The following is a 56,968-nucleotide window of genomic DNA, read 5'->3' as shown; positions in this document are numbered from 1 at the left end:
TTTTTCTTTACATAGTTGAATGTGCTGACAACAAAATCACACAAATTATCAATGGAAATCAAATGTATCAACCCATGGAGGTCTGGATTTGGAGTCACCCTCAAAAGTAAAGTGGAAAACCACACTACAGGCTGATCCAACTTTGATGTAATGTCCTTAAAACAAGTCAAAATGAGGCTCAGTAGTGTGTGTGGCCTCCACGTGACTGTATGACCTCCCTACAACGCCTGGGCATGCTCCTGATGAGGTGGCGGATGGTCTCCTGAGGGATCTCCTCCCAGACCTGGACTAAAGCATCCGCCAACTCCTGGACAGTCTGTGGTGCAACGTGGCGTTGGTGGATGGAGCGAGACATGATGTCCCAGATGTGCTCAATTGGATTCAGGTCTGGGGAACGGGCGGGCCAGTCCATAGCATCAATGCCTTCCTCTTGCAGGAACTGTTGACACACTCCAGCCACATGAGGTCTACCATTGTCTTGCATTAGGAGGAACCCAGGGCCAACCGCACCAGCATATGGTCTCACAAGGGGTCTGAGGATCTCATCTCGGTACCTAATGGCAGTCAGGCTACCTCTGGCGAGCACATGGAGGGCTGTGCGGCCCCCCAAAGAAATTCCACCCCACACCATGACTGACCCACCGCCAAACCGGTCATGCTGGAGGATGTTGCAGGCAGCAGAACGTTCTCCACAGCGTCTCCAGACTCTGTCACGTCTGTCACATGTGATCAGTGTGAACCTGCTTTCATCTGTGAAGAGCACAGGGCGCCAGTGGCGAATTTGCCAATCTTGGTGTTCTCTGGCAAATGCCAAATGTCCTGCACGGTGTTGGGCTGTAAGCACAACCCCCACCTGTGGACGTCGGGCCCTCATACCACCCTCATGAAGTCTGTTTCTGACCGTTTGAGCAGACACATGCACATTTGTGGCCTGCTGGAGGTTATTTTGCAGGGCTCTGGCAGTGCTCCTCCTGCTCCTCATTGCACAAAGGCGGAGGTAGCAGTCCTGCTGCTGGGTTGTTGCCCTCCTACGGCCTCCTCCACGTCTCCTGATGTACTGGCCTGTCTCCTGGTAGCGCCTCCATGCTCTGGACACTACGCTGACAGACACAGCAAACCTTCTTGCCACAGCTCGCATTGATGTGCTATCCTGGATGAGCTGCACTACCTGAGCCACTTGTGTGGGTTGTAGACTCTGTCTCATGCTACCACTAGAGTGAAAGCTCCGCCATCATTCAAAAGTGACCAAAACATCAGCCAGGAAGCATAGGAACTGAGAAGTGGTCTGTGGTCACCACCTGCAAAACCAGTCCTTTATTGGGGGTGTCTTGCTAATTGCCTATAACTTCCACCTGTTGTCTATTCCATTTCCACAACAGCATGTGAAATGTATTGTCAATCAGTGTTGCTTCCTAAGCAGACAGTTTGATTTCACAGAAGTGTGATTGACTTGGAGTTACATTGTGTTGTTTAAGTGTTCCCTTTATTTTTTTGAGCAGTGTATGTAGGGTAAAGGGAACTTTCATTCTATTTTCTCTCACTTGGTCTCCTGCTTGGTAACGGAAACAACATCCTGGGCAGGGAGAAGTCTGCCACCAAGGAGAAAGCCCCATATTTTAGGAGAATTAGTCATGGCAGGTATGCTTTCAGAAAATATTCACACCCCTGGACTTTTTCCACATTTTGTGTTACAGCCTGAATTTAAAATTGATTAAATTGAAATAAGTGTTTCACATGACTTTTGAATGACTACCTCATCTCTGTACCCCACTCATACAATTATCTGTAAGGTCCCTCAGTCAAGCAGTGAATTTCAAACAGATTCAACCACAAAGACCAGGGTGGTTTTCCAATGCCTCGCAAAGAGTACATATTGGTAGATGGGTAAAAAAAAAAAGTCAACATTGATTATCCCTTTGAGCATGGTGAAGTTATTAATTACACTTTGGATGGTGTATTAATACACCCAGTCACTACAAATATACAGGTGTCCTTCCAAACTCAGTTGCCAGAGAGGAAGGAAATGGCTCAGGGATTTCAGCATGAGGCCAATGGTGACTTTAAAACAGTTACAGAGTTCAATGGCTATGATAGGCGAAAACTGATGGATCAACATTGTAGTTACTCCACAATACTAACCTAATTAACAGAGTGAAAAGGAGGAAGCCTGTACAGCAGGGTTCTTCAATTCCGGTCCTGGAGGGCCGAAACACTTCTGTTTTTTATTTCTACCTGGTAGTTAATTGCACTCACCTGGTGTCCCAGGTCTGAATTAGCCCCTGATTAGAAGGAGAGGATGAAAAACAGAGGTGTTTCGGCCCTCCAGGACCGGAATTGAAGAACCCTGCTGTACAGAATACAAATATTCCAAAACATGCATCCTATTTGCAACAAGGCACTAAAGTAATACTGCAAAAAAATGTGATAAAGCAATTAACTTTTTGTCCTGAATACAAAGTGTTATGTTTGGGGCAAATTCAATACATTACTGAGTACCATTCTCCATACTTTAATGCATAGTGGTGGCTGCATCATGTTATGGGTATGCTTGTAATCATTAAGGACTGGGGAGTTTTTCAAGCAAAAAAACTAAACAGAATGGAGCTAATCACAGGCAAAATCCTAGAGGAAAACCTGGTTCAGTCTGCTTTCCACCAGACGCTGGGAGAAAAATTCACCCGTCAGCAGGACAAGAACCTAAAACAACTCCAAATCTACACTGGATATGCTTACCAAGAAGACAGTGAATGTCCCAGAGTGGCAGACTTACAGTTTTGACTTAAATCTATGGCAAGACTTAAAAATGGTTGTTTAGCAATGATCAACCAATTTCACAGAGCTTTAAGAATTTTGAAAATAATAAATGGGAAAATATTGTACAATCCAGGTGTGCAAAGCGCTTAGAGACTTACCCAGAAAGACTCACAGCTGTAGTCGCTGCCAAAGGTGATTCTAACATGTATTGACTCAGGGGTGTGAATACTTATGTAAATTAGATATATTTCATTTTCAATAAATGTACAAAAATATGGGGTATTGTGTGTAGATGGGTGAGAGAAAAAAAAGTCAATTTAATCAATTTTGAATTCTGTCTGTAACACAATGTGGAATAAGTCAAGGGGTATGAATACTTTCTGAAGGCCCTGTACGTGTAGCTAGGGTGTGGTTTGTGATGTCAGGACAGTACCCCACTACAGGTCAAATGGAAAATTGTGTCACCCCCTATGGCTGCGTTTCAACAGGTAGCCAAATGCTGATATTTTTCCACTAATTGGTCTTTTGACCGATCACATCAGAGCTTTTTCAGAGCTGATCTCATTGGTCAAAATACTATTTGGTGAAAAGTTCCAAATTGGGATGCCTGTGCTTCGAGGGGCTAGTCAAAGACCACATCACCTCCTCCCTGACACACTAGACCTTCTCCAATTCGCCTACTGCACCGGCCGATCACGGTCAACGCAGTCGCCATTGCACTGCACGCTACCCTCACCCACCTGGAAAAAAATAAATGCATATGTGAGGATGCTGTTCAACTACAGCTTGGCCTTCAATACCATAGTGCCCTCTAAGCTCAAGGGACTGAACTCCTCCCTATGGAACTGGGTCCTGGACTTCATGACGGGCCGCCCCCAGGTGGTGAAGGTAGGCAACATTACCTCACTGATCCTCAACACGGGGGCCCCACAAGGGTGCGTCCTCAGTCCCCTCCTGTATATCCATGACTGCGTGGCCTCACACAGTTCCAACATCAAGTTCGCTGACGACGACTATAGTAGTAGGCCTGATTACCAACGAGACTGCCAACAGAGAGGTAGGCACTTATGGCATGGTGCCAGGTAAACAACCTTTCCTTCAACATCAGCAAAACAAAGGAGCTGATTGTGGACTTGAGGAACAAGGTTGGGCACGCCCCATCCTCATCAGTGGGGCCACCGTGGAGATTGTCAAAAACGTCAAGTTTCTCGGCATACACATCTCCGGGGAGCTGAAATGGTCAAACCACACGGACACTGTGGTGAAGGCACGACAGAGACTCTTCAACCTAAGGAATTGAAGAAATTCAGCCTACCTCTAAGGGCCACAGTGTTCTATAGGAGCTCCATCGAGAGCATGCTGTTGGGCTGCATGGAAGCGGCCTATTCTACCCGCTTCCATCACTCAGACATGGGCAGTATAGGAGCATCATGGCATAAACGGTCAGACAGACTTCTACCCCCAGATCAGGCTGCTGAACAGCCACCACTAGTCAGCTACCTGCTCCCCCGTCCCCATTTACCAGATGACGCACGATTGGAGATGGAGTAATTTAATACAAGCGCATTTTCATCCACTTTCTCTATCCTCAATTACTGGAAAAAAGCTCAAAGAGAAGAGTGGGAGGCAACAATGGGCATGTCTGCAAGAACACAAGGAGAGGGTAGCCTTTTGACTTTATTGAAAAACAGGTTTGTTTGTCTTTTGTAGGCTTCAAATGGTGAGAATGTCACAGCTGACAGATGAAAGATGTCAAAGAGGATGGTGAGAAATGGTGATGTCTAGGTACAGACAGAAACATGTTAATGAAAAAACAGAGGCATATGATAAATAAAGCGCAAACCTACCCAAAATAAATACTCTGAACACTACAGTGTTACACAACTGGCAAATAAGGGAATTGCACTTAGATGCGCAACAGTCAAACAATATAAATCTACATAACAACAATACGAATGAAATACCTTGGCCCCCACCACACCACATTCATGCAATACTCACAGTCAATAACGCCTCTCTAGAGGTCAAAGCTGTTTGGTTGAAAGAGGACTAATGACTGCAGGTGGGGCATTTAAAGGGGTAGCCCTGCCTCTTTCAGGTGGACCGGATTGTTCTTAACGAGCTTTGATGGAGGTGTGTGGCGAATAATGAGGGGAGGGCTCCCCTCCAGGTAGGAGGGGAATGGGAGGGGTTTTGAACAATTACCTTTTACCTTTTTTTTTTTAAAAGGACGGAGGAGAGAGGACGCAGGAGGTGAGCAAATCAAATCCTTTCCACGTGTACTATCTGACTGAGAGACATGACCATGGCATGCAGCACCACATGCAATGAGAATGGAGGGCTCTAGTGGCTTGATAAGGAATGTGAAGCAGAAGACACCACACTGATTTATGTCTCTTTATGTTCAGTTCCTTAGATTTTAGATTTTAGTCATTTAGCAGACGCTCTTATCTAGAGCGACTTACAGTTAGTGAGTGCATACATTTTCATACATTCCTTCCCCTGCTCCAGAATTACAATTTGATTTTGTTTGGAGAAACAAATAATAACTCATTGATGTTGAAGCAGGCCTACATTCTGAATTTGGCAATTCAGCACTGGGAGCTGTCCATGTGCAACAGTGTCCACAGTGTTCATAGGCTGTTCAGTTGAAGAACGTGAAAGCTGGCTACTAATAGGACACTGTGCAACTACATTGAGGGCAACCGGCTCCAATCAACAACAAATACCAAACGTTTTCTAATGTAGCAGTAGCATGACAAACAAAGTTATTCCAGAAAGGACCATGTGCAATATTTAGGCCTACTGCAAATCTCAACACCCATACTGTTAATAATTGGACATACTGATAATAATGTGTATTGGAATAATTGGTAAAGGAACCAAAATTAGCTTTTTTAAATGCCTTTATTGCCAACTAATAAATCAAAGTTAGAAATTATTCCCCTGTCAAACAGTTTTTCTTCCTTTTTGCTAGAACTGAAATACAGTATGCTCATGTTTTGTTCTTGTCAGAGGCTGACACTTGCAGATGTCCAGTCCAGTGGATGGTGTTCGGCAGATTGCCATGCCTACCAAGATCAGCAATCGACTGTAGAACTGTTTGGATCACTAAACCTGTGATCTCTTTCTGTCCCTGCTGCAGTGTGGGGCGTCTCTGTGTGCTACTGGCTACCTGACATTTGTTCTTGGCGACTAAGGGCCCCGAGGATTCTGATCCAGAGTTGGCTGTTCTGTTGACTCCTGCTCTCTCCTCTAAACCCGTCTTTGTGGATGTGAGAGCACTCTCGGGCGACGGCGTTGCTCGACAATGGCGCCTTGGCCAACAGGCGGGCATGGGCAGTGGTCCCGGAGTGCGACTAATCTCCTGTCCGTTTACTACGGTCATGCTGACTGTGAAATCCGCTCATCCACGAAGAAAATTGCAGATGTCCATGTTGAAACCCAGCTCTGTCAGACACTCGTGCTTACTGATGTCCCCTCTGCACTCCTTCATGAAATTATCCATGAGGTTATTGAGGACAAGCCCAGTCAGACGGCCAACAATCAAGGTAAACTCATCCGTTGTGTAGTCCTCCCACTGCCTAAAGACTCTCTGATCTCCAGCATCTTGAATTGAAGCGAAATCAGAGAGATCTACAGGAATCCTTTTAGACTTGTAATCCTGCAGAACTTGAAGGACATTATCAAACACATCGTTGATGAATCTGTCTGCCACATTGAGCCAGAAGGATGTTATGCCGGTTACTTGTTCTAATTTGTCCACGTTGTAGCCATGTCGCCTAGCAGCTTCAAGTGGGTTGGCAACGGCTTGCTGCAAGTAAATGAAATAACTGACAGGGATTTTGAAAGTACATGGTTGTTGTCAATTGCTATACAAATGAATATCACATGTCACTAAGTTAACATATTTGATTCTTATGTAACACATTAGACTCTTAAATGACCTAATATGATTTTGTACATACTTTTTGCAATAGGGTCACCACAGCGTTCACCACAGGGTTCACCACAAGCTTCACCACAGGTTTCACCAATGGCCTCACGTGGACTTGCTGATCAGAAACCTGGGTTGGTACAGGAACCTCCACCTGGGCTGTTACAGCATCCCTGTGAAGATTTGACCATATAACCAGGTAAAATGGACTCTGTCTGTGTCTGTGTCTGTCTGTCTGTGTGTCTGTGTGTGTGTGTGTGTGTGTGTTAGGTAGAAAGAGAGGTCGTTACCTGGGAGCCTCAGTAGATTTAGCCATAATTCTTGTTCTCTTCTGTGTATTGTGAGAAATATGTACACATTGTTAAAACCAGCTCATCCTATTTACATTAGCAGTACATAAATAAACCATAATGGTTTAATAATAATCTGTAATATCAATGTTTTCTACACATTTGTCTTTTTAATTCTAAAATCATACCTTTCTCCCTCTCTTCGGCATGGTGGATCTGAAGGAAATGTGTACCTGTTTGAGGAAATGTGTGTGCTTGGAACATTGCATGTAGTGATGCATGCAGTGAACAATGTCATAACGGTTGATGTAATGAACATTCCGTGCAGAGGTATCAATCCCATTGAATGAAATATTAAAACTCCATCCACAGAATTAAATGGAACACAGTCCATACATATACACTGAGTGGACAAAACATTAAGAACACCTTCCTAATATTGAGTTGCACATACACAATCCATGTCTCAATTGTCTCAAGTCTTATAAATCCTTCTTTAACCTGTCTCCTCCCCTTCATCTACACTGATTGAAGTGGATTTAACAAGTGACATCAATAAGGGATCAAAGCTTTCACCTGGATTCACCTGCTAAGTCTATGTCATGGAAAGAGAAAAAGTGCAGTAGGTGTAATCTTTGTCAGTGAGTAATGGCCAGTGGGACCACATTGGGACTAATTGGGGAGTTTGGTAGAGTGAGGAGTGTTGGGTATTCAACATAAAAAATAACTCTGTATTGTCACGCCTTGTGACTGCACAGTTTATCTTCAAGGTCTCCAAATCTATCACCTAGCTTATATCAGTGAGAACCTCACTTACGTACAGTACTTGCTCATACAATGGTACACCCAGTGCATTTTGTGTCAGCAACATAAATAAAGACTGATGTTGAGCTATTAGCCCATTTACAATACTGGAAGCAGACAGAATATACGAAAACAGAAAGCAAAAAATCAATAAAGTCATTTTAGTGAGCGGCTTCTGCTGCCCATGTTCCACCATTATTTTATTATTGTAGCAATTACCATTTGAGAATTGGGGCAACAGAAAATACAGGACAAACAGCCACAAATAAGACAAACAAAGGACAAACACCAAAACTCGATAATTACCAGTCAAGTACAAACAGAAATCTCCATTATTCACGCGCTCATTTCCACGGTTGTACCATCATAGCCAGGAGACAGTGCATACATTTTTACAGCTGACGCAAGGGGTGCCACAACACTTAGAGTTTAAAAATAATAAGGGAAATCGCAAAGATAATCTAGAAACTGTACAATATAACATACAGATAACTGTCCTCTATACATTTGAAAAAATCTAATTGCTTTAGTCTGGAGAGCAAGGCATTGGGAGATTTTCAAACTGTAGCTAATAGGTGCATGTACTGTCTATGCATGCGTGATTGAGTGTGTGTTTGTTTGCGTGTGTGCTTATGTACAGGTAACTGCCAAAATAAAGGGAACACGAGTAAATGAGGGATACAAAGAAAGTATGTTGAAAGCAAGTGCTTCCACACAGGTATGGTTCCTGAGTTAATTAAGCAATTAACATCATGCTTAGGGCCATGTATAAAAATAGCCAGTTGCCCATTCATTTGGCTACCATTGCTAGAAGAAGAGATCTCAGTGACTTTATAAGAGGGGTCTCAAAAGAGCACCGGGGGTTTAAAGGGTGTGTGTGTATGTCTCAGTCACCAGATCTCAACCCAATTGAACACTTCTGGGAGATTCTGAAGCGGTGCCTGAGATAGCGTTTTCCACTACCATCAACAAAACACCAAATGATGGAATTTCTCGTGGAAGAATGGTGTCGCATCCCTCCAATAGAGTTTCAGACACTTGCAGAATCTCTGCCAAGGTGCATTGAAGCTATTCTGGCTCGTGGTGACCCAACACCCTATGAAGACACTTTATGTTGATGTTTCCTGTATTTGGGCAGTTACCTGGATGTGTGTCTGTGTTCATAAATTGTGCCTCTCTCCCCTTCTCATTTTCTGTCCACCACTTTGTCATTATCCCTGAGTTGGAGGGGTGAAAGATGTTGGTCGGAGCTTCATCTCAGTGAAAGGGATGGAAAAGTCCTTTCCTTTCCAGGCAGTCCAGATCACACCCTGAGACACAGAGACAATTCAGTTAACAAACAACCCCAAAATCTAATTGATTGTTCTCGAATAGTTGCCTTGGATTACTTTGGTGACATAGACTCTGAAATAGTGAAATGAGGTATGAAGTCAGCTGGCATTACCTGGTGATTCACACTGGTGTCGTAGAGGCCATTAAGGTTGGCCTCGTGGCAGTTCTTGTACCACCAACCCCCTCTATAGGACATGGCGCAGCGGGTGATGAAAGGCATGGGGTCTCTGTCTCTGGTAGAGAACAGGCGTGCGTTGTGGTAACTCATAGAGTCGCCTACAAAGACGAAAAAGTAGAGAGGGAATGGGAAAAGGGAGGTAGAGTGGAAAGACAGATGGCAGGTGTGAGGAGGGAAACAGGAGGTGTGGAATAGAGGGATAATGAGAAAAGAAGAAGGGATGGGTTTAATGATTATGTGGAAATATGCACAATAAGAAGTCAATCCTTTTTAGTGAACACATTCTGTTCTCACCTGCTGTACCGCTGTACCCAGACACTTTGAGAGCATAGTTCCTCCTAACAGTGTCCACTGTGAATACAGAGTACTTGGCAAACACTGATTCGTCCCCTGCACGGAGGTCCACACGTAGTGTCATTGGTGCCATGCTGGTTAGATTGTGTAGGTTGTCATTACCTATAGATGGATAGAGATGAGTGGGAAACAAGGTGTTATAGCAGACAAAAAACTGTTTACTGCCGAGCTCCTGACGTAAACTATATGTGTTGCCTCTAGGGGGTGCTGAAGACTTATTTTCATCAGATCTACACAGTAGAAATGAGCATGATGCCCCTCAATGATAGAATACTGGATAGTGCGCTACCAGCGCTAATGCTCAGCCAATCGCTCCAATAAAGTTAAAGGGCTTTGATGAATGATAGGCCCTCTGCTACTGCTCTTGGTTGTCCTTCTGTTTGTGCACCAATAGTGCCAGTAGTCGCTTTTTTTCTACCCTCTTGCCATACATTTCCACATTAAATTGATCCTTCTCATCTGGCGTTATACTGTTTAATTTATCTGCCTACCAATGGGTCTATTTACAGAGTTGATCTGTCATGCACTGTGTACATAAGAGTGACATAGTTTAGCTTTTGAGACGTCAATATAACAGTTCTGTTTGATGTTATGCTGGTGCACTGCTGCTGAAGTGGGTGAAAACAAACTTAGTGTGATGAATGACTCTCACCCAGCCAAAATTCCCCACTCAGTTCTCCAAACCCTTTGCTGTAGTTCTTCCAGCCTCTGAAGAAGTCCGTTTTCCCATCCATCCTTCTCTGGAAAACCTGTAAAGCACACACGCTCATACAGCAGACATATACCATCCTTAACCAACCGTTAACTCCCTCTCATGTCAGTTAAAGGAAAATACCACTCCAAAACTATTTTGGTATTTGGTATTTCATTAGTCCACTTTTGATCCAGTCCCAATTTTTTTTTGCATGTCAGCAATCAAGTCTTCAAGATAAACTTATTTTGAAAGTTCTATATCTTGAAAACTTGATTGCAGACATGCAAAACATTTTGGGACTGTATCAACAGTGGACTAATGAAATACAAAATAGCAAAATATAGTTTTTGAGTGGTATTTTCCTTTAAGGGATATTGCCATTATGCAGTCAAATGTATTTCATTTGCCACAAATAATGCTAAATCTATTGTCTACATCTGAATATATTTTAAATAGCAATCTCTCTATTCACCAACAGTATAGACACATGGTCCCTCTCACAATCATCTTCTCTTACCGTCCAGCCGCCTCCATCAGTCACCTGGTCGCAGTAGACCAACACTGGTTTTCCCTGCTTTCCCTTGGGGAAGATCTCCACCTCTCCAGACTCATGTATCCCGTTTAGCAGCTCCTGGGAACAGTCACTTGGGAAGGGGTATCGGAGATTCCCTGACAGACAAAATCAAAAAGAGAGCCCAACTTTATGAAGCTGTGCTTTCGATGTATTTATTTCGTTTTTATTTCGTTTTTTTTAATAAAGTCAAATACCACTTACCTGTGGTGAACTCAGTGGAAATTGTAGCAGTGTAGCTCCCCCCCCTCTCTCCCTGTAGCTGCACCGTGTACTTGGACATGGGATGCAGCCTGGTTAACTTGAACTCTGTTACTGTGGAGTCAATGGTAACCTCCTGTTGAGAAGAAATAGGTAATCTGTCTAGACCAGAGTTTGTTGCATTTTGTCCTAATTTACTATACTGAATAAAATAGAATGTGTGTCTGTCTCCACCTTTTAATCAGTGTTCCTCACCTGCATCTCCTGTCCCTCCGTTTGATAGGTCAGCTTGTAGCTTCCCACGGCGGCAGAGGGTGCTTTCCATGTCAACAACGCTGAGCGAGGAGTCACCTGACTGGCCTTCAGGTCACGCGGGACTTCCCCGACTTTCGCGGATCCTGCCAGATGGACATGGACACAATCACAAGAAGCTCAGTTGTGGGATTCAATGAAAAGATCAGCCTTCCTTTTCTTCTCGGTCTTAGGTGAGTTGATTGGTTTAAGCATTAAGGTAGTTTGAGAGGGTGTGTGTGCGGACTGACCACCGGTAGTGGTGAAGACGGTGATGGCGGCAGAGCTGTCCAGGTTGCCCAGCTGACTGGTGACTGTGACCGTGTACATAGTGGAGCCCTGCAGGCCTTTCAGCTGTTGCTCCGCCGCGTTGCCCGATACAGTGATCTTCGCATCATCTGACCCTTGGTTGACATAGAAACAAGTAAGCGGCGGAGAGAGAGCAGGTGAGAGGCAGGGGAGAGAGGTAGGCAGCAGGATTTAATTTATTTCTCAGTGTTTATATTGTAATGCTGTTGGGGTGGTCATAAACGGACTGTCCAATACAAATACTATGATCTCATCTTGCCTGTGGAAAGCTCCAACTGGAAAGGAAATGCTCTAAAAGCCCCACAGGGTATTGTTGTAATGGATATCCAACTTATGATACCCCTTACCTTTTTCAGAGCCATAAACTATGACGTAACGGTCGACCGTTGCCAGTGCTGGTCGCCATAGCAGCAAGGCCTTGGTGTCTGTGACATTAATGGCCCTGAGATCCGTTGGAGGGTCAGGGACTAAGATCGGTTTGGGTTTGAAAAAATGAAGCCAAGAGAAAGGGAGCGTTAGTTATCACAATGTGAAATCAAACCCCTTCGATATATCATTAGATTTAGCAACATACATAGGAATCTCATTCTTGCTAATAAAGTATTTTGAAATTGAAGTTGAAACAGCTCCAGAATAGACCATTTAAGAAAATATGAAAATGCACAGATCTTTCTCAGATCCTGCACCTGCTAGAACAATTATGAGAACACAGAACCCATATAAAATGCAGAGAAAAACACCATACACACGAAAGTAAGAAACAAAACAAAAAATACATCTCTAATGTGGTTTTTAATGCTTAACTTAAATTTGTTGACCAAGACACCACCAAGGACCAAAAAAAGTGGCTGTTGATAGTCTAACTTCCTATAATTTACAATCTGACAACTTCCTGTAAATTAGCATTAATCCTAAAACTGAAAGTCAACAGTATGACTGAAGTAAACTTACGTGTCATAACCAGGTCTTTGATTGCATCGCTCTCGTCCAGTCCAAGGACGGATATCACGCTGACCTCATAGGAGGACCCTGGAGAGAGCTTTGTCAGTGGCAGAGTGGAATCCACAGAGTCCACTGTTACGGAGAGAGGCTCCCCTGGAATAGAACGGGCAAATTGCGATGTGAATACACAATGAACTGATGTGACTCAACAGCCAGGATTTTGACCAACAGAACATTAGTGTAAGCACCTACCTTCCTGTGTGTGAGTGTAGGTGACCTTGAAGCCACTCACTGGACCTTTTGGCTTGGTCCAGGACACAGAGAGAGACGTCTCAGTCACTTCACTGAAGAGAAGACCTGAGGGAGGCTCTGGACCTGGGCATGGCAGGGGAATATTATGTGTGATTGAGAGTGAAAAAGAGAAACAAAAAATAGAAAGACAAACACAGACAGAAAGATACATAAAAACAAATAAAGACAAATAAAAAGTGTAAGAAAGACAAATATAGAATATATAGAATATAGAAAAATATTGAAAAATATAGAATATATTTGAGAAAGTGAAAATGGAGACTTGAGGTAAGTCATACTACATATACGGAGAAGAAAGATCAATATACCCTAAAATGTAGGTGCACCCATACTTTTATATTGTACTTCTTGTTTACTCACGCTGTTATTATTAGTGCTCCATTGAGTTTGGGTATATATGTACAGTGCAAACATATATACAGTATACACAGTATAGCATATACTAACACAGACAAAGGTTTCACTGTTAAATGCAGATGTTGGACCCTGGAAAGCAGCAAGGGAAAAGGATGAAATATTAATGTTGAGCTGGTCTTTTGATCCTGAAAAAAAAAAGAAGTTGGCAGGAAAGAGAAAAAGTTAAAATTGTTATAACAGAAGACAGGAAAAATTGAAGTGATGTTGATAACAAATACATACCCCAAATTATTTTAATACAAGAATAGGAGAGATAAAGCAAGAGAAAGATAATTTCTAAGGAATAAGAAATGTGTTGACCAACAGATTTTCAACCTTGAGTGAGAAGAATCCTGCCATAATGATTCCAAATACCATTTGAAACCTCACCCTCTGAAAAAACAAAAAAACGAGGTAATCGTTAAAAGCTTTTTTTTTTTTTTTTTACAAATACATTTAAAAAAGACTCATAGGATTAAAATCTGTACATTTCACGCTTAAGATCAGGAAAAACCATAGGGACCAACCATGGTCTTACCCTGGGTTTTGTGAGTGATGAAGGGAGCCAATGAAGGTTGCTGACTTAAAGCTTACCCTAAGTGAGAGAAGATCAGACCAGCAGTGAATGGCGGTTGTGGCTGAATGGTTGAAGTCTTTTAGACTGTCTCATGAATAGAGTAATTTTCATTAGTACAGTGCCTTTAGAAAGTATTCACACCTCTTTTAACTTTTTCCACATTTTGTTGTGTTACAGCCTGGATTTGTATTGATTAAATTGAGATTTTGTGTCACTGATCTACACACAATACCCCATAATGTCAAAGTGGAATTTCGTTTGTAGAAAATCTTTGAAATTAATAAAAAATTAAAAGCTGAAATCTCTTGAGTCAATAAATATTCAACCCCTTTGTTATGGCAAGCTTAAATAAGTTCAGGGGTAAAAATGTGCTTAACAAATCGCATAATAAGTTGCATGGATTCATATAGTGTTAAATAACAGTGGTTAACATGATTTTTGTATAACTACCCCAGCTCTGTACCCCACACATACAATTATCTATAGGGTCCCTCAATCAAGTAGTGAATTTTAAGCACAGATTCAACCACAAAGACAAGGGAGGTTTTTTAATGCCTCGCAAAGAAGGGCACCGATTGGTATATGTGTAAAAATTAAAAGCAGATGCTGAATATCCCCTTGAGCATGGTGACATTATTAATTAGGCTTTGGGTGGAGTATCAATACATCCAGTCACTACAAAGATACAGGCATCCTTCCTAACTCAGTTGCCGGAGAGGAAGGAAACTGCTCAGGGATTTCACCATGAGGCCAATGGTGATTTTAAAACAGTTACAGAGTTTAATGGTTGTGATATGAGAAAACTGAGGGTGAGGGTGGATCAACAACATTGCAGTTACTCCACAATACTAACCTAAATGACAGAGTGAAAAGAAGGAAGCCTGTACAAATTCCAAAACATGCATCCTGTTTGCAACAAGACACTTAAATAATACAGCAAAAAATGTGGCAAAGAAAATAACTTTTTGTCCTGAATACAAGTGTTATGTTTGGGGCAAATCCAACACATCATTGAGTACAACTCTTCATATTTTCAAGCATGGTGGTGGCTGCATCATGTTATGGGTTTGCTTGTCAACGGCAAGGATTAGGGAGTTTTTTTAGGATAAAAAGAAATGGAATACAGCTATAAGGACAGGCAAAATCCTAGAGGAAAACCTGGTTGTCTGCTTTCCAACAGACACAGGGAGACAAATTCACCTTTCAGCAGGACAATAACCTAAAACACAAGGCCAAATCTACACTGGAGTTTCTTACCAAGACGACATTGAATGTTGAGTGGCCTAGTTACAGTTCTGACTTAAATCGGCTTCAAAATCTATGGCAAGATTTTAAAATGGCTGTCTAGCAATGATCAACAATCAACTTGACAGAGCTTGAAGAATTTAAAAAAGAATAATGCGCAAATATTGTACAGGCTATTGTATTCAGGCTGTAACACAACAAAATGTGGAATAAGTCAAGGGGTGTGAATACTTTCTGAAGGCACTGTATGTGCTTAACACATGGATGTGTTTGGGTTGACATACTGTCCATGTACAAAATGGAAAACACAGGCTGTATGTGATATGTCGTATATGGACTAGGGAGGCTATGTAATCGTGTTGATTGTGTAAGATTTATCACTGATCAAAAACCTGCATCTGCAACTGTTACAAAAGTAATTATTATATATTATATAGCGGAAATTACCTTAATGAAAGAGTATCCCTCAACATAACCTACATTTTGGAGATTATGAACTCATGTTCACATTTTCTGATGGGATGTGCTTCAAATAGTTTCCCAGTTAGGAACAGCCCATGTTTTGGCAATCATACCTGTTTTTCCACAATGCACCCAGTATGAACACCACACATCACAATTGCACTAATCACTGCACAACATGGTATAAACAATGATTAGCACAGATGCATGATTGTTTGGTCATTGCATATAAGCAATAATGCCAGAGGAGGTGTGGTATATGGCCAATATACCACGGCTAAGGGCTGTTCTTTTCGCACGACACAACGCAGAGTGCCTGGATACAGCCATTAGCCATGGTATATTGGCCATATACCACAAACCCCAGAGGTGCCTTATTGCTAATATAAACTGGTTACCAACATAATTACAACAGTAAAATGTAAATTTTTGTCATACACATGGTATACGGTCTGATATACCACGGCTTTCAGCCAATCAGCATTCAGGGCTCAAACCACCCAGTTTATAATTTGTAATTAAAGCTATGGATTGATTTACCATTGCTTTAATTAAAAGCTCTTGGTTGTCAAGGACAAACCAAAAGAAACACAGCTCACGGTATCAATAAGCAGATGATGCAAATTAACAACAAACATGATGAAGTACTGTAATTCAGGAAGTTACAGTATCAAGAGTGTGACAGCTCTTGAAATGGATATGGATCAAGCAGCTGTGTAAGTATACCTCACCTAAAATGGTGTGAGGATGTATCGGCATCTAACTTGGGTGTCTTGAATAACTTGCATAGTTCAAGAAAAGAGAAGTCCTGTGCTTGAACAATGAGCTAATGAACCCTTGTAGTAGTTGGTAGAGATTTAACTATGGCAAGTACCTGTGCTGACGATGATTCTGTGAATTTTGGAGCGTAGTCCGGGACCCTTCCCAAACACGGACAGGGAATAGCGTGTCTGTGGATGGAGATTCTGGAATGGGAATAAGCGAGCCGACCCTGGAAGGACTTTGGAGAACTTGATTGTACCCCCGTCACCAACTTTAGCCAAAGTATTACTGTTGCTGTTCTGTCTATGGTTATCACTTTTGCTATTGGTAACAGTGTTCTCCTCCACTCCCCCCTTACCTTGACTCACCCCCATTTCACTTTCCTCCTCATTCCCGTTGTTCTCCTTCTCAGTTTTTGCCTCCCCCTCCCCTTCCTCCTCACTATCCTCCTCTGACTCACTCTCCCTCTCCTCCACTTCCTCTTCCTCCTCTTTCTCTGCCTCATTCTTACTTCCATGCTCTTCCCGGGTTACTATGAAATTTCTGTACATCCCCTCTGGTGCTCCCCAAACAAGTACGAAACCTCCTGAGGTTATGCTTTGAACCCCCACTGAGTTTAGAGGCTGGCCTGTTTTTCCAGAAGTAGTGGCATCTGATCCATTTATCTGGTTTGGGCTGTCTTTTGAATCAGCAGTCTTACTCACTTGGCTACCTTTGTCATGATGACCTGTTTTTGAATCTTGGCCCCTTTGGCTCAAACTACCGTTATTTCTCATATATGTTTGACTTCGTGCTATTTTACTAGCTGTGGCATTTGTTCTCTTGAGGAGAGTTTTGGGCTTACGGTCTGTGTTTGTGTCATTCTGGCTGTTGCTGTAGGAGCCCTGCTCCACCGGTTGAGTGGTTTGAACGATGATGCCGTTGTCCCTGTTTGTCAGTTTAGGTGGGAAAGGTCTGCGTATGGGGCCTCTTGATGGATGCTGTGGGGGTCTCAGGTTTGTTCGTGTCCTGTTTTGGAATGGTCCCATATTTGGGTGTGGGCGGCGTTGCTGAGTCCACTTAGGAGGTAGACGGCGTAAGGGTGGTGTGCCGCCCACTGTCAGAGTCTTTGACTTGTTTTGTTCAGTTCCAGACGACACCACGTAAGTTGCCCTGTCTCCGTCTGTGCTCATACCATCCTCTGCCACTGCAACATTTTCTTTAGTAGAGTCTGATTCCTCTGAAGTGGAGGAAGATGATGAATAGTCTTCTTTGCCACTCTGTTCTGATTCACTGGATGATGTTGGTGCCCTCTCTGGCTGAGCATCTGGATGGAGGGTTGAGGATTGGGCTGGGGAAATAAGCAATGTCTTTGCAAACACCACTTGTCTGTCAGTCATGGGTTGACCCATACCGGTCTTTGATTCATTTTGTTTTGTGGGAGCTGAAGAAGGTGAACGTGTCCTGTTTTGGAATGGTCTCATATTTAGGTTTGGGCGGCGTTGGTAGGGCCCCTTTGGAGGTAGGCGTCGAAAAGGTGGTGTGCCACCCACTCTCAAAGTCTTTGTCTTGTTTTGTTTGGTTCCAAACAATCCCACGTCAGTTGTTTTCTCTCCATCTCTGCTGATACCCACATCTGCTACAGCAACATTCACTTTATCTGAGTATGAGTCCTCAGAGTTGGAAGGAGATGGTCTATTGCCATTTTGTTCTGATTCGCTGGAGGATGTTGGTTCCCCTTCTGGAGGTAGGTTAGAGGATTGGGATTGGGGAACAGGCAAAGTCTTTGTATTCACCACATCTCTGTCAGCCATGGGTTGACCGATACCGGTCATTGATTCATCAAGTTTTGCAGGAGCTGAAATAAGTGACATGTAGGAAGTAGGTGATACTGGTGAAGGTGAAGAGAAAGTTGAATATGTAGGACTTTGTGTGGTGTGTGGAGCAATGTCATCTGCTTTTCTCTGTGTGTGAATTAACAGGTTGCGCTCAGGAAATGTAGTCTTGGAATGTCTTGTTTCAGACACTTTTAGGGCACTGTCCTCTTTTTCAGCAAACCCCTGCTCTGTTGTGGGTTTACTTTTAACTATTGTGCCATTGACCCTCCCCCCAATGACTCTCTCTCTACGGGTCACATTGACTTTCCTGTGTGTCAATTTAATCTTGTTGACACATTTCTTCCCGTTCAGGTGAACAGTAGTATTCTTTTCTAATGTGGTTGTAGGCTCCAGACCATCTGTCCCTTGTCCTGGCTCATTTGTTTCAGTCTCTGTACCCTTTTTTCTATCAGGTAGGTCCTTTAAGCCGGGAATCACTGTTGGTTGTTCAGAACCAGAGCTCGGAGTGGCATTTTCAGGAAGGCTTCCAACAGGATATGTCTTTGTCGAAGTTCCATCTTTTTCTCCAAGAGGACTTGTCTTCAGCTTAGTGTCTTTCACAGTTATAGCTATAGTCCTGTCCCCAACAATGGGATTTTCTGGTTTAGTGTCAGTATTTAAGGTCTTCTTGACCTTTGGCCCCTCCAATGGATTTCTGCTTGAAGGCTTTTTCAGAAGACTGTGACCCACTCTCCTCCCACCCTGGCCTACTCTTGTACCATTGAAACGGATAGAGCCTCCAATGTATGGCTTCCTGGGCAAGGTTATTCTATCACCTGGTTTATGTACAACCCTGTATTTTGTGTTGACAAGTGGTCTTGTGCTGGTTGTAACAGATGGGACCTCTTTGGTTCCATTGGTGCCTTTGACTGTTACAGAGCCTGGTCCACTGCTATTCTTTCCACGCTCTGGTTCTTCACCATTGGCCTTTGAGTAGAAGATGGCCTTCACAGGCTTTGTATTCCCTGCTGGGTCTTCATCATGGCTTTCTACTCCTGGTGCTACCTGTATGGTCACAGTGTCCATGGTCACCCTGGATATTGTCTTTGTGGATCTTCCTAAAGGCATGAAGCGATCATTTGTAATCAAAGATAACAAAATGTTTTTTGATCCAACTACAAGAGGGAAGCACTGTTAGATCCAAATGGGAAAATCAAAAATATTACATTTTAACTGAACACTTTTAATTATCCTGTTTTCCAACAACACCTGCATTGACAATAGTTGGCCTATACAGTGGGGAAAAAAAGTATTTAGTCAGCCACCAATTGTGCAAGTTCTCCCACTTAAAAAGATGAGAGAGGCCTGTAATTTTCATCATAGGTACACGTCAACTATGACAGACAAATTGAGATTATTTTTCTCCAGAAAATCACATTGTAGGATTTTTAATGAATTTATTTGCAAATTATGGTGGAAAATAAGTATTTCGTCACCTACAAACAAGCAAGATTTCTGGCTCTCACAGACCTGTAACTTCTTCTTTAAGAGGCTCCTCTGTCCTCCACTCGTTACCTGTATTAATGGCACCTGTTTGAACTTGTTATCAGTATAAAAGACACCTGTCCACAACCTCAAACAGTCACACTCCAAACTCCACTATGGCCAAGACCAAAGAGCTGTCAAAGGACACCAGAAACAAAATTGTAGACCTGCACCAGGCTGGGAAGACTCAATCTGCAATAGGTAAGCAGCTTGGTTTGAAGAAATCAACTGTGGGAGCAATTATTAGGAAATGGAAGACATACAAGACCACTGATAATCTCCCTCGATCTGGGGCTCCACGCAAGATCTCACCCCGTGGGGTCAAAATGATCACAAGAACGGTGAGCAAAAATCCCAGAACCACACGGGGGGACCTAGTGAATGACCTGCAGAGAGCTGGGACCAAAGTAACAAAGCCTACCATCAGTAACACACTACGCCGCCAGGGACTCAAATCCTGCAGTGCCAGACGTGTCCCCCTGCTTAAGCCAGTACATGTCCAGGTCCGTCTGAAGTTTGCTAGAGTGCATTTGGATGATCCAGAAGAGGATTGGGAGAATGTCATATGGTCAGATGAAACCAAAATATAACTTTTTGGTAAAAACTCAACTCGTCGTGTTTGGAGGACAAAGAATGCTGAGTTGCATCCAAAGAACACCATACCTACTGTGAAGCATGGGGGTGGAAACATCATGCTTTGGGGCTGTTTTTCTGCAAAGGGACCAGGACGACTGATCCGTGTAAAGGAAAGAATGAATGGGGCCATGTATCGTGAGATTTTGAGTGAAAACCTCCTTCCATCAGCAAGGGCATTGAAGATGAAACGTGGCTGGGTCTTTCAGCATGACAATGATCCCAAACACACCGCCCGGGCAACGAAGGAGTGGCTTCGTAAGAAGCATTTCAAGGTCCTGGAGTGGCCTAGCCAGTCTCCAGATCTTTGGAGGGAGTTGAAAGTCCGTGTTGCCCAGCGACAGCCCCAAAACATCACTGCTCTAGAGGAGATCTGCATGGAGGAATGGGCCAAAATACCAGCAACAGTGTGTGAAAACCTTGTGAAGACTTACAGAAAACGTTTGACCTGTGTCATTGCCAACAAAGGGTATATAACAAAGTATTGAGCAAATACTTATTTTCCACCATAATTTGCAAATAAATTCATAAAAAATCCTACAATGTGATTTTCTGGATTTTTTTTCTCATTTTGTCTGTCATAGTTGACGTGTACCTATGATGAAAATTACAGGCCTCTCTCATCTTTTTAAGTGGGAGAACTTGCACAATTGTTGGCTGACTAAATACTTTTTTCCCCCACTGTATGCTGTTAAACCTGCAGGGAAAAGTGGAAAGATTATTATATTTGGACATCAAAACAACCTTGCCATTCATTGTTCGGGTGCTGAAATATTCAATGTGGTGAGTTAAGTGTGTGCTGCAACTGTCGAGAAAGAGAGAACCATAAATCATCAAACATAAAGAATGAAAATGAAAATATATTTTACAAAGAGAGATCAGCTTAGCTCCAGGAGGAGTTTTTATATTGTACCTAAATTCATTTCAAGCTATTTTCATTTCACTTCCAGTGACCTGCTCTATTGAATAATGACTTGCCTAGACATGTTAACTTTAGTGGGATAACACTTCACAGGAGCAGGACTGGCCTCCCTTGCATATTAATTCACATTGCCAGGGAATCCAATTTGTTTCATAGATTTCTCTCTCTTTTTAAACATAATGATGACTTTCTCTTTCTCTCCTGCTTCTTCTGCTTAGTTCACAATTTATTTGTTGTTTCATGACTGTATAACTCTTATCTTAAAATATATTATACTTTTTATGGTCATTATTTCCAAATAAACTAATAAAGAATATGATACACTAAATAAAGATTGCTTCTTATACAATCTATTTTCTGGATATTTTCATATGCAATGTAGTAACTAAAGTAAGCAACCCCCTCATCCAATAAAACTCACCAGGTGTGACTTGGACTGTTGCTGGCTTGCTCTTGATCCTGCCTTTTTCAGCCACTAGTGTAATGTCATACAAATGCCCCGGGTCCAAACCGTCAATCTGGGCAGAGTCCCTCTCAGGGGGCAGGGTCAGGTCTTGTCTTCCCTTGGCTGTTCCGTCTGTCTGATTGGGTGCAACAGTTAAGCGATACCTGTCGATGTCTCCTTGCGATTGTTCCCATTGGACAACTGCAGATGTTGTGGTTGTCTTCACAACTTGAAGGTTTGTGGGTCCAGAGATAACTGGGTGGTGGGTCGGGGAAAAGCATTGGGAAAAAACGACTTAGCATTTATATTTATTGATAACCGAAGTAACAGATGATAATAAGGGGATACAAAATGTGGTTTCCTGACTCACGGGTTGTGAATTCTGCTGTGCTCTCAGTGCCCATTCTCCCATTTATTTCTCCCTTGATTGTCACTGTGTACTCTTGCCCGGCCGCCAGCCCTGTTTGGGTGTAGGTCACGAGCTTCCCTCCAACTTGAGATGTTATCTGTTGATCGCCCTCTTTCTGTGTGGCACAGAAAATGATAAAGTCAATGTTAGAACAGATATCAGGAGGATTAATAATAATAATGATTAAATGGCCTACTGGTATTTCAATTAATTTGCTAAAGTAATGGTAATCAGAATCTGTGTTAAAGATTATATAGAATGGGTGCATGTACTGTATGCTTACCAGCAGGGAGAGTAGGCTAATTTACTAATTCTGTCAAGCCGAAGCCTATATTGAGATATTTTGGCAACGTCAATCGAGCCAACTCTAAATTAGCAACTGGACTCAAATGTATTGTCCACAATGGGCCTCACAATCACGTTACTACACAAGTCAACAGCTATGCAGTACAACATCATCAGACAAAATAGAAACATTATGTCTCTGTTGGGAATTATAACTTGGGTGGGCAGCTTTTTTTAATATTATTATTTTCTTGGCAATGAGATAAACAGTCTCATTTACATTTTACATTTACGTCATTTAGCAGACGCTCTTATCCAGAGCGACTTACAAATTGGTGCATTCACCTTATAGCCAGTGGGACAACCACTTTACAATGTTTTTTTATATTTAGAGTATATTTTTAATTTTCATTTGTTATATATATATTGTTTTTATTTATTTATTTTGTTTCTTTTTATTTATTTATTTTATTTATTTATTTTTGTGGGGGAGGGGGGGGGTAGAAGGATTACTTTATCCTATCCCAGGTATTCCTTAAAAGAGGTGGGGTTTCAAGTGTCTCCGGAAGGTGGTCAGTGACTCCGCTGTCCTGGCGTCGTGAGGGAGCTTGTTCCACATATTCCAATGATGTAATAGTACTATTGTGAAAGTATTTCATTATTAACATATAGGGGAAACCCAGTAGATCACAAAGCTTTGACAAATGGTGTCACACAAAAAAACATTACAGTATACACAGCATCTGGCAACACCACTCAACTATGGTCAGCCATTCACGTTCCAACTTTCGCAATTTCCTTTTTTGGTATGTGATCATTTGAGAAACCAACTTATAAAAGAAGTGATGCAGACAATTACATTGATGGAAGTTACAATCTATCTGCAATATTAAGCTGATCTACCCTCTACAGTATATAAAAAAAAATATATATATATATATAAAAAACATATAAAAGATGCTATTAAAACAAAAACAGTATCAGCTTGTTATTCTTCAATCTATGTATTGGAAAACGCCAGTATTTCCATTAATTTAAAAGCAGTAGTTTCAGGGTTTACTCAATTACTCCAATATGGGGCTGTTCTCCGAGTTTTTCTCCATTGTATAATATATTTTCTCATAGGGGAAATGGGACCCAGCTGGATTGCCGTGTTGCCCATCATTGATCTGTGTGTCATATGCCTCAACATTTTCAGCAGTAATTTCAAGAGATGAGTGTGTTGTTGTGCTTTATCTTGCACAATGTGGGGTTTGCCCCCTGTTTACTCTACGTGTGTTGTTTATCTGTAAACATGAGAGATGACTGTATATCTCCCTCATTCATTCTCTTCTGCTATGTGTCACAGCTGCCGACCAGTGAAGTCATTTCTCTGGTCAGGGCCATGTTTTTGACAGTGTTTATGGCTGCCCTAGCAACAAGCATCCCACATATTTTCTTCTCCCTTGCTGCCCACTCTCTCTTTCTCCCATTATCCTTCCCTCTCCCTAACTGTTGTTGCTATGACTTTCTCCTTTGCTCATTGTCCTCATCCCTAATTTTCTCTCCTCTCTTCAGTTGTATTTATTCCCTTTACAAGGATGTTCTCACTTCCGCCATATTTCTTCTCACACCTACCCCTGTCACGTATGGAAAAATAGGCTGTTTCCCCTGTTGTTGTTTTTTATGAAGAACAATAATCTCATTCACACATTGAAAGAATTACATTAAGTAGGAAAAAGAGGGGAGTGGGATTTGTGCTAGGTTGTTTCATCTTTGTACCATTTCCCTACCTTTTCCTCTGGTCCTTTTGGTTGTCATTAAGGTGTTTCTCTTTGTTACTGTGTTGTAGATTAGTATTTTAATGACATAGATACTGCTTCTCTAGAGTGCTTGTGTCTGCTGTAATAGCAAGGTCCAATAACATGTGCATGATGAGTACCAATCGAGTTTGTCATTGTTAAGTCTGACATCACCCCTCTGTGCAGATTGGGAGCATATGTTTTATTAAAGCTCCAATGCAGCTGTTTTTTAAATCTCAATATCAAATCATTTCTGGGTAACAATTAAGTACCTTACAGTGATTATTTTCAATTAAAATGGTTAAAAATAAACAAAATTAGCTTAGCAAAGAGCAATTTCTCAAGCAAGAATTTTGCTAGGACTGTCTGGGAGTGGTCTGAGTGGGGAGGGGAGAATTGAAAAATAGCTGCTATTGGCAGAGAGGTTTGGAACTCTTTCTTATTGGTCTATTAACTAATTTACCGCCTGGTGATGCCTCCGAAACTCCATCCCACATTTGAGTAATTTAGCAGACGCTCGAGTGATTTACAGTAAGTAGTGAGCGCATAAATATTTTTTCTTTTTCGAACTGGTCCCCGTGGGAATCAAACCCACAACCCCACAACCCTGGCGTAGCAAGCACCATGCTCTACCAACTGAGCCACACAGGAGGCCCCAAAACAGGTGGACATTTCAGACAGGCTTTTCAAACAGCTCTTACGCTAAAAGGGCATTATCATCATTTTCACAATTTCACAGTATTAGTCCAACCTCATAGTGTGGAAATATACACTGCTCAAAAAAATTAAGGGAACACTTAAACAACACAACCTAGATCTGAATGAATGAAATAATCTTATTAAATACTTTTTTCTTTACATAGTTGAATGTGCTGACAACAAAATCACACAAAAATTATCAATGGAAATCAAATTTATCAACCCATGGAGGTCTGGATTTGGAGTCACCCTCAAAATTAAAGTGGAAACCACACTACAGGCTGATCCAACTTTGATGTAATGTCCTTAAAACAAGTCTAAATGAGGCTCAGTAGTGTGTGTGGCCTCCATGTGCCTGTATGACCTCCCTACAACGGCTGGGCATGCTCCTGATGAGGTGGCGGATGGTCTCCTGAGGGATCTCCTCCCAGACCTGGACTAAAGCATCCGCCAACTCCTGGACAGTCTGTGGTGCAACGTGGCGTTGGTGGATGGAGCGAGACATGATGTCCCAGATGTGCTCAATTGGATTCAGGTCTGGGGAACGGGCGGGCCAGTCCATAGCATCAATGCCTTCCTCTTGCAGGAACTGCTGACACACTCCAGCCACATGAGGTCTAGCATTGTCTTGCATTAGGAGGAACCCAGGGCCAACCGCACCAGCATATGGTCTCACAAGGGGTCTGAGGATCTCATCTCGGTACCTAATGGCAGCCAGGCTACCTCTGGCGAGCACATGGAGGGCTGTGCGGCCCCCCAAAGAAATGCCACCCCACACCATGACTGACCCACCGCCAAACCGGTCATGCTGGAGGATGTTGCAGGCAGCAGAACGTTCTCCACGGCGTCTCCAGACTCTGTCACGTCTGTCACGTGCTCAGTGTGAACCTGCTTTCATCTGTGAAGAGCACAGGGCGCCAGTGGCGAATTTGCCAATCTTGGTGTTCTCTGGCAAATGCCAAACGTCCTGCACGGTGTTGGGCTGTAAGCACAACCCCCATCTGTGGACGTCAGGCCCTTATACCACCCTCATGGAGTCTGTTTCTGACCATTTGAGCAGACACATGCACATTTGTGGCCTGCTGGAGGTCATTTTGCAGGGCTCTGGCAGTGCTCCTCCTGCTCCTCCTTGCACAAAGGCGGAGGTAGCGGTCCTGCTGCTGGGTTGTTGCCCTCCTACGGCCTCCTCCACGTCTCCTGATGTACTGGCCTGTCTCCTGGTAGCGCCTCCATGCTCTGGACACTACGCTGACAGACACAGCAAACCTTCTTGCCACAGCTCGCATTGATGTGCCATCCTGGATGAGCTGCACAACCTGAGCCACTTGTGTGGGTTGTAGACTCCGTCTCATGCTACCACTAGAGTGAAAGCACCGCCAGCATTCAAAAGTGACCAAAACATCAGCCAGAAAGCATAGGACCTGAGAAGTGGTCTGTGGTCACCACCTGCAGAACCACTTCTTTATTGGGGGTGTCTTGCTAATTGCCTATAATTTCCACCTGTTGTCTATTCCATTTGCACAACAGCATGTGAAATGTATTGTCAATCAGTGTTGCTTCCTAAGTGGACAGTTTGATTTCACAGAAATGTGATTGACTTGGAGTTACATTGTGTTGTTTAAGTGTTCCTTTTATTTTTTTGAGCAGTGTATATAAATCATAGGGAAATCACATTTTTTGACTGCACTGGGCTTTTAAGGGACAATTACAGTGGGTGACCTGCAAGTGAAAAGTTGCACACATGGCCCGGATATTGTATTAGATCATAACAATGTACCCTTTTTTATACATAGTGTCCAGGCTACTGTATGTTAAGTGAACTGGAACTCAATAGGAAGTTAAGCGTCCAGCACTAGACTACATCATTCTGTAGTGCAAATCAGTGAAACATTAATAACATCCTGTACTCAAAACAAAGAGCACAAAGGCAGCTTTGAATGCAATTGGTAGCATATGTCTCTGTGAATTCACTGAAATTCATTTATTTCATCCATTAGCTACCTTTGATATTGGAAACTGGATTTGATCTCTTTAATCCACTGATTGATACCATGAGCTGCTGAACAAATTTAATACAACAACACACTTAAAATATTATGTCCTCCATTCTGTGGTTACTATGGCTGTGAATCCAACCATATAAGTTGAACCAGTATGTACTGAGGTGACAGTTTGTTAACGCCAAACGTCATTAAACAGAAACTGGCTAAATGTCCACTGCTATTTATTTTGGCAAAGCGTTTGAATATCTGCACATTTACAGCATCTATAAAACCATGTTATGTACTCCAATAGTCCACTAATGGGTTTTGCTCAGTGAAACTCATTTTTTGCCATTTGAAAGTCTTACATTTACATTTTAGTCGACGCTCTTATCCAGAGCGACTTACAGTTAGCGAGTGCATACATTTTTCATACTGGCCCCCCGTGGGAATCGAACCCACAACCCTGGCGTTGCAAGCGGCATGCTCTACCAACTGAGCTACAGGAGGTCTTCGAAGGCTTAGTGAAATTAATGACTGAATTGAAATAGAAAAACACAGTAATAGTGAGTTAAGAGGGCTTGAGAGTCATCTGTTTCTGACATGGCCTGAGGCTCCCCTGCCTGTAACTGTTGCGTATGGAGTCACCTTTCAGTTGTGTGATGGACTTCTGCTGCTCAGCTGTCAAACTGTGGTGTGTTACTGTTCTCAAGGTCAATCTTTTTGGATTGAATTATTTTGGCATGATTTGCACTCTTTGGTATAGAAAACTAAGGGCTCTATTAAATCCGTATCGTGGAGGTTCATGGTTACAACATGATTGAAATTTAAAGGCAATGTTCCGGCGTTAGCGGAGACTGCATTCACTGTAAATGCTGTATACACTGACATAGCTCTTTCCATGACATAGACTGACCAGGTGAATCCAGGTGAAAGCTATGATCCCTTATTGATGCCACTTGTTAAATCCAGTTCAATCAGTGTAGATGAAGGGGAGGTGACACAATTGAGACATGGATTGTGTATGTGTGCCATTAAGAGGGTGAATGGGCAAGACAAAATATTTAAGTGCCTTTGAACGTGGTATGGTAGTAGGTGCCAAGCACACCGGTTTGTGTCAAGAACTGCAACGCTGCTGGATTTTTCAAGCTCAACAGTTTCCCGTGTGTATCAAGAATGGTCCACCACCCAAAGGACATCCAGACAACTTGACAACTGGGGGAAAGCATTGTAGTCAACATGGGCCAGCATCCCTGTGGAACGCTTTTGACACCTTGTGGAGTCCATGCCCCGACGAATTGGAAGGTGTATTAGGAAGGTGTTCTTAATGTTTTGTACACTCAGTGCATTCGGAAAGTAATCAGACCCCTTGACTTTTTCCACATTTGTTATGTTACAGCCTTATTCTAAAATTGATTAAATTGTTTTTTTCTTCTCATCAATCTACACACAGAACTGCCGTTCTGCGGCCAACAAGGCAGAGATAATCTCAGCCTATGCTACCCTCCAGTCCCTCGACTTCTTGGCGCTGACGGAAACATGGATTACCACAGAAAACACTGCTACTCCTACTGCTCTTTCCTCGTCTGATCATGTGTTCTCGCATACCCCAAGAGCATCTGGTCAGCGCGGCGGTGGCACAGGAATCCTCATCTCTCCCAAGTGGACTCTTTTCCCCTTGACCCCCCATCTGTCTATATCCTCATTTGAATTCCATGCTGTCACAGTCACTAGCCTATTCAAGCTTAACATCCTTATCATTTATTGCCCTCCAGGTTTCCTTGGAGAGTTCATCAATGAGCTTGACAAGTTCCTTTCCTGTGGATGGCTCACCCCTCACAGTTCTGGGTGACTTTAACCTCCCTACGTCTGCCTTTGACTAATTTCTCTCTGCCTCCTTCTTTCCACTCCTTTCCTTTTTTGACCTCACCCTCTCACCGTCCCCCCCTACTCACAAGGCAGGCAATACGCTTGACCTCATCTTTACTAGATCCTGTTCTTCTACTAATCTCACTGCAACTCCCCTCCAGGTCTCCGACCACTACTTTGTATCCTTTTCTCTCTCGCTCTCCTCCAACACTACTCACTCTGCCCCTACTCAGATGGTAATGTGCCGTCGCAACCTTCGCTCTCTCTCTCCCGCTACTCTCTCCTCTTCCATCCTATCATCTCTTCCCTCTGCTAAATCCTTCTCCCTCCGATCTCCTGATTCTGCCTCCTCAACCCTCCTCTCCTCCCTTTCTGCATCTTTTGACTCTCTATGTCCCCTATCCTCCCGGCCGGCTCGGTCCTCCCCCCCTGCTCCGTGGCTTGACGACTCATTGCGAGCTCACAGAACAGGGCTCCGGGCAGCCGAGCGGAAATGGAGGAAAACTAGACTCCCTGCGGACCTGTCAGCTTTTCACTCCCTCCTCTCTACATTTTCTTCCTCTGTTTCTGCTGCTAAAGCCACTTTCTACCACTCTAAATTTCAAGCCTCTGCCTCTAACCCTAGGAAGCTCTTTGCCACCTTCTCCTCCCTGCTGAATCCTCCTCCTCCTCCCCCTCCCTCCTCCCTCTCTGTGGATGACTTCGTCAACCATTTTGAAAAGAAGGTTAATGACATCCGATCCTAATTTATTAAGTCAAATGACACCGCTGGTCCTGCTCACACTGCCCTACCCTATGCTTTGACTTCTTTCTCCCCTCTCTCTCCAGATGAAATCTTGCGACTTGTGACGGCCGGCCGCCCAACAACCTGCCTGCTTGACCCTATCCCCTCCTCTCTTCTCCAAACCATTTCCGGAGACCTTCTCCCTTACCTCACCTCGCTCATCAACTCATCCTTGACCGCTGGATATGTCCCTTCCGTCTTCAAGAGAGCGAGAGTTGCACCCCTCCTCAAAAAACCTACACTCGATCCCTCCAATGTCAAAAACTACAGACCAGTATCCCTTCTTTCTTTTCTCTCCAAAACTCTTGAGCGTGCTGTCTCTAGCCAACTCTCCTGCTATCTCTCTCAGAATGACCTTCTTGATCCAAACCAGTCAGGTTTCAAGACTGGTCATTCAACTGAGACTGCTCTTCTCTGTGTCACGGAGGCTCTCCGCACTGCTAAAGCTAACTCTCTCTCCTCTGCTCTTATCCTTCTAGACCTATCTGCTGCCTTTGATACTGTGAACCATCAGATCCTCCTCTCCACCCTCTCCGAGTTGGGCATCTCCGGCACTGCTCACTCTTGGATTGCGTCCTACCTGACAGGTCGCTCCTACCAGGTGGCGTGGCGAGAATCTGTCTCCGCACCACGTGCTCTCATCACTGGTGTCCCCCAGGTCTCAGTTCTAGGCCCTCTCCTATTCTCTCTATACAACAAGTCACTTGGCTCTGTCATATCCTCACATGGTCTCTCCTACAATTAATTTTCTCCTGTCCCCCTTCTGATAACCAGGTGGCGAATCGCATCTCTGCATGTCTGGCAGACATATCAGTGTGGATGTCGGATCACCACCTCAAGCTGAACCTCGGCAAGATGGAGCTGCTCTTCCTCCCGGGGAAGGACTGCCCGCTCCATGATCTCGCCATCACGGTTGACAACTCCATTGTGTCCTCCTCCTAGAGTGCAAGGAACCTTGGCTTGACCCTGGACAATACCCTGTCGTTCTCCGCTAACATCAAAGCGGTGACCCGATCCTACAGATCCATGCTCTACAACATTCGCAGAGTACGACCCTACCTTACACAGAAAGCGGCACAGGTCCTAATCCAGGCACTTAAATAAATAAAAAATATGCAGTTTAGCAGACACTTTTATCCAAAGCGACTTACAGTCACGCGTGCATAATTTTTTTTTTTTTTTGTGTATGGGTGGTCCCGGGGATCGAACCCACTACCTTGGCGTTACAAGCGCCGTGCTCTACCAGCTGAGCTACAGAGGACCACTTGTCATCTCCCGTCTGGATTACTGCAACTCGCTGTTGGCTGGGCTCCCTGCCTGTGCCATTAATCCCCTACAATTTATCCAGAACGCTGCAGCCCGTCTGGTGTTCAACTTTCCCAAGTTCTCTCATGTCACCCCGCTCCTCCGCACACTCCACTGGCTTCCAGTTGAAGCTTGCATCTACTACAAAACCATGGTGCTTGCTTACGGAGCTGTGAGGGGAACGGCACCTCCTTACCTTCAGGCTCTGATCAGACCCTACACCCAAGCGAGGGCACTACGTTCATCCACCTCTGGCCTGCTAGCCCCCCTACCTCTACGGAAGCAGAGTTCCCGCTCAGCCCAGTCAAAGTTATTCGCTGCTCTGACACCCCAATGGTGGAACAAGCTCCCCCATGACGCCAGGACAGCAGAGTCACTGACCACCTTTCGGAGACACTTGAAACCCTACCTCTTTAAGGAATAACTGGAATAGTCTAACAGTAATCCTTCTACACCCCCCATCCCCCAGTGGTGGTTGTCCCACTGGCTATCCTAAGTTGAATGCACCAATTTGTAAGTCGCTCTGGATAAGAGCGTCTGCTAAATGACTTAAATGTTAAATGTTAAATATACCATAATGACAAAGCAAAAAACTGAAATATCACATTTACATACGTATTCAGACCCTTTACTCAGTACTTTGTTGATCTTCTTGGGTATGATGCTACAAGCTTGGCACACCTGTAGTTGGGGAGTTTCTCCCATTCTTCTCTGCAGATCCTCTCAAGCTGTGTCAGGTTGGATGAGAGCGTCGCTGCACAGCTATTTTTAGGTCTCTCCAGAGATGTTTGATCGGGTTCAAGTCCGGGTTCTGGCTGGGCCACTCAAGGACATCCAGAGACTTGTCCCGAAGCCACTCCTGTCTTGGCTGTGTGCTTAGGGTCATTGTTGGAAGGTGAACCTTCGCCCCAGTCTGAGGTCCTGAGCGCTCCAGAGCAGGTTTTCATCAAGGATCTCTCTGTACTTTGCTCCGTTCATCTTTCCCTCGATCCTGACTAGTCTCCCAGTCCCTGCCACTGAAAAACATCCCCACAGCATGATGCTGCCACCACCATGCTTCACCGTAGGGATGGTGCCAGGTTTCCTCCAGATGTGACGCTTGGCATTCAGGCCAAAGAGTTCAATCTTGGTTTCATCAGACCAGAGAATCTTGTTTCTCATGGTCTGAGTCCTTTAGGTGTCTTTTGTCAAACTCCAAGCGGGCTGTCATGTGCCTTTTACTGAGGAGTGGCTTCCGTCTGGCCATTCTACCATAAAGGCCTGATTGGTGGAGTGCTGCAGAGATGGTTGTCCTTCTGGAAGGTTCTCCCATCTCCACAGAGGAACTCTGGAGCTCTTTCAGTGACCATTGGGTTCTTGGTCACCTCCCTGACCAAGGCCCTTCTCCCCCGATTGCTCAGTTTGGTCGGGCGGCCAGCTCTAGGAAGAGTCTTGGGGTTCCAAACTTTTTCCATTTAAGAATGATGGAAGCCACTGTGTTCTTGGGGACCTTCAATGCTGCAGACATTTTTTGGTACCCTTCCCCAGATCTGTGCCTCGACACAATCCTGTCTCGTAGCTCTACGGACAATTCCTTCGACCTCATGGCTTGGTTTTTGCTCTGACATGCATTGTGGGACCTTATATAGACAGGTGTGTGCCTTTCCAAATCATGTCCAATCAATTTAATTTACCACAGGGGGACTCCAATCAAGTTGTAAAAACATCTGAAGGATTATCAATGGAAACAGGATGCACCTGACCTCAATTCCGAGTCTCATAGCAAAGGATCTGAATACTTTTGTAAATAAGGTATTTCAGTTTTTTTTTTATATGCATTTGCAAAAATGTCTAAAACTGTTTTCGCTTTGTCATTATGGGGTATTGTGTGTAGATTGATGAGGAAATTTGCCCCAAAAACAAGTCTTAAAACCTGGAATGAGAACTGGGCTTCGTGCCATGAGACCATTCTCAGCTAATATAGTGAGCTCCAAAAGTATTTGCTGTTGTTTTGGCTCTGTACTCCAGCACTTTTGAGGGTATTTTCATCCATATCGGGTGAACCGTTTAGAAATTACTTCACTTTTTGTACATAGTCCCCCCATTTTAGGGGACCAAAAGTATTGGGGCAAATTCACTTATATGTATATTAAAGTAGTAAAAAGTTAAGTATTTGGTCCCGTGTTTCAGATTATTTGTGTCCAATAGAAATTAATGGTGAATAATGTATTGTGTCACTTTTATTGTAAATAAGAATATAATATGTTTCTACATTAATGTGGATGCTACCATGATTAAGGATAATCCTGAATGAATCGTGAATAATGATGAGTGAAAATTACAGAGGCATAAATATCATACCCCCCCAAAGATGCTAACCTCCCCTGTTATTGTAATAATGAGAGGTTAGCATGTCTTGGGTGTATGATATTTGTGCATCTGTAACTTTCTCACTCATCATTATTCCCGATTCATTCAGGATTATCCGTAATCATGGTAACATCCACATTAACATAGAAGTGCTTAAAAACATATTATATTCTTATTTATAATAAAAGTGACTTCAAAATGACACAATACATTATTATCCATTCATTTCTATTGGGCACAAAATCATCTGAAACGCAACCAAAAGAAACAGCAAATGCATCCAACAAGTTCGTAGTCACAAGCTTGATAAGAGCGTCTGCTAAATGATGTAAATGTAAATGTAAATGTAATCATTGCATGCTATGAATTGGAAGAAATTCACTTGTGTTTGTTAAAGTAGTCTAAAGTTTCATATTTGGTCCCATGACCAAATACTAAACTTTTGACTACTTTAATAAACATATAAGTGAATTTGTCCCAATACTTTTGATCCCCTAAAATGGGGGGACTGTGTACAAAAAGTGCTGTAATTTCTAAACGGTTCACAAGATATGGATGACAGCTGACAGTCTGTACTTTAACCTCATCGTCATTGTATCATTTCAAATCCAAAGTGCTTGAGTACAGAGCCAAAACAACATTATCACTGTCCCAATAATGTACGTCTGTTGTCTAACAGTTGTTTCTCAAGTTCAGTTTACTTTGTGCTTTAGTTAGGGCCCAGATTCACAACTCACAACTTCTTAAGAAATTGTGAGTAGGGTGTGTAGGGTGTTATTACCTGGCTGGCGAAGGTGACGTGGTAGGTGTCATACTGGACTGGAGGTGGGGTCCAGAAGAGGGTAACAGAGGATTCAGTGATGTCCTTGGTGTTGAGCTGGGACACACCAGACATGGCTAGAGACAGGGGAGGGGTTAGGGGCTTAGTTCCAGTCATTCAAGCCAACAAAGCCATGCAATGTTTCCTTGCAATAGCTAAAGGGATTTACTGTGGAATCGATTTTAAAGGCAATAAGGCATCCTTTTGCGCAGCTGGCACATTTCCCCCATTTAACTGTAAAGTCAATGTAAAATACAGAGTCCTATTTTCCTAAAAAGGTACAGGTCCATTAATCAATTTGTGTAAGCACCTCAAGCTGCAACATATGGTCATGGTCTACACACAGCAAGTCCATACAGTATTTGAAAACATAGCGTGGCACATATAACAGTATGTCGAATGGGATAGAAAGGAATACTATATTCCACACTGACTGTACAGTATGATATATTAACACTGCCCTGTGGCTAATACAGTGTGTAATCTTTTTCACTGGACAATATTAAAAGGCAATTGCAGCCTTGAGAGTGTTTTATGGAGAATATTTGGATGACTCACCGGTGCCACAGTCAGCTCCAGTGAACCCAGCTTCACACTGGCTGCAGTCTGGGGCGGCGAAACCACGGCGGCACACACACCTCCCCTTCACGCAGCGCCCTTTGTTGCTGCAGTTATCGGGACAGCCCTTAGCGGCGCAGTCCTGTCCACTGAAGCCCACTTCACACACGCACTTCCCATTCACGCAATTTCCCTTGTTGCTGCAGTTATTGGGACACGCTTTGGCGGAACAGTCCGGCCCCGTAAAGCCGCTGTCGCAGACACATTGGCCATTCACACACTTTCCACGGTTGCTGCAGTTGCCAGGGCAGGACTTGGTAGAGCAGTCTGGCCCCGTAAAACCACTATGACACACACACTTACCATTCACACACTTCCCCCCGTTTTTGCAGTTTCCAGGACATGCCTTGGTAGAGCAGTCTGGGCCTGTGAAGCCAGTGTTGCACACACACTGGCCGTTCACACATCGCCCCTTGTTGTTACAATTTCCAGGACAGGAATCTGAAGAGCAGTCTGGCCCTGTGAAACCTGGGTCGCACACACACTGGCCGTTCACACATCGCCCCTTGTTGTTACAGTTTCCAGGACAGGACTCTGAAGAGCAGTCTGGCCCTGTGAAACCTGGGTCGCACACACACTGGCCGTTCACACATCGCCCCTTGTTGTTACAGTTTCCAGGACAGGACTCTGAAGAGCAGTCTGGCCCTGTGAAACCTGGGTCGCACACACACTGGCCGTTCACACATCGCCCCTTGTTGTTACAGTTTCCAGGACAGGACTCTGAAGAGCAGTCTGGCCCTGTGAAACCTGGGTCGCACACACACTGGCCGTTCACACATCGCCCCTTGTTGTTACAGTTTCCAGGACAGGACTCTGAAGAGCAGTCTGGCCCTGTGAAACCTGGGTCGCACACACACTGGCCATTCACACACTTTCCTTTGTCATTGCAGTTGCCGGGGCAGTCAGACAAACTGCAGTCGGGTCCACTAAACCTTGGGAAGCAGACACACTTGCCGTCCTCACAGCGTCCCTGGTCACTGCACTCATTAGGACACTCGTCTCCCTCCGGCTTTATGGAGCACTCAGCACCTAGAGAGGTGGTTCGGACAGCGACACAGAGTAAAGCAGTAAGCCACTACAGTGTATTGATATTTTGAACAGATTAGTGGATAAACTATCCGTGCTGTTGCTGAAAGTGTCCCACATTGAGAGAAGGGTGGAGAGCTAAATTAGGAGGATTGTCTGAGATCACATTGGGCAGCAAGTTAGAGCTGGACCTTGTCCTATACTTGCTCTGATTGATCGAGCCCGTTAGCAGAGTCCTCATTACTCAGGTCAGTTAGATCATATGAGCATGGCTGTAGTCTGCCAGTTCAAAATGTGATCATGATTGAGGTCAGTGATGGATCGTTTTTAATATTAATGTGAGAGCTGTGTGTGCAACCTGCGTGTGTGTGTGTGTGTGTGTGTGTGTGTGTGTGTGTGTGTGTGTGTGTGCTCAAATGAGAACCAGTTGGGTGATTCAGTGAGATGGGAGGAGCTATGAGGGGAAGCCATGTGATGGTCAAAACCAGACCCAGTTGCTCAGTGAGTCACCTGGCAGCAGTCCTACTGTACCTTTGCTCTGTTGGGACGTGCAGCAGCCCCCCTCTGGGCCTCCACACTTCTCCCTCAATGACGACACCTCCTTCTCCAGCCTCTCCAGACGGTCTCGCAGGGCAGCAAACTCGGCCTCGCACCCGCCTCCGCACGACCCTGGAACCAGTCGGATTCGATAGGTAAGGACTAGAGGAGAACCAGGCTCAAGGTCCAGTTCCTTGCCCTGGGTCTGACTGGAGTCCCCCTGAACACACGCCTCAGAGATCACCACTTTGATTGGCTGCCCACCACCCTCTGTCTTTGTGTCCCTGGGTGCCCTTTGATCCCCAGTCTGCAGGCTCTGTGAACCTGACGGGGTCAGGAGGGCAGGGCAGGCGAGGAGCAGGAGGAGGAAGGATGGGACAAGAGGCATTTTGGGCTGGAAGTTGCCTTCAGGTGGAGGGGAGGGCAATTGTCTTTGTTGGTTGAAGAGAAACTGATAGTAGACCACTTCAAAAAATGACCGTTTTCAAGGAAAGGCTGGGGCAGAGGGATAAACTCTCTGCTGTGGAGGTGCCTATAAGTCAAGGGGTTTTCTCATCAAGGGGTTGCCTTATTCATGTGAATCTGTAGAACCGTTGCCTCAAAGTGAAGGATATTCAAAGACTCCCTCGCCACTGTATCGCAGGAATTTCCCTAGGAAACAAGACAGTTAAGAATAAACATTCCCCTGAATTCATGTAAGCACAACAACTATCACAGTGGCTATAGTGAGCGGGAATATAATTTTAGTTGTTTATGGCCCTGTCAACACAGCATGTTAGCTTGGAAAAAATATTTTTGTCGAAGACTAATTCAATATACTCTGCGACCAGCGTTCCTATTTTCCTATGGCAACGTGGTTGTGGCACATGTGGAACCACGGACTGGTTCTGAACAGTTTGCCATTCACTAACAGCCCATTATAAGGATGGGGTTCATCCCCAGGCCCAGTTGGTATGGGTTAGGCTTGTGTTTGGACAGGGTGGAGCCATGCAGGATAATGTGGTTTACCGGTTGGACCCAATAAGGTCACTTTCCTCATTCCAGCAGGGGGTTTGGATGCAATGGTCTGACCTGGAGCCAGAGTCTCAGTCCGTGCCACGTAGGCCAGTGGAAGTGTACTCACAATCCCTCCCTCTCTCACCTGACTGAACCCTAACCAGCCTATCCTCAGTCCTCTCAGCAATGGCATTTCTCATACCTTCTGTGTATCACAATAAGGAATGCCATGGCTGCCCTATCACCAGCCTAATGCATCAACCTACTATGTGTCCAGTAACCTGTACTATGTATTTTCTAAATGAACTAGGTTGTCACAACCTACCTAACTTCCCCAGAATGTATATGCACAAAAGTGGATTCTGTTCAAATTATCTGTGCACACACAGTACAGCTCAAATTACATTCCTCTCAATGCATAAACCAGGCCCTGCCTTTCCCAACCTGGAAATGCAGGACCATTCAAGAGCAGCATAACGTCATAGCACCTAGAGAGTTGAGTGAGAGATATAGATAAATATATGGAGATAAAAAATGAGGGGGTGAAATGGTAGTGAAGGAGAATAGGAAACAAAGTAGCAGCGGGAAACGACAACAGGTTATTCCATTTTCGGCAGCCTGCAAAAAGCTCATAAATCGGGGCCCTCGGAGGGCAAGTATCTTGTCAGCATGAGGAGACTCACAGACACTCATCACTCAGGGATAGACTCACTCAGTCCCTCAGAGCTACTCTGCCTCCAATCCCGCGAGGCTATGAATCTCAGGGTTTACAATCGTATAATATCTCTGGCACGGGAATACCAAAACTTCACACCAGCCTTACTCACGGTCACAACATATGGCTAACATCACAGGAGGAAGGGAAGTAGGAAGGAAGGAGAGGATTAGGCAGAGGAAAAAACACTGAAGTGGACCTAGCTACTACAGTGATTGTTGCTACTGTGCTAGCTGACTAAACTCAACTCCATGGTGAAGGAAGTTCTGATGAACTCCACCAACGGAGTTGAGCAGAGACCAGGCTTTGTGGAATTCAGCTCCGACTACATCGGCCCAAGGTCAATACTTCAAAACATTTAAATTATGAAACGCTTACCTTGTACCTATGTTTGTCCTCTGTAGTTTCGCGCCTTTCTTTGTTGGCTGAAATCCATACTTTTTCAATAAATGTTAATCAAATACAACCACCGACTGTTTGCTCGTTTCTGTTTCTCGAAGATGGCAACTCAGCGTGAATGCCTAGGTCACCAAATACTCATTGTCCAATCAAATCACACAATCTAGGCCTAAATCATCTGAGATTAAATTGGCACATGCGCATTCGTGCTGAGTTGCCATCTTCGAGAAACCGAAACGAGCAAACATTCGGTGGTTGTATTTGATGAACGTTTATTGAAAAATTTCAGCAAACAAAGAAAGGCACGCAATTACAGAGGACAAACATAGGTACAAGGTAAGGGTTTCATAATTTTCATAATTTATTGACCGTGGCGAATCGATTTGTAGTCGGACCTGAATTCCATAATGCTGCATCACTGCTCAACTCTATTGGTGGAGTTCATCAGAAACTTCCTACACCATGGAGTTGAGTTTAGTCAGCTACTACTGCGCGTACTGCCACCTCTCTGAGTGATAGGCAGCATGGTGATTTTAACAGTGTAGCTGCTGTTTCCAACTCTCTGTGATTTCCATCCTGGTCTGGAACTCAGCAGTAGACTCAAAGTACCGACATCATCCAACAGTTTCCTTATTAATACCTGTCACAGCTGGTAATAACAGTCACAAAATAAAGCAATATATTTCACAGCACTTCTGTCTGCAGAAATCTTAGTCAAATGCACTGTGAAGTGTTTTTCCAGTTGCTTTGAATCCTTTTTGGGCTTTTGCACCATCTTCCCACAACCTACCTTCCTCCCCTCTCCAGCTCTCTCACATTCAAGCACACTCATACACACATACAAATGCCTGTCAATACACCTTTGTAGAGTGGTGTTGAATTGTATAATGCATGCTTTTGTATATTGGCACTAGTCACACACTGTCTTCCATTGAAGTCTACACAGACACTATGAAATACAGTACATCACAGACTTGTGTAATAAAACGTTTACAGGCCAAAGTCATATGGATTCTATCCTACCTATAGCATATTTAAAATCATTATTCAGTACTTACACTATGCATTGCTTACAACTGTACAAATGTACATATAGGATGATCAGATAATAATGTACTCTGCTCTACTTTTATTAATATAACTAATTATTAATTGAGTTATTCTTATTGATATGATTTAACCATCTCTTGCATTTGTCAATATTCATTTTAGAATAAAAGCATTGGTAATGTAAATACAAATGCATAGGGCTTACCTGGATAGACTCTACCTCTCTCCCTGACCAATGTCTGTCAGTCAGTCCAAAGCTCCCTCTCCCCGACCAATGTCTGTCAGTCAGTCCAAAGCTCCCTCTCCCTACTCTTGGGAAGCTCTGATTGACTGACCATGAGAAGGGGAGGGGGAATAGGAGAGTGGGAGAGTGAAGGAAAGAGAGAGGGGAGGAGAGCAGTAACATTTTCTCATACTTCAAGAATTTGTCCTCCCTCTCTCACTTCTCTTTCTCTCTCATCTCCCTCTTTTTCTCTGATGTAATTCTATGTGCTTTACGGGTCCCTTTTGGGCGGTGGATTTCGATGGAAAACATCTGAAATTGTTGATGTTTTGAACGACTGGGACTAATCTTTAATATCGTTTGAACTCATCTTTGTCCTCTCCTGCGACACTTTATGATGTTAGTGAGACATTCCTCATTATCTTCCATTTGTTATTTTTTGGCAGTTGACAAAACCTACATTTTCATATCAGTCATATTTGCTTCTTCAGACAGTACATTTGCACATAGGGCTTGTGGGTGCATCTTTTTTTCAGACTTTTGCTATATGCATCCTCGCTGTATTCTCTGTACTCTGTATGGCCGTAATAAAAACAGTCGTAATATATTTCATTTGTGCTGTGGATTAAATGTTGTTTTAGGCTTTAGGGGTATTGAGGGATTCTGGGAAGTGAAAATATGGATTTGTCTGATATCTGTCGTAAGGAAACGGGAGACATCTCTAACTTGATGTCTTTTATAGATGCATGGTTAAATGTATGAAAAGCTCACGGTAAAGTAAAGTCAGATGGCATAAACAGATAGCACCATGAATCGGCTATCTACCAACCCATAGCACATCCCCAACTTCCTTCTGCTATTCTCATAGTAAGCACTCTCGTCTTCCAAAAGTATCTCACCCTAACTTGCCTAGTATTCAGCCCTACCCTCGCATAATAGACTACCCTCTTTTCCAACTCCGAAACCATAGAAACACATCCTTAGTCCCACAATAGTGCAACTCCTCATCCATCCACTCATCATTGTCCTCCATACTTTCTCACCTGCAGTATCGTCCACATTCTCACCCCAAAGTAGTTTCTAGTTTTTACAGATGCCGTCTTTCTCACTTGTTGTTACCACTCCCACGTGATTAATGTTCTTTCCCTTGCAATCTGAGTAGCCTACAATTTGAAGATCTCCATTGGCAAGATATTCTGTTGTGGTTTAAACCATCTACCAGGGTAGGGGTCATTCCTTTTGAACATTTTTGATTTGTAAGAATCATTTCAATTGAAATGAATTAGAAATGAATTTGAGTGTTTGTCACTTTCCCATCCTTCCTCCTCCTGCTCCTCGCCTGGCCCACCCTCCTGACCCCATCAAGTTCACAGAGCCTGCAGACTGGGGTCGAAGGGCACCCTGGGACACAAAACCGGAGAGGAAGAGGCGAAGCCCAAAATCTGTTTATGAAAACAAGACCACGAAGTGGGGAATTTTTGTATGGAGTTGAATGAGAGTTTAGAATGTGGTCAACAAAAAATGTAATTGCTAATTTGCTATATGAGGCTTATTTGATCTAATAGAAGTTTCGTAATGGTTAGGTAGTTATGAATGCACTGATATAAGTGGACGCACGTGGCATTCCGGATACTTTGAAAAAAACTACTTTAAATCGGAGTTGTGCCTGTTGTTCACACGCGTATCTGCCCTCTCATTGGCTAGAATAGTCCCACCTGATTTTGCCTCCTCCTGCCTGCCTTCCATCATGTATTTCCATTGTAAGAGCGGTCACTCGACTATCTTGTCAATATAATCAATAATCTTTGACAACACCAGAGGGTGCCAGGCAGCCAATCAAAGTGGTGATGTCAGAGGCGTGTGTTTCAGTGGTGTTTCACCTCAATTTATGGTTGTGTTTAGGATGGAATGGACATAACCCGGTGCAGAATTTAATTTGGGCATCCCACTCAGGGACAGGAGTCTAATTTGAGTCAAGTCATATACTTTATGCAAGTATAGAAAAGCTGATGGGAAAGCTCAACTTGGCAGGTGCAATTTCTGTTTAAGGAAATGTTGGACAGGTCACAATGAACACAATTTAGCTGTGCTACAGTAGCTCTTATTTCCCCCTATGCTTTTGTCCCATGCTAACACACTGGCAATGAGTTGTTTTTTCCCAAACATTGTCAACTCACTATCAAATCAAATCAAATTTTATTTTCACATGCGCCGAATACAACAGTGAAATGCTTACTTACATGCCCTTAACCAACAATGCAGTTTTAAGAAAAAAAGTATTAAGTAAAAAATAGATAAGTAAAAAATAACAAATAACAAATAATGAAAGAGCAGCAGTAAAATAAAATAACAATATGGAGGCTATATACAGGGGATACTGGTACAGAGTCAATGTGCGGGGGCACCGGTTAGGCCGAGCAGTTGTCATACCGGTGATGCAACCAGTCAGGATGCTCTCGATGGTGCAGCTGTATAACTTTTTGAGGATTGGAGGACTCATGCCAAATCTTTTCAGTCTCCTGAGGGAAATAGGCTTTGTCGTGCCCTCTTCACGACTGTCTTGGTGTGTTTGGACCATGATAGTTTGTTGGTGATGTGGACACCAAGGAGCTTGAAACTCTCAACCCGCTCCACTACAGCCCCGTCAAACACAAAATTGTCTCCAGTCACCCAAGTCATAGGTGCCCTTCTTTGTGAGGTGTTGTAAAAGCTCTCTGGTCTTTGTGGTTTAATCGGTGTTTGAAATTCACTGCTCAGCCTGTTCCACTACAGCCCCGTCGATGAGAATGGGGGCGTGCTCAGTCCTCTTTTTTTTCCCTGTAGTCCACAATCATCTCCTTTGTCTTGATCACGTTGAGGGAGAGGTTGTTATCCTGGCACCACATGGCGAGGTCTCTGACCTCTTCCCTGTAGGCTGTCTCATCGTTGTCGGTGATCAGGCCTACCACTGTTGTGTCGTCAGCAAACTTAATGATGGTGTTGGAGTCGTGCCTGGCCATGCAGTCATGGGTGAACAAGGAGTACAGGAGGGGACTGCGCACGCACCCCTGAGAGGCCCCCGTGTTGAGGATCAGTGTGGTAAATGTGTTGTTACCTACCCTTACCACCTGGGGGCGACCCGTCAGGAAGTCCAGGATCCAGTTGCCGAGGGAGGTGTTTAGTCCCAGCGTCCTTAGTTTAGTAATGAGCTTTGAGGGCACTATGTTGTTGAACACTGAGCTGTAGTCAATGAATAGCATTCTCACGTAGGTGTTCCTCTTGTCCAAGTGGGAAAGGGCAGTGTGGAGTGCAATAGAGATTGCATCATCTGTGGATCTGTTGGGGCACTATGCAAATTGGAGTGGGTCTAGGGTTTCTGGGATAATGGTGTTGATGTGAGCCATGACCAGCCTTTCAAAGCGCTTCATGGCTACAGACGTGAGTGCTACGGGTCGGTAGTCATTTAGGCAGGTTATCTTAGTGTTCTTGGGCACAGGGACTATGGTGGTCTGCTTGAAACATGTTGGTATTACAGACTCAGACAAGGAGAGGTTGAAAATGTCATTGAAGACACTTGCCAGTTGGTCAGCGCATGCTCAGAGTACACTTCCTGTTAATCCGTCTGGCCCTGCGGCCTTGTGAATGTTGACCTGCTTAAAAGTCTTATTCACATCGGCTATGGAGAGCGTGATCACGTTGTCATCCGGAACAGCTGATGCTCTCATGCATGCTTCAGTGTTGCTTGCCTCGAAGCGAGCATAGAAGTGATTCAGCTCATCTGGTAGGCTTGTGTCACTGGGCTTCTTGCGGCTGTGCTTCCCTTTGTAGTCTGTAATAGTTTGCAAGCCCTGCCACATCCGATGAGCGTCGGAGCCTGTGTAGTACGTTTCAATATTAGTCCTGTATTGACTCTTTGCCTGTTTGATGGTTCGTCGGAGGGCATAGCGGGATTTCTTATAAGCGTCCGGGTTAGAGTCCCGCTCCTTGAAAGCGGCAGCTCTACCCTTTAGCTCAGTGCGGGTACGTACGGTCACTGTGGGGACGATGTCATCGATGCACTTATTGATGAAGTTATTGACTGATGTGGTGTACTCCTCAATGCCATTGGAAGAATCCCGGAACATATTCCAGGCTGTGCTAACAAAACAGTCCTGTAGCTTAGCATCTGCGTCATCTGACCACTTCCTTATTAACCGAGTCACTGGTGCTTCCTGCTTTAGTTTCTGCTTATAAGCAGGAATCAGGAGGATATAATTATGGTCATATTTGCCAAATGGAGGGCGAGGGAGAGCTTTGTATGCGTCTCTGTGTGTGGAGTAAAGGTGGTCTAGAGTTTTTTTCCCACTGGTTGCACATTTAACATGCTGATAGAAATTAGGTCGAACGGATTTAAGTTTCCCTGCATTAAAGTCCCCGGCCACTAGGAGCGCTGCCTCTGGATGAGCGTTTTCCTGTTTACTTATGGCCTTATACAGCTCATTGAGTGTAATCTTAGTGCCATCATCGGTTTGTGGTGGTAAATAGACAGCTACGAAAAATATAGATGAAATCTCTCTTGGTAAATAGTGTGGTCTACAGCTTATCATGAGATACTCTACCTCAGGCGAGCAAAACCTTGAGACTTCCTTAGTATTAGATTTCGTGCACCAGCTGTTGTTTACAAATATACACAGACCACCACCCCTTGTCTTACCGGAGTCAGCTGTTCTATCCTGCCGATGTAGTGTATATCCCGCCAGCTGTATGTTATCCATGTCGTCGTTCAGCCACGACTCAGTGAAACATATTACTGTTTTTAATGTCCCGTTGGTAGGATATCCTTGATCTTAGGTCGTCCATTTTGTTTTCCAATGATTGTACGTTGGCTAATAGTACTTACGTTGGCTAATAGTACTGATGGAAGAGGCAGATTACTCGCTCGCCGTCAGATCCTTACAAGGCACCCCAACCTACGTCCACGATATCTCTGTCTCTTTCTCATGCGAATGATGGGGATTTGGGCCTTGTCGGGTGTCTGTAGAATATCCTTCGCGTCCGACTCGTTGAAGAAAAAATCTTCCTCCAATACGAGGTGAGTAATCGCTGTCCTGATATCCAGAAGCTCTTTTTGGTCATAAGAGATGGTGGCAGAAACATTATGTACAGAATAAATTACAAATAACGCGAAAAAACACACATAATAGCACAATTGGTTAGGGGGCCGTAAAACTGCAGCCATCTCCTCCAGCGCCAGTCATCTCTTTAGCTGTTTTCATCATTAAACCAAAACCAATTTCTTAATTTGTCTTCTATTCACCTTTTTCCATCATTTAGAATAAAAGTATTGTGGACATATAATGTTTACCCCTATCTTCCCCTCAATATCATCATACAGTATTTTTGTAGTTATCCTTATTATCAATATTATGCCATACCACCACTCATTATCATTATCATCATGATCATCATCTGACAGTTATCCTTCACTTTCTAATTGGTCTCTGATGACACCCATGTTTCTCCTTTTTCATCTGGATACATTATACTGCGTTTACACTGACAGCCCAATTCTGATCTTTTTTTTGACCAATCACATCAGATCTTTTCACATTTTCAGAGCTGATCTGATTTGTCAAACTGTATTAGTGAAACATTTGTGAAAACATTTATCAGAATTGGGCTGCCTGTCTAAACGCTGCCATGGTGGTCAGACCTTTCTTTCATCTACATGGTCAGGCCACTTCATCTTTCATCTGCATTTGCAGTTTTTCACTTCAGGTCACTTACCTCACATAATTCACTATCCTCTGTCATTTGAAGACCTTTTCAAATGCACAGGCATCCGTCTGACCCAAGCACGCAGCGTTCTTTGTTCAAAAGCTTATAACAGGCTCATACTGTGTGAAGTGTAACAGAACAGTTACAGATGTTCCTTTGATATTCATGTCAGTTTTCTGGGGTCACCCATGGCAGCACTTTCACCAGCCATGCTTTCTTAAAGAGGGTCTGTACATCAATATTGAGGACAAAGAGTGAAAAGTAGTCACAAAAACACAATTTACATGGCACTAAGTCTACTTTGGTTCATAGTGTGCATATTCATTCCATTGGGTCAAACTCAGTATGAGTCGAATTGGCACCTTTTTAGTCCATGGGTTAAGTACTGAAGACATTTACAGGCCACTGCATATTTGGCGTGGGATCAAAGTTTGAGTCATTTCAGGCCTAGTGATAAGGGCTTAAGGGCAATTGAGTTTATTATTGAGCTCAAAGGGATGTCCTCAACACTTCTTTATGGTCACTATCAATGACAAGGCTTGATCTCTGAAATACGTGAGAAAAAGGAAACACGTGGCTTTTTAAAGCCCCCATGCAGTCTTTGTAATGACATTTTTAAATCATCACTGTATGTCTAATAAATCAATGTGTGTTTGCTGTGATCTAGTGTACTATAAAATGTATGGCTCTCCTACTCACACCATTTTGCCCAGTACTATTCAAGGCTAGAACTAATTTGCATTTTCTAATAGTTACAATACTTTCAACCTTAATATGCATTTTGATAACATATCTATTTCTGAATGTATGGTATTGTTTACTAGGTGTTGTCCAATGAATATTGACTATTAAGTAACCACTCCCTCTTCAATCAGGGTTGATTGGAAAATACTTTATAATATAATAATATGCCATTTAGCAGACGCTTTTATCCAAAGCGACTTACAGTCATGTGTGCATACATTTTTACGTATGGGTGGTCCGGGGATCGAACCCACAACCCTGGCGTTACAAGCTCCATGCTCTACCAATTGAGCTACAGAGGACCACCATGTATTACCGTATACATTTACATTTACATTTTAGTCATTTAGCAGACGCTCTTATCCAGAGCGACTTACAGTTAGTGAGTGCATACATTATAATTTTTTAGAATTGTTTTTTTATTTGTATTTTTTTATACTGGCCCCCCGTAGGAATCGAACCCACAACCCTGGCGTTGCAAACGCCATGCTCTACCAACTGAGCTACCTCCCTGCCAGCCATTCCCTCCCCTACCCTGGACGACGCTGAGCCAATTGTGCGCCGCCCCATGGGTCTCCCGGTCGCGGCCGGCTACGACAGAGCCTGGATACCGTATCTTTATACTCCCTGACGAAGGCCATGCAGACAAAAATAATCAGAGTTTTAAAATCTTTGTTCCATTGAACATGCCATACAAATAAAGGTATTTTAATTAATTATTTGAAGAGTGCCTTGGTCCTCCTTTCTTTTACCAAAGAACACCTATCTACAAAGACCCACTATTGTATCCTTGCAGCGCTTCCCTTCCTTCTTTTTTCTAAATCAATGTATGTGTTTATTTAATGAAAATAACTCAAATATATGTTTTGTCATTTCTTTCCCTGAGCCTCCTTTGGCCCTTCAAATGCTCAGTCTGATCTTTTTTTTTATTTTATTTTTTTTATTTCACCTTTATTTAACCAGGTAAGCCAGTTGAGAACAGGTTCTCATTTACAACTGCGACCTGGCCAAGATAAAGCAAAGTAGTGCAATAAAAACAACACAGAGTTACATATGGGGTAAAAAAAACATAAAGTCAGAAATACAACAGAAAATATATATACAGTGTGTGCAAATGTAGCAAGTTATGGAGGTAAGGCAATAAATAGGCTATAGTGCAGAATAATTACAATAGTATTAACACTGGAATGCTAGATGTGCAAGAGATTATGTGCAAATAGAGATACTGGGGTGCAAAAGAGCAAAATAAATAACAATATAGGGATGAGGTAGTTGGGTGGGCTAATTTCAGATGGGCTGTGTACAGGTGCAGTGATCGGTAAGGTGCTCTGACAACTGATGCTTAAAGTTATTGAGGGAGATAAGAGTCTCCAGCTTCAGAGATTTTTGCAATTCGTTCCAGTCATTGGCAGCAGAGAACTGGAAGGAATGGCGCCAAAGGAGGTGTTGGCTTTGGGAATGACCAGTGAGATATACCTGCTGGAGCGCAGACTACGGGTGGGTGCTGCTATGGTGACCAATGAGCTAAGATAAGGCGGGATTTGCCTAGCAGTGATTTATAGATGGCCTGGAGCCAGTGGGTTTGACGCACGAACATGTAGTGAGGACCAGCCAACAAGAGCGTACAGGTCACAGTGGTGGGTAGTGTATGGGGCTTTGGAGACAAAACGGATGGCACTGTGATAGACTACATCCAATTTGCTGAGTAGAGTGTTGGAGGCTATTTTTGTAAATGACATCGCCGAAGTCAAGGATCGGTATGATAGTCAGTTTTACGAGGGCATGTTTGGCAGCATGAGTGAAGGAGGCTTTGTTGCGAAATAGGGAAGCCGATTCTAGATTTAACTTTGGATTGGAGATTCTTTATGTGAGTCTGGAAGTTGAGTTTACAGTCTAACCAGACACCTAGATATTTGTAGTTGTCCACATACTCTAGGTCAGACCCGTGCGAGTGGTGATTCTAGTCGGGTGGGCGGGTGCTAGCAGCGTTCGATTGAAAAGCATGCATTTAGTTTTACTAGTGTTTAAGAGCAGTTGAAGGCTACTGAAGGATTGTTGTATGGCATTGAAGCTCGTTTTGGAGGTTTGTTAACACAGTGTCCAATGAAGGGCCAGATGTATACAAAATGGTGTCGTCTGCGTAGAGGTGGATCTGAGAGTCACCAGCAGCAAGAGCGACATCATTGATATACACGGAGAAAAGTGTCGGCCCAAGAATTGAACCCTGTGGCACCCCCATAGAGACTGCCATAGGTCCAGACAACAGGCCCTCCGATTTGACACACTGAACTCTATCTGAGAAGTAGTTGGTGAACCAGGCGAGGCAGTCATTTGAGAAACCAAGGCTATTTAGTCTGCCAATAAGAATGCGGTGGTTGACAGAGTCGAAAGCCTTGGCCAGGTCGATGAAGACGGCTGCACAGTACTGTCTATTATCAATCGCGGTTATAATATCGTTTAGGACCTTGAGCGTGGCTGAAGTGCACCCGTGACCAGCTCGGAAATCTTGTGGACGTTAGGACACAAATCTGAAGATATTTACATACACAGCCCTGATTGGCTGATAGGAGGGTCTAGAGCCCACCCCCTTACCGAGATGAACAGTCGTTGGTCTATTATAATCAGATCACATTGTGACATCATGATGTGGGCATTATCATTTTCCTAATTTCAAAGTGTCATTTCGACCTCATAGTGTGGAATTATCATTTAAAAAATAAAAGGAAAATCACAATTTTAACTGCACCTTTAATGGATTTTACTAATTGTTTCATGCATTTTCTTCTCAATTATTTGACCTACAAAGGGCCAGGTGTGTGGCTAAGTGAAGGGACACAGGGATACATTCTGGTTCAGCTCAACTCTACTTTTAACTGAAGTATACTGAACAAAAATATAAATGCAAAAAGTAAAGTGTTGGTCCCATGTTTCATGAGCTGAAATTAAAGATAGCATAAATGTTCCATGTGCAAAAAAAGCTTATTTCTCTCAATTTGTTTACATCCCTGTTAGTGAGCATTTCTCCTTTGCAAGATAGTCCATCCACCTGACAGGTGTGGCATATCAAGAAGCTGATTAAACAGCATGATCATTACACAGGTGCACCTTGTGCTGGGGATAATAAAAGGCCACTCTAAAATGTGCAGTGTTGTCGCACAACACAATGCCACAGATGTCTCAAGTTTTGAGGGAGCGTGCAATTGGCATGCTGACTGCAGGAATGTCCACCAGAGCTGTTGCCAAATAATTGAATGTTCATTTCTTTATCATAAGCCGCCTCCAACGTTGTTTTAGAGAATTTGTCTGTACGTCCCAACCGGGCTCAGACCACGTGTAACCACGCCAGCCCAGGACCGCCACATCTGGCTTCTTCACCTGCAGGATCGTCTGAGACCAGCCACCCAGACAGTTGATGAAACTGTGGGTTTGCGCAACGGAATAATTTCTGCACAAACTGTCAGAAACCTTCTCTGGGAAGCTCATCTGCGTGCTCGTCGTCCTCACCAGGGTCTTCACCTGACTGCAGTTAGGCGTCGTAACCGACTTCAGTGGGCAGATGCTCACCTTCGATGGCCACTGGCACGCTGGAGAAGTGTACTCTTTACTGATGAATCCTGGCTTCAACTGTACCGGGCAGATGTCAAACAGCATGTATGGCATTGTGTGGGCAAGCAGTTTGCTGATGTCAGTGTTGTGAACAGAGTGCCCCATGGTGGCGATGGGGTTATGGTTTGGGCAGGCGTATGCTACGGACAACGAACACAATTGCATTTTATCGATGGCAATTTAAATGCATAGAGATACCGTGACGAGAACCTGAGGCCCATTGTCATGCCATTCATCTGCTGCCATCACCTCATGTTTCAGCATGATAATGCATGGCTCCATGTCGCAAGGATCTGTACACAATTCCTGGAAGCTGAAAATGTCCCAGTTCTTCCATGGCCTGCATACTCACCAGACATTTAACCCATTGAGCATGTTTGGGATGTTCTGGATCGACCACCAATATCCAGCAACTTCGCACAGCCATTGAAGAGGAGTGGGACAACATTCCACAGGCCACAATCAACAGCCTAATCAACTCAATGCGAATGAGATGTGTCGTGCTGCATGAGGCAAATGGTGGTCACAACAGATACTGACTGGTTTTCTGATCCACGCCCCTACCTATTTTTTAAGGTATCTGTGACCAACAGATGCATATCTGTATTCCCAGTCATGTGAAATCTATAGATTAGGTCCTAATTAATTTATTTAAATTGACTGATTTCCTTATATGAACTGTAACTCAGTAAAATCTTTGAAATTGTTGCATGTTGCGTTTATATTTTTGTTCAGTGTAGTTTTCTCAACAGACTGCTGTCACAAGCTGAAAACCTCCAGTTAAAGAGTCAAGGATCGGAGGAAGGAAGGAGAGGTGTTACTAAAGTTTTCCAGCAATGCTCAGAGATCCGGTCAGTGCTGCTCATAGTCAAAACATGTCAGTTAATACATCACTAATGTGCAGATGTAGTCCTCTTTTAAGTATTTTCAGCAGCCAAAGTTATTTTCTTTTCTTTTTTCACCCTCACTACCAGTCCATTTCCTGTTTTTGCCATTTCCCCGGGGTCCTGTTAATGGCAAAAACCAAACCCTGCATGTTTTTACTTTGTCACAGGGCAGCAAAATTGAGGAGATGGGGGATCTGTTAGCGCAGGGGGGGGATCTGTTAGGCTCGTTTCATGTTCAGCTGTCCAGGTCGGCTTTTGATGAATGTACCGTATGTGTGAGCACCATTGGCGAGGGCAATCAATCAAGTGAAACGATTCGAACACATTGTAAACAGCCTCTCTGTTTAGACTCGAAGGGTTGGACCGTAAGACAAGGGCAATCATGGTGCATATAAAGAGGGACTCAGGTTACTCACACTAATGGGGTGGATATATTTAGAAGTTTTCAGTATGGTTTGTTGTGGGCAATTTGTCCATGTGTCATTTAATGTTTTTGCTGTGGTTGACCACCGTGCGTGTCAATCAACTGCAGGTAAGGCACTAAAGTCAACTGATGTCAGTATGCTCAGGAGGTTTCATAAATCGTGAATCTCTGTGTCTTGGCTAGCCTGTATGGGCGTATCTGGCTGAGCTGTACAGAGGATCCTGTTAGTTTATCAGTGGTTGTCCGTCAACCGCTGCGCTCATGTCGATCACATCAGTCAATCTGCAGCTAGCGTTGTGCTTTTTATTAAAAGTAGACCGTATTACTCCAAATAATCAGAGCATTTTTAATGCAACAGTTTCACAATTGGATCATCTGCATACACTATCTGCACCCTTCCAATCCATGCCCTCGTGAATTTACAGTGAGTCTCCCATGGACGTTGCACGGTTAGAGATTTTGAAATGAACGGCATTAAAAACAGCCAAAGTTTTATGGTGTCTTTTGACATTAGCGCAGATTATTTGTGCTGTCAAAATGGGTCCCTTTGTGTAAGCGGCCAAACTTACTGATCCTAGATCAGTGTCTTACTTTCATTCATCAGTATAGAGAGCTTGTGGCCTGAAGGCTTGTGGCCTAGTGTAACTGAAAGGCGATTCTGTGGCTGACTCTGAGTGAGTGGGGCGGCAGTCCTAGACGTCTTGGGTGTTATAGATGTGACGCTGTGACATTGTTCGCCTATGGCAGTGAGTCTCAGGCCACATGAAACAGCCACTTCCACCTGTCCCACAAAACCACATCACAGAGCCTCCAGGACGACAGTAAATTATGCTCACTCTGTATTTACAGTTCCCCATGCTAATACATGCAGGAGCATGAGTGCCCCATCAAAGACATGGCCCACAATGATTGGCAGACACATTAACAGTATGCATATTTATGCAATGCACATTGTGCCACACATACTGTACAGACCATTTAGATCAACTGGGGCATTTCAAATAATGGGTGGTGAAAGAGAGAGGTATATCAACAGTGGGTAGTCACCAGCTTCACTTCGCAGTTATGGTTGAAAGCTTTAGGATGAAACTGGTTTAGGTGAATGTAAGATGAACATGATTGTAATGTAATAATGTAGGGTACATCTGGCTTTACGAGTTTAACCATAGTTCATCAACCATAAAAAATAGAGTAATTCATTATCATATGCTATTTAAGTAATTTATCTGTCACATTAAATAAGAAATATTTGTAGCTGCAAGTTTCATATTCAGAAAGTTTACCAGTACCATCTGTTGAAGTATTCTGAGCACATATCCCAGAATGGCCATCCATGCTGTTTTCTGCATTGGGGTCTCACGTAAATAGCAAGAGCCTCGATGCCTTACGTCACAGAGGATCACATTTTTATATGTGTGTTACTTTCCTGTTTAACTGTACTATCAGGACTTGGCTGTCTGGCCCTGAGCCTAGGTAAAACCCTTAATGGGACTCCTTTACCAGGCAAGCGCACTCTACTCATGGGTCGTAATATTGTTGATTGACACAATGGCGGGTCAGCCCATTGACTTTATGGCCCACTGGATGATAGAGCTGGTCGTTTGGTCCTCGTAGCACCACTTTGTGTTACCATTACTGGACACTCGTTGTAGCACCCCTTTTCTGAAAGACGTGGGCTCACACCCATGCAAACACTAACAAAACATACACATATCTATTCACACGTGCCATACAGACGTGACCTGCCTGCCCTCTGTGATCCCATATACCCAGGCTCTTTAAAAGGGGTCAGAGCTTTCTGGCCACACATAGAGATAGAAGCGCCATAAGCTGTGTCCTGACTCAGACTTTCCACTGGTGCAATCCAAACTAGCACCGCTCCAGGTACACTCAAAAAATTAGGGGTTCAACCAGGGTTCTTCTAAGATCCTCAAAGTTCTTTGAAGAACCTTAGGGTTCTTGGCACTGAGAATTTCCCCCAAAAGGTTATTCCAAGAACCCCCATAGGAGGTAGGGTTCATCGAGGAACCTCCTTAGTTGGTGGGGGTTCTTGCAGGAACCTAACTGCCCAACTGAAACATTTGGATTTGAATTTGAAAGGACAGCAGGTGCAGGCACTTAGCTGAAAAATATAAAGATCTCCTCCAACTAAGGTAAAGTTTGTCCCTTGTATGATCTAAATTGATATTGTTTTATGATGATACCATAAATTTTTTCATATTTGTGCAAATCTTTCTAAAACAGAAAATGGACACAATTCAATGGATATCAATCAATAAAGAGGTAAGAATATGTATGCTATAAGATTATGTTGAAGGCTAGCTGTATTGGGTGCAGATGACTGAACTGCTCACTTTTGTGCCTGTGTCTGCAGGTATACAGACGAGGAGGCATGCAAAGGTATGTCTATTGGTATGTTATGCAGATCACATGTACCATCCTCCTCCCCCACAGTTTCAATTTGAAGAACCCCTAAAGGATACTCCAGGAACCTTTTCTTTTTAAGAGTGTAGGTAAATGGAATGCGCGTGCACATACACAAACGCAAGCACACGCATACTGAAGCTTCAAGCAGCTGTCATGTGAGAATCAATCATAGAGTTTTGTGACTTCAAGATGACGTAAGTCTTTCAAAATGCCATACCATGAATTCTGATTGTTGTTCACAAATGCAGCACTTGCATTGAATTATACGATTGGCTATTGCACACGTAATACACTGTTGGATACACAAACAGATGCATACAAGAAGCGCTGTATACATTTTACGGGGCAATCAGGATGCTTCCTGCTATGGAAATCCAAACGAACAGTGAATGCCATATGTTACACTAAGTGGGGGTTCGGTAGGAAAATTCTGTTTTGTCCATCTTCAGAAGGTAGAGCAGGGACTGGAAGAACATCAAGAAACAACTGACTGAGACAGCTATCACTCCTCAGAGAGGGATCGAAGGGGGAGAGAGACATGGAGGCAGACTTTACAAGACAAGCCACAATCTCTCTCATTCAGAGTTTTTTTAATGGCATATGGTGCTCTTCATCCTATGAAATCCTGGAGGACGGAACCTGGAGTAGAGCAGAAAAACATGGCCCTTTTACAAATAGAAGTGAGAAATAGTCTTGAGACATTCACACTGTAGTGGGGTTTGAACATCTCTGTATTTAAATCATAATCCGTGATTTTACAGATGTAGGATCTTAATTGGAGCCAGTTTGCTATAGCAGGAAAATAATCCTGCAACAACAGAAAATGTTAATTATTATGTGGATTATGATTAATGTACATTTATGTAGGGATTGATACATTTTTCACAAGGGAAAATCAAGTCAAATTTCAAAGTGGAAATTACAAACTTCAGAAGCCTTTTTAAACCGCAAATACACTACAAGTGTTACATTTCCTGCATTGCAGCAAAGTTTTCCTGTAACAGGGTGATCAAATTAAGATCCTACATCTGTATCTGCTTCGCTAATATGCTAATATTGGTGTAGAAACCACATTATTAAGGCACCTATTCTATGACCTCACCGTAGGGATAGGGTTCGGATTTATGATTCAAATCCATGTCTTTCCCTAATAAGCTCAATATCTCTGGTAATTTCTCTCCAAGCCACCCTGGAATTTGCAACTGGTCTACCTCAGAGCATGGATTTGACAGTGGGCTGGCTCTTGAGGAAGCAATTCATTAGCATCTTAAAGGGTAAAAGTTTCCCATTGATTTAGGCGTGTCTTTGCAATTGGATATAAGCCAGGGAATGGGGTATGTTTCGGCTGACTAATGCTCTGGGAAAGGACGGTTAGCTCACTAGATATTATTCACAGGACATACAGTATGGGCAATAGTTGGCGACTATCATTGTAATAAAACAGACAAGGTGGTAGGTGGCAGAGGTTGGGCATTGGCGAAGGGAAATTTGGAAACAGAAAAAATGCCCTTAAAATACCTTTCTGTCTCTCCGGGGACATGAAAGGGCACCATTGTTTTGTAACAAGGAATAGAGGAAAAGTGAGGTTTTTTTCTCAAACTCAAAGCCGACCATTCAGAAAAAAGGAGTTGAAGAATCTGAGTGATGCTGAATGTGTGAGTGAGAGAGAGAGAGAGAGGGGAAATCAAGGGATGCAGAAACATTAAATAAATATCAGAGCTGGGGCAGTAAAAATGAGAAGGGGAGTGTTGCCAATGAAATATTTGAGCTTCAGTGCTTTGGAGGAGGGCGGTTTACCTGGCTGTTGACTCAGAGTTAATGAGAGCGTTAACGTGACGTTAGACACAGTGGGGCCATTGAAGGTGTGCTGTTGGACCTGCAGTGCTGCCATGCTTGTATTGGAGCCACACTCCAACCCCACTGGGATTAAAATCATATAATTCACCCTTTCTCCCACCTGCACTCCTCTTCCACCTTCACTCCTCTTCCACCTTCACTCCTCTTCCACCTTCACTCCTCTTCCACCTTCACTCCTCTTCCACCTTCACTCCTCACCCTGTCTATATTTATTATGTATCTCCACCTAGTGTTTGTCCCACCAGTCTCTTTGGCCCACCTTGTTCAGTGAACTTGAACATGCTAATTTCACTGAAGAAAGGCACTTAACAAGTGTTTCCGGCGCGGAGCTTAGTTAAGGGGCGGTACTTGTGGTAGAGCGTGCCAGTAACCGAAAGGTCGCTGGTTCTAATCCCGAGCCGACGTGAAAACTTCGATGTGCCCGCAAGGCACTTAACCTAATTTCATGTAGCGCTGGAAAAAATTAAAAATGTAATGTAAATGTTTCCTGTTCCTGATTGTTAGGGATATTGCAACACACAGTGCTTGTATATGAAGCTGATGAATTGAACCCAATCTGGTAAGTTACAGCAAGCTCCATTAAATAACCCTATTGAGGCTACTGTAGGTCATTTTAATTAGCAAAACACAGTCAATCTCTGACACTTGCTGACCTCTATGCCACAACCTTTTGCATCTGAGGGGGCGCATGAGTCCACAGCACACAGAGTTCCCTCCGGGACTTCAGTACTGCTGGCCAAAAATAAATGACAAAAATGATTAAAATAAATAACAAAAAATACACTCCTGAAGTGGGTAGAATTCTTATGAGCGACTTGACCAAAAAGGAGTCTCGTAAGAGATATAACAGAATGTGTCCTTGGAAATGTGTTTCCGTGTGTGTTCCATTAATAAGCATTTAATAGCATTTTTTTGTGAACAAGCTAGAGAACATGTAGCATTTGAGAATGTGGTTCGCTCATATATCTTTGTTCAAACTGTAAATGTGTTTGTGTTTTTATTGGCATATACATGTATTTGCGTTCTGTGTGACCTAGCTAGCATATATTATTGGTTAGTCACTGTAGTAGAGAGCAAAGGCTGCTGGATGCCACTGACCCACAGGTGAAGTATTTCACTCCTGGTTTACTCCCTCTAACTGTGACATGATCCATCTCCTATGTGGCCATCACTCAAACACAACTGAAACAACCCAACTAAACAAAGCTGACATTGTATCTCCATCCAAGGACGTTTCCTTGGCCAAACATACCGTAGCTATCCTGTAGCAGTGATTGAATTAAGAATATATGTTTTTTACATTGTAATGGGTACAGTGGGGGAAAAAAAGTATTTAGTCAGCCACCAATTGTGCAAGTTCTCCCACTTAAAAAGATGAGAGAGGCCTGTAATTTTCATCATAGGTATACGTCAACTATGACAGACAAAATGAGAAAAAAAATCCAGAAAATCACATTGTAGGATTTTTTATGAATTTATTTTCAAATTATGGTGGAAAATAAGTATTTGGTCAATAACAAAAGTTTCTCAATACTTTGTTATATACCCTTTGTTGGCAATGACACAAGTCAAACATTTTCTGACTAGGCCACTCCAGGACCTTGAAATGCTTCTTACGAAGCCACTCCTTCGTTGCCCGGGCAGTGTGTTTGGGATCATTGTCATGCTGAAAGACCCAGCCACGTTTC

At 43.5% G+C, this 56,968-nt stretch overlaps 1 protein-coding gene across 3 annotated transcripts; it reads right to left on the bottom strand.

The window, feature by feature from the left end:
- Window positions 1–8,748: 8,748 nt before the first annotated feature.
- Window positions 8,749–39,714, bottom strand: LOC121571986 (tenascin-X). 3 transcript variants are annotated; one of them, XM_045222092.1, is made up of 18 exons: window positions 39,582–39,714; window positions 36,211–36,867; window positions 34,594–35,682; window positions 33,997–34,112; window positions 22,123–22,276; window positions 21,729–22,007; window positions 16,524–19,325; window positions 12,910–13,032; window positions 12,667–12,810; window positions 12,063–12,182; window positions 11,658–11,810; window positions 11,371–11,513; window positions 11,119–11,251; window positions 10,861–11,012; window positions 10,302–10,398; window positions 9,590–9,751; window positions 9,230–9,393; window positions 8,749–9,095 (listed from the first exon to the last, which is right to left on the bottom strand). In XM_045222092.1, the coding sequence occupies exons 2-18, from the start codon at window positions 36,602–36,604 to the stop codon at window positions 8,997–8,999; spliced, it is 6,324 nt and encodes a 2,107-aa protein (XP_045078027.1). In that variant the 5' UTR covers window positions 36,605–36,867; window positions 39,582–39,714; the 3' UTR covers window positions 8,749–8,996. The 3 variants fall into 3 exon arrangements, with proteins under 3 accessions (XP_045078027.1, XP_041739757.2, XP_041739756.2); XM_041883823.2 differs by lacking the exon at window positions 16,524–19,325 and having other exon boundaries at window positions 34,594–35,391; window positions 35,485–35,682; window positions 39,582–39,706; XM_041883822.2 differs by lacking the exon at window positions 16,524–19,325 and having other exon boundaries at window positions 39,582–39,706.
- Window positions 39,715–56,968: the final 17,254 nt, after the last annotated feature.

The sequence above is a fragment of the Coregonus clupeaformis genome, chromosome 8, assembly GCF_020615455.1.
Source record: "Coregonus clupeaformis isolate EN_2021a chromosome 8, ASM2061545v1, whole genome shotgun sequence".
Classification (NCBI taxonomy): domain Eukaryota; kingdom Metazoa; phylum Chordata; class Actinopteri; order Salmoniformes; family Salmonidae; genus Coregonus; species Coregonus clupeaformis.
This window is presented reverse-complemented; position numbering and strand designations above follow the sequence as displayed.

Bases quoted from the DNA above. Each gene is read 5' to 3' on its own strand.
- LOC121571986 (XM_045222092.1), bottom strand. From the start codon at position 36,604: ATGCCTCTTGTCCCATCCTTCCTCCTCCTGCTCCTCGCCTGCCCTGCC. The intron at 22,008-22,122 runs GTGAGTCAGGAA...CCCACCACCCAG, and splicing joins CACAGCAGAATTCACAACCC to TTATCTCTGGACCCACAAAC. The intron at 12,183-12,666 runs GTAAGTTTACTT...AACCGATCTTAG, and splicing joins CAAAGACCTGGTTATGACAC to TCCCTGACCCTCCAACGGAT.